Genomic DNA, 50,829 nt, shown 5'->3' with positions numbered 1-50,829 from the left:
AAATCATAGTAAATAAAAAAATCATAATGGAAAATTAAATTTTGTTGGACTCCACATGAGTAGATTCTGCAGTGAATATATTATATGATATAATTTAGTAAAAGATATTTATTGTAATTTTAGATATATACTTTTCAGTAATTAATTCATAGCTATATTTTCCATGGTCCAATTATGATGAACTTTTCATGGGCCTAATCATTATATGCTTGAGCTGTAGTAAAAAATTCATGCTCATTGGATCATGTATGCTTGAGAAATTGAAAAATCTCTAATATAGCTTGGAATTTAGTTGCTCAAGCATAAATGATCAAATGGGTATGAAAAATTTACTACAGCTCAAGCATATAATAATTAGCGCACTATAAATTTTTTTACCATAATTAGACCATAAAAACTGTAGCTATGAATTAATTAAAAAATATATATTTAAAAGTATAATAATTTCTTTTGCTAAATTATATCCTATCATATTGGATTCCAAAAAACTTAGATTTTCCATTTTATGACTTGTCCGTGATTTACGGTATTTTTTCAAAGATTCAGCCAAAATAAACATAAAACAAAAAAAGCAAAACTGTCAGACCCGGGGCCACGGGGCTGTGTACGTCAAGGAGTCCATATTGGGCTAAGGGATAGGACGTGTTCTGTACCTTATTTATGTTGTATTCTACCCGCATGCGGAGTAGAACTAGTCGATACAGAAGGAAACTACTCGAGTTGTACTTGAGTACGATTCCTAAGCTAGTATCAGGCTAGGATTCATGTAACCCTATCCCCCCGGATATATAAGGGCGGACAGGGACCTCCTCAAAACCAAGATCACCTGATCAACATCAAGGCAATACAAACCATCATACAGGACGTAGGGCATTACGCATATTGCGGCCTGAACCTGTCTAAATCTTGTGTTGTCTGCACCTTCGAGTTCCTGATCTCGGCGCATCCCAACCCAAAACTTACCACCTTGGGTATACCCTTCGGTGGGCAGCCGGATAAAACCCGACAGCTAGCGCGCTAGGTAGGGGAGCGCGTTGAAGATCCACCGGCGAACTCGATGGCATCTTTCTAGTTCACCAGGTGGCGGATGCTACCTTCACGCATGTGCATCGACGGATCGATTCATCGAGTTCGAGATCGGATGCTTCAGCGAACGGCTACATCGATCTCGACTACTCGGCTCGACTTCACCGCGCGCTGCAACACCGCGGCAACCGACCTCGACGACCCGGTTCAACTTCGGCTTGTGCCGCAATGTTCGCGCGCAGCAGCGACGAGTTCGACTACTTCGACTTCGCGAGGACGATCGGCGACCCGCCGACGACTACTTCGACTACTCATCTCGACTTGAAAACTAGTCGGAATCGACTCCGACTAGTCGAGCTTCATCAACAAACCGTCGCAGCTCCATCAACGAGCTTCACGACTTCGTCGACATTTGTCCACGAATCAAGCTAAGTAACTTATACCTTTTCCGACTTGTTCTTCACAAGATCGGCTACCTTTTCGGGTTACGCCTCTCGACGGGCATGAAACCCTCCAGAGCTACACTTCGTCGACTGCTTATCTGTGTACTACTCTCGATGGGTAATGAAACCCTCCAGAGCTACACTTTATCGACTGCTTTTGCGCGCAGCGCATCCTATTTGTCGCATGGCAACTACTTTCTGCTTGTTGTCTCCTCTTAACGGTCGCTAATCTACTCGAGTAGCAAATGCCTTAATCCGTGAAACCTCAAGTCCCCAGTCATGACCTAAGCGACCCATCCTGTATGAGCGAAGGCAGGAGACCTAAGCGACTCGTACATGATATGAGCGAAGGCAAGAGACCTGAGCGACTCGTACATGCTATGAGCGAAGGCCATAAGACCTAAGCGACTCGTACATGCTATGGGCGAAGTCTAAACTGGGACCAGGTGAACGTAAAGGGTGGACTGCTCGGGAGATTTAAATGACCTAAGAAAAAAAGAGCTCGACACAGCAAATTTCACACCGGATAAATTTTGGTGTTTTTACATTATTACTGAGTACTACTCGGTATCTTCGCATTAAGCTACATAATGTATGCATTGTTTTTTCAGATCAAGCTTCGGCAATAACCCTCCAGGCAGCACAGCGTGTCATCACAGTTCCGCTAGTCCCTAAGCTCAGGGGCTGGGCGATGCACACTACTCGACATGGCTACTTCGGCTTTCCTGGCTCGTAAGCTCGGGGGCTGGACGTCGCAAAACTATTCGAAGACGACTCATATGAAGACTGAGAGTGTAGAAGAAACCCTAAGCCACCACGTGGTTAAATAAACCAGCGGGAGATTCAGTTTCACTGTGCAGAAGGCGAAGATTTTTTCTCGAAATTTCAGAGTAACACTGCATGCCACGACTTTTGGATCCTTATCTCCAAACCTGAGAAATTTGGATTCAAAGCTCGGGGGCTGTGAGACATGTGGCATCGACTACTTATTTTTCGAAAGTAATCGAAGAATAAGAAGAAAAGATTGAAGACTAGTTTGACCCTCAGCTTGATTCTTTGATTCAACCTAAGGCTCGGGGGCTACTCCATATGGAGTGCGATTATTCATCGCACCCCATACCGAAGAAAGAATTCGGGGCATGAGCACCTCATAGCTTCGATGCAGTCAGAAGAGTACTCGAAGAGAAATTTCAAGATGGAGCTTCGAAAGAAGTCGAAGATTGCCGCAGAAGTACTCGAAGAGTCTGCAGTACTCAGCTACGAAGAGCTCGGGGGCTTGTCAGACCCGGGGCCACGGGGCTGTGTACGTCAAGGAGTCCATATTGGGCTAGGGGATAGGACGTGTCATGTACCTTATTTATGTTGTATTCTACCCGCATGCGGAGTAGAACTAGTCGATACAGAAGGAAACTACTCGAGTTGTACTTGAGTACGATTCCTAAGCTAGTATCAGGCTAGGATTCATGTAACCCTATCCCCCCGGATATATAAGGGCGGGCAGGGACCTCCTCAAAACCAAGATCACCAGATCAACATCAAGGCAATACAAACCATCATACAGGACGTAGGGCATTACGCATATTGCGGCCTGAACCTGTCTAAATCTTGTGTTGTCTACACCTTCGAGTTCCTGATCTCGGCGCATTCCAACCCAAAACTTACCATCTTGGGTATACCCCTCGGTAGGCAGCCGGATAAAACCCGACAGCCACTAAGAGAAACCAGTCAGGGGGTCAGATGTCTGATATGAGTTCACACGGACGGTTTTATTGTTGAGTGAGGAAACGCGGATTAGTTCCAAAAACTTTAGGAGGTAAAAAAGACTTTTTGCTTGTTGTAACTGAGATTTTATATCTTGCGGCCCATTTCTTTCACCCTTAGCGTTTTTTTAGAGAGGGTTTCTTTCCAGTGGATAGTGCAGGCCCAAATTTTGGCCCATACTAGATGGCCAGATTCTAGCCCACCCAAAATGAACCGGCCCAACAAGAAATGAGCATGATTACGGTTCACAAAAAGAAATTATGCTATCTTCATGAAAATATAAAAAGATTTATGTTATCATCAACTGCGTAAGCATCCGCGGTTTCGCTAAACATGCAGTCGTTTTATCCAAGAATCGCCTCATCTATTCTGTCCTGACAAGCCATCAGCATCTCGTCCAGCGTCATCTCTCATCTGATTTCCTCGAAGAAATTCAGATGGCATTATTTTTTCCCCCTCTCGCCGCATCGCGTTGCGATCCGTGGCAGGAGCTCATTAAAAATCGCTCGCTTCAATCCAATCGCGAATTGTTCAGCCTCGGTGACATAAGAGGCACCTCTCGTAAGAAAGGGACCGATCGAGCGAGCGAGGAGGAGAGCGCGGGCAGAGGTTTCCGCAGCCGCTAGTCCGCTCCAAGAACCGGGGCAGGCGGATCGGCCATGGCGCCGCCGCTGCGGGAGGAGGAGGGCGGCGATTCGGCGGCGGCGCTGCGGGCGCCCGCGCACGTGATGGCGCGGGTGTTCTCGCAGCTGGACTGCGTCGACCTCCTCAGCTGCTCCCTCGTCTGCAAGTGAGTTGCCCCTCCCTCTCCTGTCTCTCGTCTTGCGCGCTTGGTGCTCGACGGAATGCCTCCGCCCTTAACTTTCTCGGGTGTCTGATGCCGGTAGTAGTAGCAGCAGCGCAAGTATGGTCTCTGGTTGGATATGATTGAAGGAGAAATCTTTGAAGGCCCAATAAAATTAGACTCTTTTCTGAGTTCAGGAGATGCGTGTGCCCTGCTGATATTGGTGTGCGAGATCGCAGGGATCAGATGTGTTCTCTTGCACCGTATTCTAGTCACGGCTTTGGTTCATCCTTTTTTCAGTGGCATCTGCTAAAGAGGAGATGCTGAAATGATATCTATGAGTGACCTGATCAACTAATCAAATTCCTTTTGTCAGTCTTCCTACTCTGTTCAAAGGATATCTCTGAGCCTGGAAAGCACCAGCAAGGCAGCAACCACCAGTCAGAGCCTAGATCATAGCTTATAGCTTCTTTCTGTAAACTAAGCAGATGAATTGATTCTCCTTCCTACAGAATTAGAGAAGCCAACACGACTCCAATACTGGATACCTTTCTTGAAACCAGTTACGAGTTGGATACTGAATCATTTCCCTCGTGTTATAAGTTCTAACAGCATGGCTAACATGACTGATTTTTCGAAATAAACTGCCTGCAATGCGATGTAACTACTACCTGATAGTCTATGTTTATATCTTGTATTGGATCGCTCGCCAAAACCCCTAGAATGTGTTTTGTTACAAGAAACAGAGTCTAACTTAACAGATACTGCACCAAATCCTCACATGTCTTTTCCCTCTTCCTGCAAATAACCCTAGTCCTAGGCAATGCTCAGTAGCCCATACTTGTTTTAGATTTGCTTATCGTTTTGTGAATCACCAGGCAATGGTACCACGATTCTGCAGAGCTTAGAGAGGAGTGGAGGAAGGAGTACCTGGATGCTTGGAACCAGTTTGGATTATCCGTGACGCGTGAGCCGCAACCGCTATGCCCTACTTGCTCACTGAGAAGCTTGCGTAGTCTATGCCCATGACCTTGCTGCTATCTTGCTCTCCTGTCATTTTAATCAGGCAGAAAGGTACAATAGATTTTACTGTTCATGGCGATTGTTACAAGATCATGTATATGGGCAATCAAACCTGTTGTTTTACATGGTGTGTAATTAACAATGTGCACATGTACATGTTTGGTGAGTGATGTGTTGTATTCCCCATTATGCAAGATAAGCAAGAACCTTCCATTAGGAATTTAGGACTTGCCGGTACTATAGAGTTTGCATACCGTCATTGCTATGTGCTTCGCAGTTGTGTGGAGATCTTATTTCCTTGGAAGTGCTAAAGAACAAACCCAACTTGCTGCTATTTGTATTCCAAAAAAACAGAACAAACTCATACTGTCAAAATATTATGTACAAGGTAATAACTGAACATTCATAAAAACTGCCAACGATCAAAATGGGCATTCTTGAATAGACTAGCATCCCTTTGGTAAAACTTCTGTACAAGAACGATCATTGTACAAACAAGGAGACCTGTGCGGGCACTGAATACCGGGTGCATATGTGTACTTTCTGTAGTTACATGGCGCATATAGTGCATGTGTAAATATGTTTGTTGGGTGGTCATATTGTGCAAGACACCTTGTCCTAGGATTCACTTGCAAAAAGTTTGTATACTAACAGCGCAGAGTGTTTCGCAGTAATATGATTTTTCTTGTCAAAAAGTGCTAAACAACAAATCCAACTACACTGTCTTAGGAAGAAAGAAAGAATTGTAGAATAACCTAACTGAGCATCAAAATGTGCCAACTTTGTAGTCTATCAGAATGGAGCCCACAAAAACAATTTCATCCAATAACAGACACCTTGTCATTCCAAAGATTTGCAGAAGAATATCACTGCAGCAAAAACACACACACAGAATTCTCAGAAGCTGCGCTTAATATTAAGATAGTCCTACCCAAATGGACTTTCCACACAAAACATATAGCATAGTACAATCCCCCCTCCCTGCCGTCGCTCTCCTAGCGACTTGGGGGGGGGGGGGGGGGGGATCCACGTCAGCTGAGCCAAAGTTGGCTCGCCTCCACCCCCCTTCTCCTCCTTCTCCCCCCTCCTTCCCCACGACCTCCAAATCTTTACCCGCTTGTCGGCGCTTGTCCGCCGGCCGCCGGGGCCGGATCCGGCCTCGCCCTCGCCGGATCCGAGGCCCCCCAGGCCGGATCTGGCCGTTTGCTGCCCTCCCACCCCTGGTCGGGCCATCAGCATTGTGCTTATTGGCTCGGTGTCCCGATGGCTCGCGTGCGTGGGGGTGCCCGCGGCAGCGACGCCGAGCATGCGGGGGTGGGCGATGATGCATGCCGCGTGGCTAGGGTCGTCACCTGCGGCCACGCTTGTGACATTCAGGTACTTGGGATTAAAACACACTAGATTCTAGTATGAAGTTTATGTGTTTGATCTTGTATGTGTGTTTAAAGACTTAAATGCAAAAGGGTCTTTTTGTAATTTTGGAAAATTTAGGTCCTTGTGTGAGAATGGTAGGTAAAATCAAAATATGTAAATGGTTGTTTTGCAAGAAGCAAGTACTTACTTTTAAACCTCTGTGAGAAGTGAAACTACGCTAAGGATTCAATTGGAGTGTAGAATTTAAATAGGATATCTCTGAAGTTTAAAATTTTGCCAAGTTTTAAATTAGATTCAAATCCTTAACTCTTTTGAAACTGACCCTTAAATCACAGTTGTAGATCTTGCTAAGCTCTACACTTTTGCTTTTGGGCACATTTTCATTTGAGCTATGGTTTGAAAGTTAATGTAGCTTTATAGTGGAGTCCCTGCACGTTTAAAAAATTGCAGAAAGGTCCTCATCGTCTACCTCCAGCCCTCCCTCCCTCTGTTTCACCTCAGTGACCGCCGCCTCCGCCGGCCGTTTTCCCGAGCCCAGCTGCCCTCGCGCCGCTTAATCCTGCGCCACGTGCCCTCTGGCGCCGCGCCCACCGCCTGCCGGCCTCCGCTAGCCCCTCCTCGCCCCTCCACGTCGCGCCGGCGAAGCCCGAGATCGCCACGCCTCCCGCCGACTTGCCAGCACCTGCTCTCGCTCGCCGTGCCTCCTCCTCGACTTGAAGCATGTCCCTGAGCTCCCAGTGAACTCACTCTTGCCTTCACGCACTCACATTTCCACTGTCTTCCTTCTTCCCAAGCGCTACTCCTCGCCGCAGCTCCGCCGCAGCTCTTGCCCGCCGTCATCAGCCGCCTCCGCCTCCTCCCACCCGCGATCCAGTGCTCCAGTAGCACAGCCGCAACCCACTGAGGCTCACAGACCCGTCCAATTTCAGTTTCCCGCACTCGAGCAGCCCGGACCATAGCGCCGGTGAGCTCGAGCTCCGCCTCCGCTCGGTCTCGCCGTTGTCCCGACGCCCCGCCGCCTCTCAGCCCCTGCCAAGCACACCACTAGCACCACATCATCGCGTGGAAGCTTTCTAGCCACTTCCCTGCTGCTCTCCTACACTCCGGCCACCGGAACACCGCCGTCGTCCCTCGGAGCCCCGCCGCTTGCCCCTGTTCGCCGTCGACTCGCCGTTTCAGCCCCTCTCTTCCTCAACACCGGCCACCCCCGTGATCGCCGTGAGCTCCTGAACCTTTTCCCCTACTTTCCCCTCGCCGCCGGTGAGCCCCCTCGCCGGAATTTGATCACCGTCAATCAGCTTCTCTGTAAAACCCAGCCAAGGACCTAATTGCAAGAGTTTCAATCTTTCCAGGGGCCTTTCTGTGAAAAATCAGTACCCCCATTTCAAATCAGCCAACTTTGAAAATTCATAGGAATTTGTAGAAAAATCCAAAATTTGTCAAACTAGTTTTGTTGTACTCCAGAAGTTTAGGTCTACAACTTTGGTTATTAGAGTCTGGTTCGAAACCAAATGCTTTTTGAGTTATTTTAAAGTTTAGCAAAATGGTATCTTATGTATAACTTTTGTATGCTAGCTCTATTGCTTGTGATTTTTAGTGTGTAGCCTGGTTAAGTTGTAAGTAAGCTTGTGTAAAAACTTCACTTGCAGTACTGAACCCTAGCTTGAACTAATTTAAACTTATGCAAATCAAGCTTGAAATGGTTTAAATTTATTCAAGCATGTTACTAAGTTTTTCATACTTAGATCTTTTTACCATGTGATGTTCTGTAATTGAGTAGTTCATAGTAAATCTTTAAAGAATTTATGGCACTGTTTTGCCTAAGGTTTGAATTTAAACTTGAAATTTAAACTGAATTCAAATGCTTTAGTTTCTGTTTTCAGAAATTTATGAAAAATTCATAGTAAGCTCATCTGTTACAAGTAAGCTTACCCACAAAAATTCAAGGCTATAGCCTTTGTGGATTTCAAAATAAAAATCAAACTTATTAACCTAATTCAATTAATCCAATTAATTATGATAATTGAATTAAGATACAAATAGTAGGTTTAAATTCAAATTTCTTGTTTTATGAAGTTGTGTTTATCAATTTGTTAGATTACAACTTTATCGTGAAGTAAAATTCTTAACTCAAGAACCACCTAATTCAAATCATTGCATATCATGTAGAATCAGCGACACTCGACGACGGAGTCTACGAGCTAATCCAGGAGCCCGAGCAAGGATTTTCTGAAGACCAGGTGAACGTCGCCGAGGATTTAACTGAAGCCGCGAACCAAGGTTCGGAAGTCTTTGACATCCCTGACCCCAGCCCCGCTCAAGAAGGCAAGCCCCGGTGCATAACCTAGTATTTTAAATTACTACACTTACACAGTTTATACTTATATATCTATATTATGCATTAAGTCTAGGAGTTGAAATGGAACCCTGATGCATGGATCCTAGGAACCTATGTATTGTGCCTGAGTCCTTATCAAATAGATGCTCTGCTAATAGGACCGACAGAAGTCGAGTGATTACCTATCACTCACGCGATATAGGAGTTGAATGTTTACTATTCTGTAATCACTATAAAGATGATGGACGGAGTCATGTGCAGTATCATGACTTGAAAGATTATCCCATCTGTGTTGAAAAAAGTTAATAAGATCGCAGTGTGTGGTAGCTGTGGTCAAGTGTTTGAAAGTACTAGCCACATGCCGCGATTATGGTAAGCGGTAAGCCTAGTAACCGATCGGTCCGAGGAGTGGACATACCCTCCCACCACTCGTAATTTAGTTTTTTTGCATATGCACCGACGTGCGGGAGTATATTCCGCACAGCGGACAGGAGTACGGTCATGTAGTCGCGCTACAGACGTACGTCCTGCACATTAGATGTGCGTATAGTCCTACAGTCGCTTGTGGTGGCCCTGATCCACGAGTCGGAATGAAAGGCAAACGGTTGCTTCGGAACGATTATTGGATGTCCCAAGCGTGTGAGTTAGGTTTACCCTTGCAAGGTTATGAAACTCGATTCAGAATCGTCCATTTCTCGCGGAGATTGAGACTGCTTGCTCCTTCTGCCACATAGAGTAAGAACAATAACTATTGTTGGAATAATCTTGATGGATGCTAATCTCTATCTTACTTATCTAGTATAGGTGTTTACCTAAAATGGTTAATGAAGCTAGAATATAAAAGCTAAAACATGAAAATTAGATTATACTCTTTGTTGCTTTTCCCGCGAAAAGAAAACCGGAACCTCTCAATCTTCCATGGTCTAGCTTCGGGCTAAGTATACCCAATCTCGGTTAAGTCTTGCTGAGTATTAGCATACTCAGTCTTGCTAGTCTGTCTTTCAGGTATGCCCTGTCAGAACCAAACGGATAGTCCAGCCTGGCCATTCTCTATTCCGTTTGGCTGGTCCGTGGAGTGGGATCCGTCCCCGGCTGGCAACGACCCTCAGGAATGACGCCATGTTTCAGGCTAAGCGTGGTGTCAACTTTCGTGACGTGTGTAGTCGCGTGTTAATTTCTTCCGCTGTGACTCTGAACAAGCTTGCATAGCTTGTGGTTTTAAACAATGTTTATATAAGTTTACTTTAAGTTTGAAACATATTATAATAATTTTTAATATTTCTGTGAATTAAAAGTTGGTGAGCTGTTGTGTGATTGTAAACTCGCCTTCGTGTGAGGTAAACCTACCTCGATCCTGTGTAACCGTGGTTGAATCGGGCGGTGACCCGACAGACCAATGGGTTGTTCCGTTTGAAGTGCGTTGAGTTAGTGATGACTAGCGCATTTGAGCCGGAATAACTCAAGCGGATTGGTTCTGCCACAACGCTGAGGCCCTCGGCGGCTTGGAGGTTGTCGCGGTGGCGCCCTGTGCCCGCGAGGTGTCGTCGCGGGCGTACTTGAGCGTGGTCTTCGCGCGTGCCTCAGCTTCACTGGCCGCGCCACGGTCGCCTGCCCCAGGGCCTCCTACACTTTCACGTGCGCCGCCCTCTGGCGGGCGCACCGTCCTGGGGCTGTCGCCCCTCCTCCTCAGGTTCCTGCGGGGAGGAGGGGGGGGAGGGGGGGGGGTTCGTTGCCTCAGCTCAGGTGCCAGCCGCCGGCCTCCTGGCCTAGGTGTCGGCCTCTGGTCACTCTCCTGCACTGCTGCGGCGCTTTACGGCCCTTGGGTGTGCTTGCAAGCCGATGACTGCGACGTCCTCGGACGCCGTTTACCTTCTTGAAGGCGTCATCCTTTTCCACCTCTTCCCTCCTCTCCGGTGAGCGTTTCGGGCGAAAGCCTTGACCACGCTGGTTGGACGACGACGGCGCCTTCGGCGTCGCTCCCTCCCTTGAGGCGTCGTCTTGGAAGCTCTGTTGGTGGCGTCTTCTCGGAGTGCTCCCGCTTCTGCGCCTGCCTTCGCTCCATTTCGTCTGCATCGTCCCGGTTGCTTAGGTCGTCGTCTGGCGGATGTTTTGCCGCCGTTCTACTCTGGCAAATACTTTGCCGCCGCCGTCGTGTTATTGATGACCGCTTTGGGTGGATGCTTTGTCGCCATGGTTGGTCAGTCGGGTGGATGCTTTGCCACCCTTGTTGTGTTGCGGACCTTTGCATTCTTGACGTTGTAGTTTCTTTTGCAGGCTCAGTTGTGTGTTCATGTCTAGGTTTGAGGGTTCTATGAGTCTCCTCCCTATTGTTCTTGCTTCTCTTTTTTGTTGTTGGAGTCACCTGCCACTTGCTTGGTGGTGCTCTGTTTCCATATTAATAGCCCCTGCCTATTAAGATTTGTAATGATTGTATTGCTTCCCTCTTAATGAAATACGTGCTCAGGTACGTTCACGAAAAACATATAGCATAGTAGGAGGTCACCAAATAACTAACACTACGACAAGTTGGGATATCCAGGTTCACTCGCAAGTGCTCCAGTCGATATAAAGCCTACTAACCTTTCACAAACCATGCAAGTCTATCTATCTATCTATCTATCTATATATATATATATATATATATCATATAATCACAACTTCATAGCACCATATAATAGATGCCGTCGAGGCGTCGACACTGCTTTGCAATCAAAACCAATCCTCTTTTTTTTTCTCAGGGCCCTCTCTCACTGCAGATTGGCCTGCAGGAGGCCATCTCTTATCTGCGCCGCCACATCTTTGACAGCTCCAGGACCATGGGGGATGAACACTGAAGAGGACTTGGATGAGGCCCCAATCTCCTTCATGGTGTCGAAGTACTGGGTGACCAGGACCATGTCCATGATATCCTTGGCAGTGGTGCCAGGGACGTTCTCTGAGAAGGCGAGCACACTGTCCCTCAGCCCATCCACAATGGCCTGACGCTGCCTTGCGATACCCACACCAGCCAGGTACTTGGACTCAGCCTCTCCTTCGGCTTTCTTGATCTGGAGTATCTTCTCGGCCTCAGCTTTCTCGCTGGCTGCCACCCTCATCCTAGCAGCTGTACCATACACCCACAAGGGTCGCATGTAAGATTAACCGATATAACTTGTAGATGCTTGTGGCTGAGCAATTGCTGTATTGCCATTTTAATCTGATGAAAATCAACTGTTACTTATGTGAATGGTAAAGCGCTTACCTGCGTTGATCTCGTTCATTGCTCTCTTGACACGGTCATCAGGCTCAATATCAACAATCAGAGTTTGCACGATCTCATAGCCATATGTAGACATTGCCTACACCACAAACAAGCCAGGTCAGTCCTAAGATTCTACATGCTCTAAAGCAAATTCAACAAGTACACAAAAATAAATGCGTGACAGAAACCTTTTCAAGCTCATCTTCAACAGCTTTTGCAATGTCATTCTTCTGCTCAAATGCATCGTCCAGGTCCAGCTTTGGAACAGTAGCTCTAATGACTGAAATAAGCAGTGAAGCACTAAGAAAACTGGTTTATTTGAATTGTGAATTGTGCAGTACAGAAACATAACTTTCTCTCCTTGTATACCAACAAAAAACTAAAAATATGAACAAGCACAATACAAAAGGTACAATTTATCAGAGTAGATTAAGCATAATACAAAAGGTACAAATTACCTCAGTAGATTAAACAAAATTGCCAACTGAAATAGGGTACGCAAGGACTTGAGGATATCAAATACCAGATAATTCAGGTAGCTGAGATGATAGGACAAGTGCAGTACAAGATAGGATGCAAACATGGATACAATGAACAGATAAAGTACAATTCCAAACAGAAGGAACACTTACCATCAAATACATATGACTGAATTTGTTCCCTGGTGTTGCTCAGCTTGTAGAAGGCATCAGATGCCTTATCAGCAAGAGCGCGATATTGGACAGACGCAACAACAGTGACAAAGACATTGTCCTGAACAGATAAAATCCAGGCAACAGAATTCAGAAAAGTTGTTTCTTATGCTGGAACTTCGCAGAATTGTTCTTTGATCATGCCAATATCTTCAGCAAAGCAAAAATTAGATATAAAATAGAATGGTATTGAAGAATACCTTTGTCTTTGTTTCACAACGGACATCCAGCTGCCGCACACGCAAGGAGAGGTAACCAGCAATCTGCTGCCCTATGCACCAGGGTAGAAAGTGGCAACCAGGCTCCAGGACCTCATTGAACTTGCCAAAAGTTTCTTTGATGGCTACAGTTGACTGATCAACTTGCACTAAACCCAAAATCTGACCCATGTCTTATCTGCACAAAAAAGATACCTGTTAGGCAGTAGTCCAATAATGCATAACAAAGAACAAGAGTGCAAAGGCAAGGCCATTCATTTGTCATCCGAGCATAGATAGCTCAGATATAGAAGCAACTACGGTATCACCTAGAGGTACTTCTTGAATGAAGCTTCTGGTACAACAAGTTTTGACATCACAAAGACTGTATTCATGATATGTGAACCTGAATAGATAGAGATTAGCGACCCTCTCCAATCAGAATATCCTAACATAAGGACAACTAAAAAACCCGTGATGCACTACAGTTCTTTCAAATAAGTAAACACATGACGCCATAAACTCAATGGACAATAGCTTACTGATATCCACTGAAGAACAAAAGTAGCAGCAGAATAAAAATTCAGCAAACGCAAGTAGGATGTACTAAATAAACTAGATAAGACGGACATAGAAGAGAATAACATATTTTCATTGAATTGTACTTTGATAATTGAAGTTGTATATTGACACGGTCACTCATATGGGCATGTGCAGACAAGGATAATATGCATGACAGAAGAATCACAAGGTCTAAAGTTTCAGGGACAGATGCACCTGACTACAAACTACAGATAAACTATGCAATTGTTTTCCTAAACCAACTGGGAGAGTAGCTGTATGCCATATTACAAGGACTTGACCCACACGGCAGCGTTGCAAAAGTATAGAATAAAGAATAAACTATGCAATTTGACACCTTGCACTGTAATAAAATAATGATGTAATCAATTATCCCGCAGCGTTAAGATATGGAGCAGTGCATGTCACATTTGCCTACAACTGCTTGAACCAAAACAAAGACAGCTGAACGATTCTTCCGATCCACCGTGAACAGGAAACCTCCTGATTAACTAGAGGCGCTCGAAATTTCAGACACGTCGATCCCACCTGAACCAGCCCCCAAAGTTTTACCCCCTCTTTCCGCCGCAAAGCAATCGCATTGGGGGCGAGACGAGCAAAGCGGCAGCTACAATTGTCAGAACCAAGCCTTGAGTAAAGAGGAGGACGCCGACACGCCGTTACCCAATAATGCCGGGGAAAAGAAAATCGCGCATCTAGCTAGCGGAGCTGGAGAGGACAGGGGAAGAAACCCCGGAGAAGATCCCCAAGAAAACCCACCACCAAAAGCCCTAAACCTGCAGCAAACCGCTAATGCATCCATCCAATCAAGATCCACCACCACTCCGTGTGAATTCCTGCGCGAGCGAGGAGGGACTGGTTACCTCAGCCGATCGATCCTTGCGCGCGGAACCGGGCCGAAGCGGAGCGGAGAGAGAGGGTAAAGCTGCAGCCGACGCGATTGGGTTTTTGGGCTGGGGAGGGGGTCACCCGCCGCGGCGCGGGCGTGTATATATAGGTGGACGGACACGCGCCCGCGCGACGCGAGCAGCGACACCGAGGGAGCCCCGCTGAGGCGCTGGCCCCGCCGGGCCGCCTGGCGAACGGTCCAGATCGCGTCCCGGGCAGGAGATCAACGGCCCTCCCGCGTGTCTGGTCTGGTGGCAGAGTCCTCACCGCTCCCGCCGCTTGCTGCGGTATCCGTGATGATTTTTTTTTGGTTGGCGATGGATCAAACCGAGTGGTGGCTTCACGATTATTATCCATTGGCTAGGGGGTTAGTATTACCACGGTTTGCATATGGGTGGCTGCCATGTGGGCCACGGCGCGTCCGTGCACTGGTTGCAACTTGCTCTTTTTTTTTGGTAGCTTGCTCATTTGGTTTGAATGAAGAGGAGAGCGTTGTGAGAGTTACGGAGCAACAAAATGTACTTGTGGAGATTTTCAAACTCCAGCCCCGGACATTAAAAGTGACAATTCACCTGTTTGTAGGAGAAAGAGAAATGTAATTTATCCGCCAATATGATATGTCGAATTTGTAATGCTTGGTATAAGAAATTATTATACGTTCTATAGGCAGCGGTATAAAATAATGTGCTTGTTCACATTGGTGAGTCATCATATATTCATATGTTTTCTATAGAGGGTATTCTAGAAAATCACCTACAATTTTGTTTCATCTTTTCCATATATGCTCCGAGGTGGATGGATCCGAACAATTTTGATTTCAATACAATGGATGCAAAAGACGACTTTTTATGGGTGATGATAAATCTACCCGTCTTTTTGGTAAAATCAACGCATTAGTCCGACATGCATCCACCGATCCCGTGGCGATCCGACGCTACTCCATGACTACTCCCCATCCATATTCATTGATTTCGAACGCACATTAGCCCATGAGGCCATGAACTCACATTGCTGTTCTCGAGTAGCGAAGTATGTTTCAAACGGGGAAGGACGACCTGGCAAGAAATTTCTATTTCCATCGATTTCCTGGTGGCGAAAACGGAGCGGACACAGCATCAACCACCCCCACCTCCCCACGTTGCCTGCCTTAAGCCAGATGATTGTCAATGAAACCGTGCTGGCACGATACAGGCGTGTTCTGCTGCAGAAAAAAACTTTCGCAGCAATAAAAGTTCGGCCATCTGTCAATCTTTGATTACACTAGAAAATATCGTCGGAGGAAATAGAATTGCCAATGAATTCAAGGTTTAGATTTAGATTATGATGCCGAAATCACATTGTCGAGGAATCCTATAGGGCGAAAAGGAAGGCAGAATCATGACTCTTCATTTGTTTTGCTACGAAGGGAAGGAAATCAGCATTTCTCTTCATTCGTTTTAATTTTCTAAATTTATAGATTTTACTATGCACCTAAATAACTAATAATTTGAAACGAAGCGGCTACCAAGATTAAGAGGCGCGCCACACATTGTGCAGGAAATCACCCAAGCTACCTTGATTGGGACAAAACATATATAGAAACGGTCCATCAGCATTCAGCTAAAACCTCAGCGAAACCATCCACAAAGGAGATCCTCGTACCTACACCTCCTTTTCACCTATATCCTTTGTGCACATGTCAATCTACAACAAGCAGCAATTCAGGTTCGACGCCAACATTCAGCCCCAAACCAGCCACCCCCACCCCAAGTTTCACCACCAGAACTAAACCCTGCCATTTCACCCGGCATACTGGAGGTCTGGAGCTACGTCCATGCCTTCAGTCATTTCACGTTCGGCTTTGGCGAGTAGCGGAACGGGGAGGCGCGGGGGCCATCAGAGAGGCTCCTCACCGGTTGCTGCCCGTTCCGCGCTGCGAACGGGCCCTGTGCCTTGAGGCTCCTCCCGTTCATGCTGCTTGAGTGCGCCATACGCTCCGCCTGCATCGTCTGGTAGAAATAGGAGGAGCTGGCCATGTCCTTGAGGTTCAGCAGCGGCTTGAGGGCTTCCACCACCTGGCTCATCAGCGGCCGTGCCTTGGGGTCACGGCTGAGGCAGGCACGAGCTAGTTGCGCTGCCTTCTGGGCACCTTTGACGGAGAAGTTGCCCTCTAGGCGGGGGTCGATTAGCTTGTAGAAGCGCTGCCGCTCTCCTAGGAGGGGGCGTGCCCATTCGACGAGGTTGTGCTCCCCATTCGGGCGGTTCTTGTCCATTGACCTGCGCCCTGACATCATCTCGAGGAGCACTACCCCAAAGCTATAAACATCACTCTTTGATGTCAAATGACCTGAAAAGTTGGGGCAAAAAGATAAAAAGATGTGTCAAACAAAGATTGGATATGTAAATAGTAGGAAAAGGGCTTTTGGATCTTAAAAGAACAAGGTACTCAAATTACTCCTTCAAAATTGAGAGGACAATACAAACCTATGTCAGCACAATGATGTTTTGTTAGGATCAGTTACACAAATCTTTGCTGGATCAACTCAGTGAGAAATCTACATTCTATAATATTAACTAACAAGTCCATTTCCAGTGTTAACGTAGACCTTTTCTAGTTTGCCCCTGCCACTGATTTTCAGTTTTCACTAAATAAAGGGTTTGGGGAACAAAGACATGCAAACAATAAGTACAGAAGGGCTTCAGTATATTCCCGTGTGTATGGCCTTGTTATGATTTACCTAAAGTCCCAAACAACAAGCATGCCATATAGATTATGGCCTTGTTATGATTTATAGTGTACTCATGTATATTGGGGCATGCCATGAATACTGGGGCATACATACATTACCTAAAGTCCCAAACAACAAGCATGCCATATAGATTATAGCAATAAAGCATCTCAATGCCTTCCAACAAGCATAAGTTCAAATCTTAGATCTCTTCACAGAAGCAACAAATAATGATAACTGATGTAAAATTGCAAATCAGCATACTTATCACTTAACTTTGTTAACATACAGCAAGCAGATATACAATTTAGTAAGAGAACTAACTTTCAGATAGGTAGGTTGAGCCTGATAATGCACTTACCTGTCATGACATACTCCGGTGCTGCATACCCATAGGTCCCCATTACTCGAGTAGAGACATGGGTTTTATCACCTACAGGGCCATCTTTGGCAAGCCCAAAATCTGAGAGCTTTGCATTGTACTCCTGCACGAGCAAATGAGCAATGTAAACATATGATGCAACAGTATGTAAATGTGTGCCACACATTGCATAATCCTATTCATGGACTTACCGCGTCTAGCAGTATATTAGATGTTTTAAAATCACGATAAATGACTGGTCTTTCTGCTTCTTCATGAAGGAAAGCAAGACCCTTTGCTGCTCCAAGAGCAACCTTCATTCTGATGGCCCATGGGAGCGGAAGAGATCCTATAAATGAAAGCATAATGATTATTTAACCTCCTAGATTTCTATCTTATTATTTAGAATTATCTAAACTACACAAGTAAATATAGCAACGGAACAGGCACTCTAATATGATATACATTTTCCTAAAATGAGAAAAAAAGAGATCCTAGAGAGAGCATAATGCTTCAACAGCCTGGGAATAAGCCAGTTACATACTTCTGAATAGATGGTTATCCAAACTGCCACGAGGCATGAATTCATACACCAGCAATCTTTGGTCATCTTCAACACAATATCCAATCAATCTGACCAAGTTAGGATGGTGAAGGTTTCCAAGAAAATCAACTTCAGCCTGGAAAAAAAAATCAAACAGAGTATGAGACACAATCATCATGAGTTCAAATGGAAAATAAGTAACCAAGATGATATATTAACTTGAAACAGGTAAAACAGAGCACATACCACCCATTCTTTGTGCCCTTGAAGCCCATCATGATTGAGCGTCTTGACAGCAACTGTGAGACCTGTACCAGGTTTCACAGGTGCAGTTCCGTTCTCTTCAATCCACCCCTTAAAAACACATCCAAAACCCCCTTCTCCAAGAAGACTTTCAGGCCTGAAGTTCCGGGTCGCACATTTTAGATCATTGAATGCGAATTTGCGCAGCTGAGAGGCAACTTTTATTTCCTCTCCAACTTTAGATGCAGATGAACTGCTCTCAGCATTACTAGTAGTTGTAGAACCTGAGACTACTAATGCAGCCGGTTGGTTCCTGCTACCATTTTCTGTTGACTTCTCTGCTGTTCCACGAAATATATAATAATTTAGCATGCCATCTTAACAAAAGAGTGTTATAAACAAATATACTAACTCAGCACAGAAATGAGCCTAAGAAAGGAAAACACAAGTTCAATCTGCACAGTTTGAACTTGACTGAATGATACATGAGAATAAAATTGGGGAAAATGTGAATTTTAGCTATCGGGCATTGACAACATCACAATTTCCCAATACAATATCACTATGAATAAAAACAAACACCCAGCTTAAGGTCAACAGTTTCGAAAAGCAGTCAATAGTTTTTTTTTATGGGGAAGAAGAAATGAAGATAATATTTATTCTCTTCCTTCAAAGCATCTCACAAAGATCATTGAAGTCTATATAACTACAACAAGAATCGAAGTCTACACTGTGTGTTGCTGAAAACTGAAGCAAAACATGAAAAATTATACCATAAAGCACATCGGACAACCAAACAGTCTGAGCTAGTAATGACTGAAGTAGCATTCAATTAAAGCTTTAAATCATCATGTTAAATTTAGTATCAGTTAATGTCCCAGGTTAAAGGAGGTGCAGTAATTCATTATCTTTATTTAACTCCCCGCTTTAAATACAAAAATGGGCACTTTCTCTTCATACTAAAAGTACCTAACTACTAACAGGCATCCTTTCATCTCATACCTTACATACTTTTTCAGCTTATTATTCATTATGTTCTAAGTCACAATTATGGAAAAGGCGTTTCGACTCGTACTAGCAGAAAAATTAATTGCTGACTTGACTCCTTACTCCTTAGAAATCTTTCTTCACTTCTTTCTTTACTATTTGAGTTCATGCATACAGTTGTCAGACAATCCAGAATACCAACCAAACTGCAACCAAATTGACATCATAAACTAGCTAATGTCTGCACTTGTGAATTTATACTTTATTCATTTGCATCTGGATACAGAAAAGATTCTGACGAATATGGCAAAATTGCAACCATTTACAAAATTACACGTGTTGCAACTTTACATCATCAAAATCAAAGATAGGTGGATGAGTTTAACACGCTAACAACCGTTTCTAACGGACAAGCCAATAGCATTCCTTCCCTGTGCATGGTAACGCTAAATTTTGTACGCATCTACTGCGAACAGTATGGGGCCAAAACCTACACATGCTATACTAAATATAGATACTCAGGAAAACACTTTTGACACTGGTCCCATGCACACTTCCTCCTAGAAAACCCAAACTACTATCATGTGCACTGCAGCTCAGCTAGAAACATGCTAGTTTCACAGGATTTATCGACAGTTTGGTAATCCTTAAGTGCTCTATATGCTGATAGCAACCACTACCATTCCATTCACAAATTCAATGCTCAATACATGGATACAGCCCAAAGAGCTATCACTCCCAGCTGCAGCCAGACATATCTCCCTCGACACCAGCATACTAACTACCGAAAGCTGCGCATGTCCTCAACATTTTTCAATCAATCAGCTGCAACCTCAGCGTCAGGTGATAAACTGCGACGTGTGTAACATCATTTGCCAGAATGAAACCATGGCTTCCAAGTACGGCCTCCGAATTATGGTCACCAACACACGCAAATCTCGTCTACCACGCCAACAGGACAGCAGGAGAGCACAATGCAAGTATGCGAGACGCCCCCACTCCCAGGTGGAGGAGAGAAAGGGACGCTTACCGCCGTGCGTGCTGGCGCTGCTGGTGGAGGTGTCGACCTTGGACCTCGGCGGCGGCGGCGGCTGGCAGGTCCCCACGGGCCAGAGGCGAATGCAGCAGCCGGTGGCGACGGTGGTGTCGTCGTCGCCGGCGGCCTTGGGGGACGCGCGGCGCCTGCTGCTGCCGCGTCGGCTGCGGCGGCACCAGCCCCAGCGCTCCCGCTCCCGCTCCTCCTCCCCGGAGCTCTCCCACCCGTCGAACTGCCCCAGCTCCGGCGGCGCGAGCCCCATGGCCTTGCTTCGCCTCCTCGTATCCTCCCCGAGCCGCCCACACACCGAGGCCGCGAGAGAACCAGATCGGCTCCAGATAACCTTCACCGCCCGCGCCGGCGAACGCCAACCCGCCCGCCGCTCCCTCCGAGGGACCGCCGAATCGGCGCCGGAAATCCCACGGGTTCCCCCGCCAAGGCAGCGCCGAGATCCCAGCCTCCCCGCCGAATCGGGCCGAATCACGCCGGGCCCCGGGCGTCGGCCGCGCGATCCCACCGCATCGGGAGCGTCTCTCGCGCGAGGAGCGCCGTGGAACACCTGCGGCCTCTCCTCCTCACACCGAAAGACCACCCGCTGAACCGCCACGCCCGAGAGCACCTCGCCGCGCAGCAGCCGAGCCGAGCCGGCGCCCCTCTCCCCGGCCCAGGACGCGGCAGCGGAGGAGGCGGCGGCGGCTGCGGGTGGTGGTGGTGGTGGTGTGAACGGGAGCGAGGCGAGGGTGCGGGGGAGTGGGGAATAGGCGAAGCGAAGGGGAAGGAATAATGGATTGTGTCAAGGCAGGGCAGGCACAGGGGGGAGGAGAGAGAATGTCGTCTAGAGAGAGAGAGAGGGAGTAGAGAGGGAGTGCGGCGTCTGTCAATCTAGAGAGAGAAGAGAGAGAAGAGAGAGAGAGAGACAGGGGGGGCGAGCAGCAGCGAAGGGGAAGGCACAAATGTTCCTCGCCCTCCCTTTTCTTCTTTCGGAAGCACGTGGCCGACGTGGCCGCCCTTTTTCCGCGTGCGGCGGCCAACCGCGCCGTGGGCCCGCCGTCTGGCCGACGTGGCGACCGCGTGGCGCTGACGCGGTCGGCGCGGGTCTCGTTGCCCTCCTTCGTCCTCGTCTGCCTTGCTGACCACGGAGTGATCCCCGTGCCGTGCCCGGTAGAAATGTTGTAGAAATAGCTTATGATGATATACCTCGTCAAAACTTTTGTTAAAGATGCAGCTCGAGTAGACCAATGTCACTTAGGGTAGGGGTGCAAATGGGTGACGTTTCGGTGCACCTCTAATACTCTTTAGTTCAAATATTTATACTACTTTTCTAAATTAGAATCTCATTTTGGAGAAGTAGTATAAATATTTGAAAAAAAAGATTGGAGGTGCACTTAAGGGTAATAAATATACAGCTCTACGTTAGAGCATCTCCAAAAGGAAACTTGGCATCATGCCTCAGCTCCGAAAAAAAGACGAAGCACCGCTGAAATCGGCGTTCAATGGCCTCGGCATCCTCCTCGCCAAGCTATCTGGCTCCGCAAAAGCTCCCCTTTCCTTGGCAAAGTTGCCAAGCGAGTCGGACTCGCCATCTGACCCTCCCGCGCACCTTCCCGCCCTCCTGCGTGTGCCCATCACCGCTCACGCACGCTACGCGCAGGTGAGCGCAGCTCACCGCCACGGCCGCCATTGGCAACAGAAATAGAGCTCCGTCCCTTTTTCGAATACGCCGCAACCAAGCCATAAAAATCCGATGCCTTGCACCGGAGATAGCTCACGACCTCCTCTGCATGATCCACCCACCGGCGGCTAAACCCTACGCCGGAGAGGCTCGCCGCCGGCAAACCCGAACCACCTGTAAGCCGCCACCGCAACCTCCTGGAGAGCCCCCGATCAAACTTAGTACTTTGTGCAACAAGTTACAGAAATTGATTCGCCTCGCTCACCTGATCATGGTGCTTGCTCTTTCTTCCAACGTTCGCAGCTCCATCATCTGAAACGCCTCCATGCGCGGGCGGCGGTGGCCTCCATGTGCGGGCTCCATGAGCAGAAGAGCGGCGGCGGCGAGGTGTCCATGGCACGCGAGCGGGAGGAAGAGGCGGCGCCGCAGCACGAGGGGCAGTGCGCGCTGAGCAGGAGGAAGTGGCGGTGCAGGCCGAGTGGGGGCGGCGGCCTCCACGCATGTGCTCCACGAGCAGACGAGCGGTGGCGGTGGGCTCCACGAGCAGATGAGCGGCAGCGCGCGGGGTGTCCATGACGCTCAAGGCGGCGCCACGGCGCGCGCGCGGGGGGGGGGGGGGGGGGGTGGGGGGAGCAGCCGGCGCGCTGAGCTGGAGGAAGTAGCGGTGCGGGCCGAGCGGGGGGTGGTGGCATCGGAAAAGATAGCGGCGGTGCGGGCTGAGAGGAAGAGGAAACGGATGACGTGGACTGTTTTGAATATAAATAGTCAAGATTTAGAGAGGCTGTTGGTTTACTCCACCTAAAAGCAGATTTTTTATTTTTTTACAGTGCTCTAAAACTTCAATTTGGCTAGGATTATACCTAAACTTCAATTTGCTCTTATCCGTGAATTTTAGCCACCGCACGTCCCACTCTAACAATAACGCTTCAAGTATACGAGATCACTCTACAGACCGATATATTTTTAGTTACCGTCTGGACAACAACACGACAGTAATGTAGGTGTCTCTTCCTTCAAAATCATAGGAGTCTAATAAATGGGTTTTTAGTCTGTAGGACACCGTGAAAGCCTGGTTTTGTACATCACACGTCGCCAAACTCGATTTAGTATCCAGCACACCGTGAAAGAGTGCTTTGGTATGCTTTGTTGCTGCTCTGCTTCTTCCAGCGGATCTGGTGACAGACCTGCACATGTGGCCAAAGACGAGGTGTGGCGGGACCAGTGTCGTCATCACAGCGTAGGGAGAGGGTGTTGTGGCGCGAGAGGGGAGAGAGGAGCGGGCGCAGAGATTGGGGTCAGCGCTCGTGGAGAGGGAGCTCGCCCCAACGGCGAGCATTGGGCGGTGTTGCGGAGAAGGGGGCATGAGGGCGGAGAAGGAGGACTTGGTGCCTGCCCGTGGCCTCGCCGAAGCCTGCAGCCACCCTCACCTCTCGTATCCACGCGCGGTGGTACGGGACCATCTTCTCCTGCAGTGACCTTGTCCCTGTCCTCCTGCACCGGCGCGCCCTCATGCAACATGTGCCGCGGCAAGATCCAAGCCAACGACGGGATTCAAGGTCGAGACTACTGGGGCCGTCGCTTCGCAACTAGCGGCCAACGAGGTGGAGGCCGCAAGCTTTGACGCCGGCAGCAGGACCTTGGAGGCGCCATTAGAGCAGAGCACGAACACACAGAGAGCGGGCAGGGGAAGAAAGGAAGAAGGGCATAAATGCCATTTCACAAACCTCTCGCACTCAACCAGATTGGAAGTGAGATTTTTAATCTGCTCAATGCGCTGCAGACCAAACACTAATTTCATAGCGTGTGAGAGATAAATTCAACTTTGAGAGTGCGCGGGAGGCAAAACCATATTTTTACGGTGTCCTAGGGACTTAAAAACCCCTAACAAATTTGCCCACGTCCGTTCCGACAACAAGGCGACAAAGTAAGATCACGGCTCCCATCCTGTCGTTTTTCCACATGTATCCATCGTACTCTATCTGCACTACATCTACTTCTATCGCGCTGCCTCCGCGGACCTCCTCGGTTGCTTGCCCATGTCGACAGCTCTCCCGCAGCATCTAGCCTAGTACTTACCCTTTGTTGCCCGCTACCGACCATCACCACGGTGTCGGCTACGAAGATCTTCACTCTATCTCTACTCTCATCAACTCCAACACTTCCTCAACCTAAACCCTCAACTGACTTCAACAAGGCCTCTGCTCTAACATAACTTTAATTTATTGTTGGCCACTGACCACCACTCTAGATTTAGAAATGATGGAGAGAGCATGATAAGGTTGAGAGGGAAGTGAGGGAGACATGGGAGGAGCTAGACGTAGCGCGTGCACAGAAAAACGTCATTGATTAACAAATTTCCCTAAATGGTAGTGACAAGTGACTAGATTTAGTATCCTACTTCAGCTATCTTTGGCATCCGACGTACGTTGGGATTATCACTAAAACGGTATAACTAAGACCAGATTTCCTTAAAATATGCTTTTTTTTCTACCTAATTTGAGAGCGAGGTTGCATTGGCTCGTTAATCCCCTAGTGGAGAAACAATTCATTGCTTGGATGGTTAGTATAAGTGATTATACTCCATGCCCACTATAGATCAAACATGAAATTTGGCATCAATGTATATCTCGTTAATATGGCTTTCTATTTAATGGTAGGTGATACGTCCACTCACCGCGCGAGAGACACGTATATGCTGATTTTTTCAATCTTAAAATTTATCAGTCTAGTCTTTTGCGCATGGAGATGGGATGTGCTTATATTTGTTTAGATTACACGGTACAATTCAGGCACTCACAGCGCACGCACACTCACCCATATGAATATACGTACGCAAACCCTATCCCTATGAGCATCTTTAAAAGGCTGAGCCGGCAAATCCTCGAGATTGACGAAGTCACCACAGGCGCCTCACTGTCGACGGAAACTTAGCCTCCCACTAAAAGCACAACACCGTTAAATCCTAAAAATTCGCTTCTACGAAAAATCGAACCCAGTATCTGAGGTGCTATTGAGGCTCTTGTAATAACCACTAGGCTACAGACCCTTTCGCGGAACATGCATGTATATGTTAGCTCAGTGTTTTCATAAAGATCGTGCCTCTTATGGTACTATGAACCAAGCTATATTTCCTCAATCACGTTGTGAGTTTTAAAATTTAAAACTATGCTAACTGCAATAATGCACCAGTAGGTAGGCGATGGAACATCTATCCACCTCTCAAAAGCACAACGCGGATATGAGGTGCTACTGACACTCTTGTAATAACCGCTGGGCCACGGACCCTTTCGCGGGAGGATGTGCATGTATATGAACCAAGCTATATTTCCTCAATCATGTTGCCAGTTTTAAAATTTAAAACCATGCTAACTGCGATAATGCACCAGTAGGTAGGCGATAGAACATCTATCCACCACTCAAACTCCTCCCAATTTATTCAATGATACGCTTGAGCCTTGCTAGTGTGCCATTTTTGTAACCTCAGTACCCTCTGACCTTCTTAAACAAAATCGAAAATTCTCCTTGAAATAGTACTGGCATCTATTCTTGCGTTGACCGAGGTAACATGGACACTCTCACATGCACCGGCGCGACGACCGCCTTATATATTTGACTCGCGTGTCCCATCAGCTCACGGCTTTCAGGTGGTGGCAAATATTGTAGATTTCAAGATGGGAGGAAAATTTCAAAGCCTCACATGCAGACGATCTATCGCCAATCACCTTCAAGGGATTTTAAATTTGAAAAACTTTATATGGTCAGATCGCGCATGTGTAATAGTACTAGATCTCACATGTGTACGTCGTGTGTTGCACGATTAGGCTTTCTTTAGCGTAGCTTCATTGCGCTCCGGCTTCAGCTTCTTGCTACAGTGATTTTCACTGTTCATTAGCGATCTATTAGCGAGAATCTACTGTTCTATTAGCGAGAATCTAGAACGCAAAACGCAAAACAACAAGTAAAATGAACTGAGGGAGAGGTGAAGCCGGCGAAGCCAGGTTTTCTAGCTTCACCGGCTTCACGCTACAGTGATAATAGTACGTGAACAGTGTAGAAGCTGAAGCCCCGTAAAGCTACGTCAAAGAATCCCTTAGAAAGAATGTCAGTTGTTGCCAGCTAATCTCATTCTCTCTCGCGCGCCGGCCTGCTTGCGCGTAAAGAACGGTCTTCTACGGTAGGTTCAAAGGGCAAAAGCTTTGTTTTTGTCCCCTAAGAACCCGTAGGAAATACAATAATACAATAATTTTGTGTATATTTGACGTAAAGCTACGTCAAATAAAATAGAGCGGACAAGTATACACAAAATTATTGTATTTTCTAGAACAGCGGGCACAGATTTTTTTTTCTCACATAGTCACATTAACAGAACATTGTGATGCAGAGCTGGCCCTACAGAAACAGCAATGGAAGGTAGGTAGATTGCAGAAAGCCAGAAACACTCATTGCCGAGAATTATTTTTTTTGAAACGAATAGGCAGGAGAGCTACCGATTATATTAAAAAGAAAGAACAACGTCTAGACTGGACACAACAAACAACGACAAAGATGACACCGGCCGGTTGTATCGGGATATTGCCGAGAATTATCTACACATGTTTTACAGACTGAACAGCAATGAGTACAACAGCAACTTTACAAAGCAAAAGAAAACCACCTAAAGATGCAGGTTATGAAAGTAAAAAGAAACATAAATATAAATGGTGGGCCCACGACTCCTAGGCCCTCAGTCCCTACATTCATGCAGATCTCATAAAACAAATATAATTTTCGTTTAGACCAAGTAGTGCAAATCTTCTCCAGATTGATATAGGTAAACACAGGCTCATGTGTTCATATTCAGAAGAAATATCTGAACTGAAAGAAACAAAAGTTTTTATTTGTCAACTCTGAAGATTCTATGGATTATTAACAGCTCATAAGCAAATAATGACCACCAATCACAGTTTCCCCCAACATCCGTGAAAAGAAATGATGAACACATCTGGACACTTATTTTATTCTGCAATGGCACTATCAAGAGTATGTTTCTGTACAACCACGTAAAATAAGTATATACTAGAACAAATTTTCTAGAGAAGAATGCTTCTCACAAATGAAAAGAATAACTACCTACAAAATTGCAAGATTCTCCATGCAGTGTGACGGAGTCCCATCCAATACCTGGGGTCCTATGCCAGCCATGAAGGTGGTCTTCAAGGTATTATCTACGCAAACTCGTCGAATGCTTGCGCTCCTCTGGCGACCTTGATGAAGACATCCTCCAAGGTAGTATCAACTAGGCCCCAAGCATGTATTGTGAGCCGGCTCTTCGCATTCTCGACTGCAGCAAAAACATGGGCTATTTTCACCTCCTGCTTCGGGAGCTCAAACTTCTGAGTTCCAGATAGATGGTAGATCTTGTTTGCACTAGGTGAAAGTTGATGCACTAGCAGTTCAACCTCCTGTTCTTGGTCTGGCGAGGTTGTCATTGTGAATATGTATGTGCCTCCGTACCTAGCCTTTAGCTGCATCGTGTTGCAGAAACAAAGACTTTAAGGAATGTTATTTCGTGCGATGATAGAAACCAAGAAGGAATCGTACCTCTTTAGGGTTTCCAAGGCATTGGAAATCGCCATCAACAAAGATGCCAAGCCGGTCACACAATACCTCTGCCTCTTCCATTGAGTGTGCTGGAACAATCACATTTATTACTAGCTTATTCACTAAGCACTAATCAATCTTGTGACTTGCAGATGCAATGAAGCAATGGAGTAGAAGTTGAGGGTTTAGATGCACAAGTGGACAGGAAAAGATCATTACTAGTTAGAATAATTGCCCGATTTCTCTTGGCCTCCTTCACAACATTCCACAGGTTATTTCTTGATGCTGGATCCAGTCCTGTGCTCGGCTCATCCATGAAGACAACCTGAAGAATATTTGCTAAGTTGCATAACCCATTTGTGGTCGGATGGCATATCATGAAACAGAAAAATATAGAAACAAGAAAAAAAATACTTTAGGGTCCCCAATCAATGAGATTGCCACACTGAGCCTTCTCTTCATGCCTCCACTGTATTTCTTCACTTGCTTATCGCCAACATTACCATGAGATAGATTTACACTCTTCAGAGAGTGGTCAACAGCCTGCCAATGGGAAATTTACACAAAATATCATTATACATGCTGTGAGATAGCTTGATAATTTCCAAAAAAAGAACTGAAAAATAAATGACAAAGCAATTAGAATTGTTCAACACTAAAATGTGAATATTATGTTCAAAAGGTGGTATATAACCAGATTGGAGGTACCTTCACTAACACAGCACCTTTAAGATTCTTCAATCTGCCATAAAAGAAAAGATGTTCTCGTCCTGTTAATGTTTCCCAAAGCAAGCTGCATTCAATCCAACAGCAATTAACATGATTAAATAATTTGATACATGAAGGAAAACTTTTGGTGAGATAAACACTTGTGTATGTACATACTTATGCTGTGGACACACGCCCATACTTGTATATATGTTACCCATGTCCGTATTTATGTCCATTCCGTGGACATAAGCAGTACCAGATGTAGGTCTAATAAGTCCAATCATCTAAAAATAAAAAAAAACAAATCTATCAGGTTGCATTATAAGATATATAACGCTATATGCAACTTTTACAAAAGAATGAAAGAGCATCCATTTTTCAATTTAGTATCATACCATGTTAATGAAAGATGTTTTCCCAGCTCCATTGGGGCCAAGCATTCCAAAGCACTTGCCCTTTTGAAGGACAAGAGATAATCCTCGAACAGCCAGCTTGTCAGGGTTTCCATCCCTTCCAGGATAAACCTTCCTGAGCTTCTCGCAGATAATAGCTTCGTTTGCATTGGGATCTATCAGAAGTTGCTCGACTACTTTCCTCTGAATAGAATTTGTCAATGAATTAAGTGTCAATCAAATGTACTGTAGAGAAGTATAGGAGATAGCAAAGTATAAGAAGTAACCTACTTCTAGAGCAACATCGGATTTCTCCATATTGAGAACGACTCTGGAATCCTGTTGGGAAAAGCTAGGTTCATGCAATGGTGGTTCATGTTTCTTCTGTAAACATCTGAAGCAGGAAAAAGGGTTTTTTCTGACACCATCACCTAACAAAGAGGCTTGATCTAAATAGAATGCCAATATGAGCAGTAGTGCCCATTCTACACTCATTATGATCAAGACATCACGCATTCCATTGAGGGGATCTTTCATACTTCTCCAGATCATACCAGTGCCTCCCATACTGCTCCCCGAGAATGCATATTGACCAAGTTCATATAGGCCCCTATAGAGGGAAAATCCAGGGACGATCTCCATGACTAATACCCAACCATCTGAATAGAGAAGGCAAAGCTTGTAAGCAGTAACTAATATTATATAATTGAGACATAAATCACAATTAAGATAGAAACTTACAGGGAAAGGTTTTGTCCTCAAAAAAGAAGCGGAAAAGAAATGCACCAAGTAAGCCAGAGCCAAATACATACATGTAGCCAACCACTGCAGCAGGAAGTGAATGAAATGTCAGTTGTCAATTTCAAAAGGCAAAGTTTTGACTTGGAGGTAACACGTTTGATTTACTAACCTGTGGCCATCTTGACAGATGAAAAGAAAGATGCCACAAAAAATGCAAGGGCAATCTGTAAATTTATACAGGTGAAGAAAAAAACAGCTTGGACACTGTACTCATTGATTCTGAAAAAATTGAGACCTGAACAGAAGAAGATGAATTAAAATTTAACGTTGCAGATTCATTTGCCACAACAGTATATTCATGAGTGAATCGAAATATAATTTACCTATCAAGGAGCCGAAAATCACAAAGAACAACATATAGACAACCGATAGAGCAAGGAAATAAGAATAAGATATCAGCCAGTAAGGCCCATCCTTCAGACCATGCATTTTCATCATAATTTTTAGCTTCTGCTGTTTCTCATACACCAGATATGTCAAGATAACCTAAGAGAAAAATGAATCAATTTGCAAGCTCTACTGATACTGACTATTAACATGTTCAACGAATTTGTGACCATACTTACAGAATGTTACATCAATATATCTCATCATACTCACTGGGAAAAGAAGTTCGATGATCCATGTGAAGAATAACGCACTAAGAAGAGAAGACAAATCCAACTGGAAACTTGTCCCAACTTTGGGCATATCTTTTACATATTCAAGTAGCATTTCTACCGAAGTTCCTTTGATAAATTTGAGATAAGCATTAGATACCTGTAGGAAACGAGTCATAAATTTCAGAACAGGAGTCATGTTTCAAAAAATACTGAATTAGTCAGAGATAAGATTATGGAAAACAAAGCACATACTGCATTCACCAAGCGTGGAACCCGTAATGTTGCGATAAATGAATATGCAGTGTTATCATTATAAGTAGAGTTGTACCAAACATTTACACCAAGTCCATATTGAGTTGTGCCCAAGAAGTCATATCCTGCAGAAATGAATGGCATCATAAATTATGCCAATGCAGAGGAGAAACATATGTGTAGAAATAAGTTCTTTTCGTGACATTTGGGAACAATAACTGATAGATAGCCAATAGGTGATTACATTGATGATACCCAAGGACCCACTGGTTGATGGGGTGTCACAAAATGTTTTACGAATTATCAATGATATGTGAAGTCCTTGAAACTTCATAGAGAAAAAAAATGTAAGGTGAAGATTATAACCTGCAATAAATTCATTTAATTCTCCTCCTCTTTGTCTATAACCCTTTAAAAATTCATGGTTGATAATCGATGCACTTTCACGCCATAACGGGACACCTTCAACACACTGTATATCTGGTTCATTTCAAAAGGGCATCAGATCTGCAGCATAAACATGTCTAAGAAACTGTGAAGGCAAGAGTGTTAGAAGTATAATTGTGCCTTGTTTAGGCCCAGGCATGTGCGCCTATGGGCACTGCCAGCCTTTAGGCTATGGTTGGTTAGAAATAGGCAAGGACCTCTCTGGTCGCTTATATTTCCATAAACCTCATCCAGGATTTCCTTGCCTATATATAAACATGTAACCTATGTTCTCATCAATCAATTCAATATTTCCACGCAATCTTCATTGCTTACAGAGAGACAGCAGTTTCTGTCAAGCAGACTTCAGAAATTGTCCATATAGCACAATACAATCATATATAAATGAGTGTCACTTTTTGAATTGATCACATCTAGAACCCAATATTGAGTAAGCAAAAGTAAGATCCATCAAACACTATAGTAGTGACAGTTCAAGATCAATTAAGCTCACAATTCACGCATTTTAAAGAAATATGGAAACCAAAAGAAAAAATTCAACATTTTAAAAAAATGTTTTCTAAAAAACATTTTAAGGAAGACAGTTATACTTACTGAGCTGAAAAGGTATGCCCCCAGTATTGTATGAAATGGTCTGTGACATGAAGGGTAGGCACTCAGGCTGGATCAGGTACAAAGTATGGCCAGAGAAAAATGCAGGCTCTAGCAATTGTATGTACCATGGCTGTGTGTCTGAGCCCTATGACAAATCAAAGCCAATGGCAACTACATAAATCAAAACATGAAGCAGCGAAAGTTATAAGCGAGACACTCAGTTTGGGCACTGGGGAAACTCACAGCAACAAACTTGGAGAGGATGTCAAGGAAATCCGTTGCATTCAAAGATGGAGAAAGGGCAGGAAACAGTCCTCTTGAAATTGCTGACAATTGGAGAACACTCGAGAATTACATACACATTCACCAAAATCATAAACATTTCGAAGTGTGTTTTAGCTGTACTATGGCAAGGACATACCTTCAGCAACCACTTTGTCCTTTCCAGTGACAAGGATAGATGCAGGGCAAGACCAGGAGTCACGGCACAACGGATCAGGCAAATCATCAAACGGCTGGGAGGATGTCCTTACAGCTCGGAAATCGGCACGGGGGACCTGAATCAAGGCCGGCCAGCGTGGCGGGCTCGGAATTGGGCAGCTACCAACCTGGTCCAGCGTCGAGTACTTGATGCCACACTCTTTCCTTGCACATCTTCCATCCACACTGGTCTCGAGGCAGATGCAGCCGCATTTGTACTTGGGCTTGTCGAGCTCGCTGTTGATGACGTTCTGGAGCACGACGAGCAGGATGCAGATGAGGATCGGGAACAAGGTGATGCCAATGTTTGTCTTGAGGTTTCGTTTCTGCAATACACAATTGCAAGACAATAAATTGAGGCGCTGCTCGTGGAGCCGTCACAGGGAAGAAAAGAAAAAAAAAGACCTAGCTTTGACACTGCTTCATGTAGACATGCAAAATTTGCACTTGTTCAAATTTGTGTCTAGATTGGAGCATGTTTTTGCACTTCATAAAACTAACTGAAATAAAAAATTCAACCCCTAAAGAAAAAAGATCTTGTATAATTTTTCTTACAGTAATGCTTGGCCACGGTCGTCCGGACGCTCGGACATCGCACCCAGGCCCACCTCTTATCATACGTATCTGCTCATTTTGCTGCCACCAACCGTATATTATACTTCCCTCACTCATCCTATCCACATCGTTCCCTCTACTAAAGAAAAAAAATAGGAATCTCTATTTGTTACTGTAGGAGTTTATTTTTTTATAATCTTTTGAGATCTGATGTAAAATGAGCATATTTTGGATTTTGCAAAAGGAAAACATCGATATTGCGAACAGAGTTTGTGCATGTTGCTGCTATCTACGTTGCATGAAACATGGTGCCATGTTGCGGCGGAAATTTTCCATCCCGAATTGGATGGATAGTCCATTTTATACATATTATTTTTAATGTTGCAAGCAATGATTTTTGATGTTGCATTAGTTAACTTTTAATGTTGCAACAGAGCGTCCGATGAAAAATCTACCATCGAATGTCCGGGCGCTAGTAGCTCCGTTTTTCTTATTACTCACTGGGCAGTGACCATGCTGCTGCACTCTTGCACACAAGAGCAAGAAAGCCCCACACGCCAAAGCTACCTACCCGCCTTGGTGGCTCACCAAAAACAGCAGGCACAGAGATTAGTATCGCTAGAGCTAAATCCCACAAATTACTGCAAGAGATCCTCCAAAGGCCAAAATCCACCAGAGTCAAGCATCATCTTTCTAGATTACACTCCTCAAGAACCGCCGGCCAGGCAAATCCACGAACATCTGGTAGGCACGACGAGTCGACGAGCAAAGACATCTACAGATTCACTGAAGAGGGGGGAACAGGAAAAGGTGGAAGGGGGAAAGAGAAGCAGTGCCGGGACCTGGGTGCAGAGGTTCTTGCGGAGGAGGGCGTTCGCCTGCGTCGCGAAGCTCGCGGGCCCCCGCGGGGAATCCATGGTTTGGGGCGCCCGGCGGCGGCGAGGCGGCAGGGGAAGCAGGAGCCGTGGAGGCGTTCGGAACCAGCGAATCGGGAGCGGAGTCGTCACGGGCCCCAGCGTTCAACTTTACCCGCTTTTATATGCGTATCCCGGTGACTCTTGCCGCCAAGCGGTTGAAATTTGTCAACCAAACCAATAGAGATATGAACTCATACTGCTCTTATCTGCAATTCTGCATCTAATAACCGGGACCTCTGACAACAAAAAAGATTGGTTTTTTTCTTTGGGCAAGAAAAAAAAGATTAGTTTTGATTTCTCCGAGACGAGTCCTGCAATCCACTCAACTCTAAAAAACCAACGAACATGTCTCATGCTCATCCAATGACGTTTTTCCAATAATCCAATTATCATTCCCCAAGTTATTTTTAGTGATTTGAAATAAATGTTATAATGGCATGGTTCGCGGAGAAGGTAACACAACGGCTAAACTTAACATGGCGTTATAGGAAAGCTAGGTCTCTAGCGCTAGCAACAATAAAACTTTTATAAAACTCTTGCATCGTTTACTAACTCAACTGAATCAAGATTTAGAACCATTGTGAGTGTACATACGTATTTGTGAGCGTCTGTGTATGTACTGTGTTTCGTAAAAGGAAAAGTTTTTACGGGTGTAGAAACCCAATGTTGAACTCAGATTTTCTTTTTGTTAAAAGAAAAAAAATAAAACCCTCTTTTATGTCTGTAAGTTCCACTGCACTAGGCCAGCTCAGTTGGTGACTCGGATTGGGCTCAGTTGATTTTAGTGCGCTCATTTAGTTGGGCCAGGCCTAACCGACAGTGTCATTTGGTATGAATGAACACAACAAATACACTTAGTTGTGTCCAACAGAGCTGTTCCACTTAAGTATGCACCTGGGACGAGCACACACCTACACGTATAATTGTATATAATAGTATTCCCTCCAGTTGGTTAAAATATAAAATTACTAACAATTACTCGAGTGTTTCTAATTGTCATTGTCAATCGATTGTTTCTCCTCCCATGGACCATTTAGGCTGTATTTATTTTTGCCTGTTTTGTACCTTAAATACAGGCCGCCCCTTGGGCTGTATTTATATTTATTTTGTGGCCGGCCCGTTGTTCTTAGTCAGGCAGTACGTAGTTGTTTATGTTTTTTATACCTTAAATACAGGACGGCCCATTAGTTTCTGTTTTGTGGTGTCGTCTAGTAGAAGACCTTTTTTCAAAAAGAGGTTAAAAAAATAATTAAATTTGAAAAAGGGGTGCCGATTTGGAAAATTTCTAAAAATGGGTATCTCCCGCCCGACCAACGGGTGGGAGGCGTGGGGCCGGAAACCTCCCGCCCATCCAACGGGCGGGATGTGCCAAATATTTTTTCAGATCCCTCCTGAGGGACCTCTTCGCGAATAAGTATTCGCGAAGAGGCGCCTCCCGCGGCCGGAAGTCATCCCGCCCGTCCAACGGGCGGGAGGTGCCTAGTGCGTGTCAACCTGCCGTGGAGACCGGACAGAGGGCCCGCGCGAGACCACGGGAGGCCACCACCGCACCATGGATAGATGGAACAAGCAAGAAAGCGTGCATGGCTAGCTAGCTGTCATGCCCAGCGGCCAGCTATCTGAACGAACAGTGCATGGCTAGCTAGCTATCATGCCCAGCGCCTAGCTAGCTGAACGAACAATGCATGGCTAGCTAGCGTGCATGCACATACCAACCAACCAACCAAAGCCTTACGTGGCGAGGCACACAGAGTCATTTTCTTCTGCGCACACAGCAGTATATATATATATATGTGTGTGTGGGCGCGCGTACGCCTGCGGCGTCGACCTGTCCGCCGTGCACTGCAATGCAACGCAACGCACAGTCATATCTCGCGAGCTGCGCACTGCGCCTGCGGTGAGCCGACGAGGAGGCGGGCAGCCAGCCAGCCACTCTGCTTGCTGCAGTACACGCGAGGTAGGCAGGTAGCCCCATGCTCATGCCCGTGCATGCTGGCCACTACCCCGGAGGAGGAGAAGTTACTCGATATGCATGTGCGTTGCGTTGTATTGCAGTGCTCGCGAGATATGACTGTGCGTTGCCTTGCATTGCAGTGCACGGCGGACAGGTGGAACAGTGCACGCTAGCTAGCCATGCATTGTTCCTTCAGCTAGCTAGGCGCTGGGCATGACAGCTAGCTAGCCATGCACTGTTCGTTCAGATAGCTAGCCGCTGGGCATGACAGCTAGCTAGCCATGCACGCTTTCTTGCTTGTTCCATCTATCCATGGTGCGGTGGTGGCCTCCGTGGTCTCGCGCGCGCCCCTCTGTCCGGTCTCCACGGCAGGCTGACACGCACTGGGCACCTCCCGCCCGTTGGACGGGCGGGATGCCTTCCAGCCGCGGGAGTGGCCTCTTCGTGAATAAATATTCGCGAAGAGGCCCTCAGGAGGGACCTGAAAAAATATTTAGCACATTCCGCCCGTTGGATGGGCGGGAGGTTTCCGGCCCCACGCCTCCCGCCCGTTGGTCGGGCGGAAGGTACCCATTTTTAGAAATTTTTCAAATCGGCACCCCTTTTTCGAATTTAATTATTTTTTTAACCTCTTTTTTAAAAAAATTCTCGAAAGGCAGCTTTGTTGATGAAGCCGGCCCACCGTTGTCGAGACTCGTGCTGTTCCTGTTCTTCACGCCACGGCCATACGTATTTATACACGTATCTATACTTCGCATAGGGTGTGTTTTTCACTCGATTTATTTCTACTCTTTCCTCTGATTAAAATCGACTGAACCTATTCTGGTTTTCACTCGATTTTTCGTTGCCCAACACTGGTACGTGGCATGATCGCATTGGATCAAATAATTGAGTGAAGCAGACATAGAAATCACTCGAGTGTTCCATAGTCACTCCCAAAAGATTTCTTCGCTCGTGTAATTCCTGACATGCAGAAACCTTTCATGACAGGTTGACCATGGAAAAAAAAACACCCATTAATTCAGAAGAAGTTAGTGTGCATCTGCCATGCAAGTTCAGAAGCCCTCTCTGAGTATATTCAGGAGCACAGGAGTACTCGCATTTTTGTTCGATTAGCTCTATGCCGGCCGAGCCTTCTAGCATACAAGAAGCTTTCAAAGATGCAAAGTGGAAAGATAGTAGCAGTGCATTGGGTAAATCTGTAAACAGCCTGGTTGCATACAAAGGCAAGCCGTTAACTTCTTGTACCTACTGTTTCGTTGCACTTCATAACTGTACCAAACGTGATAATTCAAGCATGTACCTAGGAGCCAAGTGGTGTCTGTTAGGCAATATCAATAGGTTTACAGTTCACCAATATAAAGTCCTCTCCCTTACCAGTGGGCTCATATCCTTGGCTACAACATTAGTTGATAGAAAGCATGAGTATTTTATTGGTCTTTAGAACACAAGTTTTGACACACAAGTGTTCCATAGAGAGCTCTCTATCTGCAGTATTTCTGGCCACTGCCCAATCAAGCCTCAATAAAGTAATATACGTACAATGTAAACGACAGTAGAAGTGAAAGCAATGGATTAAGTTCAATAGGAAATAGGAAAGCCTCGTAAAATTATCAGTGACTAGTTTGAGCTAGGCAAACATAATCTGAGATTTTTTTTTTAAAAAAAACATACTGAACAGACATGGTCAGAGAAAAGGGAGGCTAGTACTGTCAGGTGTCAAATTCCTAGTATCTTAAGTACTGTAACAATGACCAATCTGAAGAAGAACAGCTAACTTCAGGCCAATCTTTAGCCATGCGCTAGGTAGGATAAGTGACTAGTACACTAAAAAAAAGGGTAAGGATCTAGAATAGCTCAGACCAGTTCACCATAGATAAGCACGACTTAGGCTATGTGCAGCCAAAGATCAGTAGTAGTTCTATTGCAGAAACCGAAAGTTGAGAAAGTAAATGCAAATGAGCATGAGTTGCAATTATACCAACTGTCTGAACAATATCTGGGATCTTAAAGATGTTAAAGCTGGTCGCCGGAGGGCACACGGCCCCGACAGGCAGCGGCATATGCATCCGCAAGCCCAGTAACAGAGTCCTTATGATAGTCGATGAACCTCAATCTGAAACTCTTCTCTCCCATTCTAGCTATTGAGTAAAAGCTCAAATTGGTCTCCAGCAATCCCTTTGCGAGCAGGATCTTCATGACACAATGCCGGGGCACTAGCCGCTTCTCCAGGCTGTGTGTGAACAGGATAGACCTTTCCAGAATGTACTGTGGCTCCAGTCCAACGTCATTGATCATGAATTGAAACTTACGGAGAAGATTCTGCTCAGACAATGATAAAATGACTGGTACCTTGGACACTGCAATGGCAGCTTCGCTCTTGGAGCAGCCGAGAGTTGTCTTCAAAAACTCAAGCATGGCAGTATCCCTCTGTTTGGTGGTACAGGCGAGAGCCGCCACGGCCTGCCTGAACTTCCCCGAGCTGCGGGGCACCCCAAGCTCTTCCGCGCGCTGCAAGACCTCCTGCACACGCTCCGGGTTGAACGTAAGCAGCCGCGCGTTCCTTGAACACAGCTGGGCAATATCTCGAACACTTAGGCCGCGCTGGCGAAGCAAGGCGATGTTAGGCTTGATCACCTTATCAAGGTCCGCGGTTAGAAGGGAGTTGTTCCCCTTCATGAACGATAGTAGCTTCTCGAATGAGCCAAAGAAGTTGACGTAGAACTGGATCTTGGGACCGAGGTCGCTGCAGCCGCGCATCAACCGGGAGCCGACCGCGAGGAAGCGGGCGATCTGGGGAACGGAGAGCCCCACGCTGTCGCGGAGGTCGCGGAGGCGGGGCCCGAGCCTGTCCACCCTAGAGCGGAGGAACAGCGGGTCGGCGGCGACGACGTCGGCGATGTCGGCGCGGGAGAGGCCGATGCTGGATAGCAGGGCGACGACGGCGTCGGGGTCGAAGCGGGTGTGGTGGCGGGCGGAGGTGAGGTCGTTGAACGCCTTCGCGGACAGTCTGGACGCCTCGGCGAGCGCCTTCTTGGATGCGCTGCGGGCCTGGGCTGGGGCGAGGCCGCAGGAGGCGACGAGGTAGTCCTCGAGGGAGAATGGGGCGGGGGAGTTGGAGAGGAGGCGGAAGCAGTCGCTGCGGTGGATAGGGGAGGGGAGCTGGGAGGCGGCGCTGACGAGAGGGAGGAGGCGATTTCGGAGGCGCAGCATGACGGCAGCGGCGGAGGGTCGCCGGCGGTCGTTGTCGCTTTGGGGGCAGATTTGATTTCCGTTACGTACTTTCAATTTTGACCGTGGATCCCCCCACCTCCTCCCCACCCCCGGCGCGCGCGCGCGCGCTCTCTCTCTCTCTCCCGATCCATTTCGTAGGAAGCGTGTTTTGGTTGAGCTGTGGATTCCTGAGATGCCAGCCGTGGAAAATCAGCTGTGAGCTGCCAGCTGTGGGAAAGCTGAAAGCTGTTTGGCGAAATAACTGTCAAGTGTGGATTCTAGATACAAATGTCTGTTATGCCCCTATTATATCCCTGAGTTGAGTATTAATGTTTATATGTACTTAAGTAGCAATATGCAAAACTATTATTTATTCTAGAACAATTTTTATTTTAAAACTAGCCAATAAGCTTGTAGAGGGACTCCATAAATTTTACGTTGTATTTTTATGATTTGAATTTTAAACGAATTTACAGGTTGCAGCTCTATACAACTCTATACAGTTTTTAATTACAACTAGGTCCCTGACTTTATGCACCGAGAACCCTGAAAAGATTTTGATCTTTGCAATGTGGTCCTTGAGCACAGCTGCGCGCCGGAGGGGCTTCAAATTCCGGCGATGGGAGGCTCGGCCGGCGGTGAGGGGTGGTGGGGGAGCACTAGGTCCGCGAGGGGAACTTGTTTTGAGGGTCGGCCGGAGGCGGGGCGGCCGGGGGCGGCGCAGCCGCGGACGGCCGGGGGCAACGTAGGGGTGGGGCGGCCGGGGGCGGCGCGGCCGCAGACGGGGACGGCGCAGGGGCGGGGCGGGCCGGCCGCGGACAAAGGCGGGGCGGCCGCGGACGGGGGCGGGGCGGCCGGGGGCGGCGCAGGGGCGGGGCGGGGCGGCCGCGGACGGGAGCGGGGCGGCCGGGGGCGAGGCGGGGGCGGGGTGGCCGCGGACAGGGCGGGGGCGCCGCGGCCGGCGGGGAAAAGAAAACGCGAACCGGTACGCACATAACCGATTGCATTGTGGGTAATTTCATCCGAAACGCAGTGAAATCGGGGTATGGGGCGATTCTCTCCGTGAACTGGGAAACGCGGCTGCGTTACCAAAATCGCTGCGCGTCGCGAAGCCGTTTGGTTCGGATTTTCGTGTTCTCGACGTGAATCGGACACAGAACGCCCAACCGCAGGAAAGCTAACCGTACGAAAAAAGAAGTCGGACTCTTACTAGAATTTATGAATTTGTGTGTGATCCTACTACGACTCTACCCTATAATCCTACTAGAACTCCTATCTTATAACCGACTAGTAACCCACCCCCGGGATATATAAAGGAGGGCATGTATACCTAGATCGGCAGGGCAGCCAACAGGCAACTCAACGTCCAAACGCAGGGCACAATATACAATATTTCAAACAGGACGTAGGGTATTACGCTACTTTGGCGGCCCGAACCTATCTAAATCTGTATCTTGTGTTCTCACTTTTACCTTCAAGTTCCAGATCCGACGATTCCTCACCAAATAATCTCCTACCTTAGGGCATCCCTTAGGTAGGCTGGTAGTAAAAATACCGACAGTTGGCGCCCACCATGGGCGAGCTTGAAGGACTTCATCTTCAAACTACTTCGACATCGCGAGGACTCTCGGCGACCCACCGACAACTGCTTCGACTTCGCGAGGACGCTCGGCGAACCGCCGCCAACTACTTCGATTGCTCGTTTCGACTAGAAAACTAGTTGGGAACGAGGCTCACATTGTCAATAACTAGTCGGACTTCATCAATAACCGTCGCGGCTTCATCGACGACCGCCATGGCTTCGTCGACTATCGCCCATGAATCAAGCTAAGTCGCTTATACCTTTTCCAACTTGTTCTTCACAAGATAGGCTACTATTTTGGGTACGCCTCTCGACGGGAATTACTCTCGAGGGTTACATCATGATCGACTACTTCTAGTGTTTGCCGACTAACAGCCCACACGCTTGGTACATCGAGTTCGTAAGGCACCGCCCACGCGCTTGGTACATTGAGTTGTGTCGGGCTCACAACGGCTGTACCCTACGGACATGCACGCTGCAACACACGCTCTCGTCGACTACTTATGCCAACGAGCATTCTTTGTCACAATGCTAACTTCTTATTTCTGCATGTTGTTTTCTCTTAAACGGTCGCTAATCTTCTCAGGTAGCATATGCCTTAATCTATGAAATCTCGGCTCTTCTGTTATGCCTGACACCTCTACGCGCACCGGATAACTCATACACGCTATGAGCAACGGCTAAAATAGGACCAGTGTTTAAACGTAATAGGCGGAATACTTGGGAGATTTACATGGCCTAAACAAGAGCTCAACACAGCAAATTTCTTTTTGCATCGAATAAATTTTGGTATATTTAATACCAAACATTATGTTTGCATTGTCTTTTTTTCAGGCGACAACTCTCCAGGCCGCTCGGGGCGCCATCACGGCTTCGCTAGTTCCCAGGCTCGGGGGCTAGACACCAATAACTACTCGACGTGGTTTCTACGGCTCGCCTAACTTTTAAGCTCGGGGACTGGATGCCGCAAAACTACTCGGATCTTGACTCATGTGAGGACTGAAGGCGAAAAAGGTAACCCTAGGTTACTGCGTGGTTAAAAAACCAGCGGTGGCCTAAGGGTCCTTTGGGATAAGATCTGTTTTGAGCGGTATTTTAACCATCAATTCAGATTCTATAAAATTCTACAACGCATACCACGTTCTTTTGGATCCTTTTTCTAAATTTGGGATTTGGATTCAAGAATCAAGTGCTGTAGGATACGTGTCATCAACGACTTGTTTTTCAAATCTATTTGGAAGATAAAGGAAAGAAGATTCAAGACTAATTGGACCCTCAGCCTGATTCTTCAATTCAACTTAAGGCTCAGGGGCTACTCCATGTGGAGTGCGATTTTCATCACAACCCATACAAAAGATAATTTTTGAAGGCTTGAAATCTTCTCAGGCGAGAGCACCTCGCAGCCTCGAAACAGCCAGGAAAGTACCCGGGAGGACACATTCTTGGCGAAGTTCAGAAGAACTCGAAGATGACTCCAGAAGTACTCGGAAGTCTGCACTACTCGGCTACGAAGAGCTCGGGGGCTTGTTAGGGATAGATCCCCAGGTATTCGCAAGGAAGCTACCCGCAGGGAAAATAAAGTTGGACGCCTACTAGGATTCCTCGGTGAACCTACAAGGACTCTACCCTGTAATACTATTAGGACTCCTATCTTGTAACCATCTAATAACCCGCCCCCGGGATACATAAAGGAGGGTATGGATACCTAGATCGGCAGAGCAGCCAACTCAACACCCAAGCACAGGGCGCAATATACAATACCTCAAATAGGATGTAGGGTATTACACTACTCTTGAGGCTGGAACCTGTCTAAATCTGTATCCTGTGTCCTCGCTTTTACCTTCAAGTTCCAGATCCGGCGATCCCTCACAAAATAATCTCGTACCTTAAGGTATCTCTAGATAGGCTGGCGGTAAAAACACCAACACCCACCATATAATTCATCATAAATACAAATAAGAACCTAAGTCAGAGGCTCAAACACGGGGGATGGCAAATTTTATTGTAAGGAAATAACTAACTAAACTACCTTGTACACATCAAAGCTTAAGAATTGATACCTTTGTAAAACTTAGATATTAAAAACAAGCTTTCATACGATAAAGACTAAAAAAAATTAAGTTTTGATCTTATTATACATATTTTGGCAAGAAAACATAAAATGTGTACCACAACAATATACACGTTCAGTTTCCCTCTATAAGATCTATGATATTAAATCTCATTTTTCAACATCTATAACAATGAAATCAAAAGGTTTTATGTTGGTGTTTAACCTTCAAGAACATCGAGGGGTACCTCGAGGTGGTAGATTGTAGGTGGAGTGTCGCTGAGATCAGAAACTCGAAGGTGCAAGGAACGCGAAACTTTAGACAGGTTCGGACCGTGAGTAATACCCTATGTCCTATGTGGTGGTTTGTATTGCCTCAGATGTGTCTTCTTAGGAGGGGATCCCTGCCTGCCCTTATATAGTTTGGGGGGACAGGGTACATGGAAATACTAGCCAAATACGAGCGTAGGAGTCCTACCCGAGTACTACTCGGGTAGTTTCCTTCTGTTCTGACTAGCCCTACTCCTATACGAGTAGTTACAATTGGTGTAGGGTGTGGGCCATGTTCCATCTCTTATCCTAGAATATATACGCCATGTGCGCAGTCCCGTGGCCCCGAGTCTGACAAGCCCTTGAGCTCTTCATAGTCGAGTATTGTAGGCTTTCGAGTACTTCTGAAGGCGTCTTCGAGTTCTCTCGAACTCCGCCTTGAAGGTGTCTTCTGCTTGCGCTGGGCACGCTTGGCGTTCTTCAACCACCGGATCCTTTTGTGCTCCTCATTCTCATCCTTGGGGGCGTCCACCGTACGCTCATCGGTAGACATGTCTGCGAGTAGTTCATCGTCGTACTCGGGACCTGCTCATCGTCATCCGCATTGCGAAGGGAAGCCATGTTGACTTGACGATCCGATGAGTTGTCAGCAGTGTGGCTGTACTCAGGTAGCTCTGTGCTACCCTCTCCTTCTTCTGAGATGGGAGAGAGAGGTTTGCCCTCCTGGAAGGGCAGTTCTTGCATGAAGGTCACATGGCGGGAGTCGTTGTCAAGTAGTTCAGAGGGCTCTAAGCCCTTTAAGTACACGAAACGGCCTTGTGGCGTAGATATTATGGTCAAACCCAGGTGACTACCCGAAAAGGAATCGGGGTGGTCATCGGGTTGCGAGTGGTTGTCGAGGGTGGGGGCCTCCCGACGAGTGGTGGCTCCCTCGTCTCCGAGTTCTCCTCAGCTCTAGCTTGAAGGTGTAGTTCTAATCGACGAGTACTCTTTGTTGGAGTTCGAGTAGTTGTCAAAAATGGGGGCCCCCCGACATGCGGTGGCTCCTACATCCTTGAGCTTGAGCAAACGATCTAAGTCCTTCTCCAAGTCGGAGAGGGACTTGGATTGTGTGATCCCCTCAGATCTGTTTGTGTCCGATCTGACTAGTTCTAGTGCAGCACGAGTGGAAGTCGTGTCGAAAACAGACATCTTTTCAATCTGCCGGACTAGATCGGGGAGCAGCAACTCATCGAGGTTGTCAATGTACTCGCCGAGGTCGCTGTGTTGAGTTGGTGTAGAGGCCTCTGGCTTTCTGGAGTTGACTAGGCGGCTGTTGAAGCCACCTGAGCCGTTGGCGACACAGATCTTGGAGCCAAAGATGAAAGTTGTACCCTCGTCAAGCACGGTGCTGGTGAAGCTGAGAGATGCCATCGAGTTCTTCGATGGATGCTCGATGAACACCCCTACCTGGCACGTCACTATCGGTGTTTTACCGCCATGCCCACTGAGAGATACCCCCGAGGTGGTGAGTTTGTAGGTACGGTGTCGCCAAGATTAGGAACTCGAAGGTGCAAGAAACACAAAGTTTAGACAGATTCGGGCCCCCAAGAGCGTAATACCCTACATCTTGTGTGGTTTGTACTGCATTAGGTGATGATCGGGTGATCTGTATTTTGGAGGGGGTCCCTGTCCGCTCTTATATAGTCTGGGGGGATAGGGTTACATAAAAGTCCTAGTCGGATACAAGTCCTGGAGTCCTACCCGAGTACTTGTCGGATTGTTTCCTATTGTCACCGATAAGTTTTACTATTATATGAGTAGTTCTACTATGCTATGAGTAGTTACAACTTGTGTAGGGCGTGGTCCATGTCCCACCCCTTATCCTGTAAGATGTAGGCTATGTACGCAGTCCTGTGGATCCAGGTTTCACACTTCCTTGGCTGCTTCAAGGCTGTGAGGTGCTCACGCCTCGAGTAATTTTCAAGTCTTCTTTTATATGGGGTGCGATGAAACTCGCACTCCATATGGGTTGGAGTAAACCCCGAGCCTTAGGTTGAATCAAAGAATGAGGCTGAGGGTCAAATTAGTCTTGAATCTTCTGCCTTTATCTTTCAAAATTTTGAAAAATAAGCCGTCGAGACACGTGTTCCATAGCCCCCGAGCCCTGAATCAAAATCCAAAGAGTCGTGGCATGGGTTGTGTAAAAAATTAAGAGTTTTTGATGGTTAAAATGAGTAAATTGGTTCGAAAATTCGAAAACCTCCTTTTTCGGGATAGCATCCCTGAAAAAATGGTTAAGCAAATAACTTTCCCAATGTAACCCGAAATTACCAGTCAAAACAAATCTTATCCAAAGAAAAAACTCTTCGCATTCCTCAGAGTAATTGCAGGGCCACCGCTAGTTATTTAACCGCACGGTAACTTGGGGTTTACTCACCCTTTTCACTTGTGCTTTCACTACTCTAGCTCTTCATCTTCCTCCATCTCGTAGCCGCCGCCTCAAGATTCAGATCCAGGCCAATTGCAGTTGATCTTCTCCTGTTAGGAATAGTCGTCGGGACCTTCGTACTCCTCTAGAATGCTGATCCATCGCCCCAATCCTTAGCGCCTGAGCGCATGCAAGTGAAGCGGCTCATGACAACAAAGATGACCGGCAAGAAGAGCACCACCAAGATGAAGGGGAAAGAGTCCCAGCCCGCCGCCACAATGGGCGATGGGTGGAAAACAAGTAAGTATTCTAAGGCTGACCTTAAAAGGCTGGTAGATGAGTGGAACCCTACCACTGGTGATAAGAGGCCGTATGAGAAGGCTGAGGAGATAGTGTTGTTTCAGTATTTTGTCGAGCGCGGGTTAGCCCTGCCGACTTCTAATTTCTTCTGCAGTCTTCTCTTCGATTATGGCATCCAGCTCCCCCATATCAACCCCAACTAGATTCTTCACATCGCCATCTTTGTCCATTTCTGTGAAGCTTTCTTAGGGATGGAACCTCATTTCGATATTTTCTGCTAGCTTTTTCATCTCAAGCCACAGCCCAACAAGGATAAATTGTATGAAGTAGGTGGGGCCAGAATCCAGCTGCGGCAGGGGATGGAAAAGAAGTACATCCCGTACAAGTTCCCGACAAGTCTATCGGGGTGGAGGGAGTGATGGTTCTACATTGGAAACCATAAGCCCTCGCTTCCTGAGAGGACCGTTGGAGCACTCAAGATTGCCGGCGAATGGAGCTTGGCATGCCAGGACATGAGCTAAATTGAAGATCTGCTCGGCATGATCAAGAAACATAGAGATACAGGAGTCACTGGGCATCGTGATGTACTCATGGGTGGGCATGCTAATCCAGCCGCTGCAGAAGCGCTTGCGATTTGGCTTCGAGTACCTTGGCCTCTTAGACCCATCTCAGTTTTTTACAGAGCGCATTGAGAAAAATGAAGCCGTGCTGCGAGTAAGCCGCGTACTCATGGGTGCTGAGACCGTGCCATACGTTCCCCTAGATGACTAGTGGTAACTCATGGATCCACTTGTCTTCCTTTTTGCTATTCTCGTCATAGAGTCTCTTCTTTAATCCATCAAGGATCAAGCCATTAGCACGCTCAATCTGGCCGTTGGTGCGCGGGTGAACCACCAAAACTTACTTTACCTGAATGGCGCTTCTTTCGCAGAATTCCTAGAACTCATGTGAGTGGAAATTGGATCCCAGATTCGTGATGAGGGGGTTGGGGTAACCGAACCGGTGCAAGATGTCACAGATGAAGCTGACTATTGTACTCAATCCACTTTGACAACTTGTCAATGGCTGTCACACCCGATTTATAAAGGACATAAATCGAGCAATCATATATGCGCCAGGATCAAGTCACGCATATATACAACAGAATCATCAAGATATCATAACACATATCACATAAATCAATAATATAAATCGTAAATGAAGTCTTTTAATACAACCGAATCAAGAATCGATTCAAGAGTTGCGGAAGCGTAAAAGAGATACATGTAGAGCTGGGCGCCACAGGGACATCGACTGGGAGACAAACGCCTAGAAGTCGTCGAAGCCGCTGACGTAATCCTCCACGTTGCTGGGCATTGAGCAGCAGTCGAAGATATCCGAAATAGACCAGAAGAGTAGAGATGCAAGTGTGAGTACAAACTAGTACTCAACTAGTACTCCACGGTGAGGCCGAGGTGACCGGAGCGGAGGAAGAAAGGGGGCGGCGGTGCTGGAGGTCTTCGGGGCGACGCAGGGCTAGGGTTAGGGTTCTGGGGCTCAGGAGTCTCCTTTTGTAGGGCGGCGGGGCTACCTTGGCGTGCGGGCCCGGGAGAGAGGAGATCGCCGGGGATCTCGGGACCGAGTGGAGCTTGGGAAAGAAGAAAGGAAGGAGGAGAGAGGGGTGCTGACGAGTGGGGCCAAGGAACCAGAGAGAGAAGGGAGAGGAGGGCTGAGCGCGAGCGGGAGACGGGGCGCCGACAGGCGGGGCCCGGTTGGCAGCGAGAGAAAAGAGAGAGGGACACAGCCGGGCTGGGGAAGAAACTGGGCCGGCTCGGCCCATGCGGAGAGGGGGTAGGAACTGGGCCTCGGGAAGACTTGGGCCAAGAAGAAAGAGAGAGAAGAGGAAGCCCGAGAGAGAGAGGGGAGATGGGCTGGGCTAGCTTCTTTCTTTTTTTTTTCTTTTCCTTTTCTACACTCAAACCATTCAAATAATTCTATTTGAATTCAAAAGAATTTGAATTCAAACCCTATACACTCAACACAAATAAAACAATGCTCCAGTATGAATGCACAAACAAGTTGATCTTATGTTAAATTTTATTTTCTTGTGTTATAAAATTGCTTTAAATGCAAGGAAAATTAGAGAAAACCCTGGAAATTTTACTTGAGCCAAAATAAATTCGTTAAAAATTAGGGAAAATTACATTAGGGTGTTACAGGCTACCAACACATGAGTAAAATCTCCTGGTGCTATTGTTAGGGATCCGATCATATCCAGACCCCAGCATGCGAATGGCCATGAAGGTGGTGCAGTGATGAGGTTGTGCGCCAGGACGTGCGCTTGCTTGCCAAAGAACTGATAGTGGGTACACCGGCGGATGTGTTTTTCGGCGTCTGCCAAAGCCGTTGGCTAGTAGAAACATGATCTGAATGCCTTCCTGACTAGTGTTTGACAAACCGCATGGTTCCCGTAGGTGCCATTGTGGATTTCCCGGAATATGTCTTTTCCATCCTCAGTGAGGATGCACTTCTGTAGGATCAAGGATACCGACTATAGGGGGGTGAATAGATGGTTTTAACTAAAATCACAAACACTAAGCAAATTTAATTAGTAACACAAATAAGCTCCTATTTCTACTAGCTCCAATCACTAGTGGGGTTTCAAGTAGCAATTCAATCTCTAGTGAGGTAAAATGTTCAAAGTAAATTGCAAGAAAAAAATTGAGTAAAGAAGTAGCGGGCATGAGATAAGAATTTTTCCCGTGGTGTCGATGACTTGCCGGTCAGCCGTCTAGGAGGCGGAAACCTAGAGTGCAATGAGCCGTTGAATCAATGAGCCTCTCCAAACCTCAATTCCACTGGAGTTGCTCTTCGCCACTCCGTCGAGGTGAGCACAAGAACCTCTCACAATCCAAACCAGGGCACCTTCACAATCCTCTTAAAGGGCTCAACGGTTTCACCTACTCCAAGCCGTCTAGGAGGCGGAAACCTCCAGGAGTAACGAGTCGATGACGCTTGCTCAAAGACTCCCTAGTGCCACAAAGCTCAAACTCTTGATGCAATGCACTAGGATGCTCTCACACTCTCTAGAATGCAGTCTCTGAGCAAAGTGAGTGAGTGAGAGGAGGGAGCTGGCTCAACAATGTCAAGGAAGCTTTTCAAAAATGCCAAGAGACCTCAACCATGGCCGAGCTTGAGGTATATATAGCCACCCCCTCAGAATCTAGCTGTTACACTCAAAACCCGTCAAAATAGAGTAATGGCGGACTGTCTGCCTCACAAAAACTAGACAGTCTGCCATTCAAACCCAATGGCTAGAAGTGCAATAAATGCATGTTAGAATCAACCGTTAGAGACCTGGCGGACCGTCCGCATCTTACTAGCCGATTGTCCGCCATTCAAGTAAAAAAAAACAGCCAGAGCTGAGAAAAATCTATGTGTCGTTGGCTGACGGTCCGCCCATCTATGCCGAACTGTCCGCCGTCCACCAAGTTCGGACACAACGGACTTGACCAATTAATTCGATCCTACCATGATCATTACCACCAAACTAATCTGTGTTGGGTAGCAGACCATCCGTCGTTCATCTTTTGATGCTCACCAGAAAACTCAAGTTTCTTTCCAAAACCTTCTGTGTAGATGGTGGACCGTCCGCCCATCTGGACCGGACCATCCGCCTCAGCGAGTCAGCACACATTTTGAACTTCACGGTTTGCCATTTTTCAAACGAAGTTAACCCTCATGCATGCAATGAAATTGTTTTAGCAAAATAGCACTAGAGAACCATCAAACAAAGGCACAACGACCCCTCTTGATAGTACAGCTATTTATCCTATTAATCCGGTCATTTCTCATCCGCTAATCACCTTATGACCGACAAAAATAGAAAAATCCCTATCGTATACCTTTGCCTTGAGCATATCCCTAAACATCATCTCCAAGCTTTCTCATAGCATCGATGTATGCTCGTATCTCTTTATGACCTTTCTACACTCATTTCTTCTCAAGAAAATATTAGTCCACAAATATTTTCATTAATTACCAAAACTCGAATTAGGGGCCTAGATGCTTTCAACTTCATGAGTACCCTAGTTGAAGTTCCATGCCTGTATAGCTTGTCGCCAACCCAAACGTACTCTTTGCTCCAACCTTATGATGCGTGTAGCCTCCGCGCTCTTTTTATCGACGCTAGGGGGTAGTTTATGGTCTTTGTTGAAGTCAATAAAAGTTTCCCGCCAGTCGACCTTGATCATCAAGATCTCTCGGTCGGGCTCAGAAGGGCCCGAAGCGATGGTGCTTTGATCTGTTATTTTGATATATGGGTGGTGTACTTCGTGAACAAATACTCCTAGTGGGACACTTGCTGGATTAGAGCCCAGCTTTGAGAGCACATTTGCCCCCACGTTGTTGTCCCAGATAACGTGGCGAATTTACAGGCCCGAGAACTTGTTCTCCTGCTTGCTTATCTTTGTGACATATGCATCCATGGTTTCTTTGTTGATGTCCCACCCCTTGTTAACTTTTTGAACTACCAGCAAGGAGTCACCATAGACAAGTAGTCGCTTGATGCCAAGGGAGACTGCCAGGCGCAGCTCATGCAGTAATGCCTCGTACTCAGCTTCGTTGTTGGATACTTTAAACAATATCTGGAATACGTATTTAACTGTTCACCCTTTGGTGAGATGAAGAGAACTCCTGCGCCGCCGCCTCCGAGCTTGAGTGAACCATTGAAGTACATGACCCAATGCTCTGGCATGTTGGCTAGAGCTGCAACATGATTTTCTCGCCACTTTGCCATGAAATTGACTAGTGCTTGGCACTTGATGGCGGTGCGAGGCTTGAAGTCAATGCTGAGAGCCCCAGTTCTACTGCCCACTTGGAGATATGACTAGTCACATCCCGATTGTGGAATATATCCACCAGTGGAAAATCAATGACAACTGAAATTTTGTACTCGTCAAAGTAGTGGCAAAGCTTCCTGGATGTGGTGAGTATAGCATAGAGAAGTTTTTGAATTGATGGGTAACAAACCTTAGATTCAAAAAGGACTTAGCTGACAAAATACACTGGCCGCTGCACACCAAAGGCATGGCCTTCCTTGGAGCGCTCCACCATGATGGCCACGCTGATGATGTGAGTAGTCGTGGCAATGTATAGTAACAGGTTCTCGCTTAGTAATGTAGCCGTGAGGATAAAGGGCAACTGAAGGTGATGCTTGAGGTCTTCCAGCGCTTGTTCCACCTCCTCTATCCACTGGAACTTGTCTTGCCACTTCAGGAATTTGAAGAAGCGTAGTCCCCATTTCCCAAGTCATGAGATGAATCTATTAAGGGCCGCCACGTATCCTATGACCTTCCAGGCATCCTTGATCGTCTGTGGAGTCCCCCATGTTGGTGATGGCGGTGATCTTTTCCAAGCTGGCTTCAATTTCTCGGTGACTAATGATGAAATCGAGTAGTTTCCCTTGCGGTACACCGAAGATGCAGTTGGTTGGGTTGAGCTTCCACTAGAATCTACGCATGCTGTTGAAGGTTTCCTCAAGGTCGGAGATGAACTCATCGTGGTTTCTGGTCTTGACGACCACGTCATCCACGTAGGCTTCAATGTTGCGGTGTAGCTGGTCCGCGAGGCATAGCTGGATGGCTCGCTGGTATGTTGGCCCTGCGTTCTTTGATCCGAAGGACATAGTCTTGTAGGCATAGGCTCCAAAAAGGGTGATGAACGCTATCTTGATCTGGTCTTCTTCCTTGAGGGCAATCTTATGTTAGCCTAAGTAGCAATCAAGGAAGGAGAGTAGGACGCAGTCATCTGTAGAGTCGATGACTTGGTCGATGTGTGGG

The 50,829-nt window shown here is 46.6% G+C and overlaps 5 protein-coding genes across 8 annotated transcripts; 1 reads left to right on the top strand and 4 right to left on the bottom strand.

The window, feature by feature from the left end:
- Positions 1 to 3,597: 3,597 nt before the first annotated feature.
- Positions 3,598 to 5,264, top strand: LOC112882578 (F-box/SPRY domain-containing protein 1-like). The gene is made up of 2 exons (XM_025947660.1): positions 3,598 to 4,020; positions 4,893 to 5,264. Exons 1-2 carry the CDS (start codon positions 3,890 to 3,892, stop codon positions 5,041 to 5,043), a joined length of 282 nt encoding a protein of 93 aa, XP_025803445.1. The 5' UTR covers positions 3,598 to 3,889; the 3' UTR covers positions 5,044 to 5,264.
- A 5,954-nt stretch (positions 5,265 to 11,218) lies between these two features.
- On the bottom strand, positions 11,219 to 14,492 carry LOC112882577 (hypersensitive-induced response protein-like protein 2). 2 transcript variants are annotated; one of them, XM_025947659.1, is made up of 7 exons: positions 14,325 to 14,492; positions 13,209 to 13,285; positions 12,883 to 13,078; positions 12,623 to 12,743; positions 12,179 to 12,270; positions 11,991 to 12,087; positions 11,219 to 11,852 (listed from the first exon to the last, which is right to left on the bottom strand). In XM_025947659.1, the coding sequence occupies exons 3-7, from the start codon at positions 13,069 to 13,071 to the stop codon at positions 11,497 to 11,499; spliced, it is 855 nt and encodes a 284-aa protein (XP_025803444.1). In that variant the 5' UTR covers positions 13,072 to 13,078; positions 13,209 to 13,285; positions 14,325 to 14,492; the 3' UTR covers positions 11,219 to 11,496. The 2 variants fall into 2 exon arrangements, with proteins under 2 accessions (XP_025803444.1, XP_025803443.1); XM_025947658.1 differs by lacking the exon at positions 13,209 to 13,285 and having other exon boundaries at positions 14,325 to 14,488.
- Positions 14,493 to 15,877: 1,385 nt separating this feature from the next.
- LOC112882576 (probable serine/threonine-protein kinase PIX7) lies at positions 15,878 to 20,637 on the bottom strand. 2 transcript variants are annotated; one of them, XM_025947656.1, is made up of 6 exons: positions 20,223 to 20,637; positions 18,209 to 18,546; positions 17,963 to 18,098; positions 17,631 to 17,767; positions 17,419 to 17,542; positions 15,878 to 16,675 (listed from the first exon to the last, which is right to left on the bottom strand). In XM_025947656.1, the coding sequence occupies exons 1-6, from the start codon at positions 20,488 to 20,490 to the stop codon at positions 16,173 to 16,175; spliced, it is 1,506 nt and encodes a 501-aa protein (XP_025803441.1). In that variant the 5' UTR covers positions 20,491 to 20,637; the 3' UTR covers positions 15,878 to 16,172. The 2 variants fall into 2 exon arrangements, with proteins under 2 accessions (XP_025803441.1, XP_025803442.1); XM_025947657.1 differs by having other exon boundaries at positions 18,209 to 18,543.
- A 6,467-nt stretch (positions 20,638 to 27,104) lies between these two features.
- On the bottom strand, positions 27,105 to 33,303 carry LOC112883438 (ABC transporter A family member 7-like). Its single transcript, XM_025948735.1, has 18 exons — positions 33,157 to 33,303; positions 31,701 to 32,085; positions 31,523 to 31,605; positions 31,280 to 31,424; positions 30,605 to 30,718; positions 30,239 to 30,363; positions 29,985 to 30,143; positions 29,708 to 29,870; positions 29,494 to 29,619; positions 29,325 to 29,408; positions 28,875 to 29,242; positions 28,587 to 28,787; positions 28,366 to 28,475; positions 28,189 to 28,273; positions 27,895 to 28,023; positions 27,700 to 27,805; positions 27,481 to 27,569; positions 27,105 to 27,404 (listed from the first exon to the last, which is right to left on the bottom strand). The coding sequence occupies exons 1-18, from the start codon at positions 33,229 to 33,231 to the stop codon at positions 27,105 to 27,107; spliced, it is 2,847 nt and encodes a 948-aa protein (XP_025804520.1). The 5' UTR covers positions 33,232 to 33,303.
- Positions 33,304 to 37,134: 3,831 nt separating this feature from the next.
- On the bottom strand, positions 37,135 to 38,452 carry LOC112882542 (transcription termination factor MTEF1, chloroplastic-like). 2 transcript variants are annotated; one of them, XM_025947622.1, is made up of 2 exons: positions 37,538 to 38,452; positions 37,135 to 37,453 (listed from the first exon to the last, which is right to left on the bottom strand). In XM_025947622.1, the coding sequence occupies exons 1-2, from the start codon at positions 38,396 to 38,398 to the stop codon at positions 37,202 to 37,204; spliced, it is 1,113 nt and encodes a 370-aa protein (XP_025803407.1). In that variant the 5' UTR covers positions 38,399 to 38,452; the 3' UTR covers positions 37,135 to 37,201. The 2 variants fall into 2 exon arrangements, with proteins under 2 accessions (XP_025803407.1, XP_025803408.1); XM_025947623.1 differs by having other exon boundaries at positions 37,135 to 37,708; positions 37,823 to 38,452.
- Positions 38,453 to 50,829: the final 12,377 nt, after the last annotated feature.

Source organism: Panicum hallii, chromosome 2 (genome assembly GCF_002211085.1).
Source record: "Panicum hallii strain FIL2 chromosome 2, PHallii_v3.1, whole genome shotgun sequence".
Classification (NCBI taxonomy): Eukaryota; Viridiplantae; Streptophyta; class Magnoliopsida; order Poales; family Poaceae; genus Panicum; species Panicum hallii.
This window is presented reverse-complemented; position numbering and strand designations above follow the sequence as displayed.

Excerpts from the sequence above, each read along its gene's own strand:
- LOC112882577 (XM_025947659.1), bottom strand. The coding sequence starts at position 13,071 with ATGGGTCAGATTTTGGGTTTAGTGCAAGTTGATCAGTCAACTGTAGCC. Across the intron at positions 12,744-12,882 it reads GTTGTGAAACAAAGACAAAG|GACAATGTCTTTGTCACTGT; the intron begins GTATTCTTCAAT and ends TTATCTGTTCAG. Across the intron at positions 12,088-12,178 it reads TTGAAGATGAGCTTGAAAAG|GCAATGTCTACATATGGCTA; the intron begins GTTTCTGTCACG and ends TTTGTGGTGTAG.
- LOC112882542 (XM_025947622.1), bottom strand. The coding sequence starts at position 38,398 with ATGCTGCGCCTCCGAAATCGCCTCCTCCCTCTCGTCAGCGCCGCCTCC. Across the intron at positions 37,454-37,537 it reads CTGCCATTGCAGTGTCCAAG|TACATTCTGGAAAGGTCTAT; the intron begins GTACCAGTCATT and ends CTGGAGCCACAG.
- LOC112883438 (XM_025948735.1), bottom strand. The coding sequence starts at position 33,231 with ATGGATTCCCCGCGGGGGCCCGCGAGCTTCGCGACGCAGGCGAACGCC. Across the intron at positions 29,620-29,707 it reads GATTTTCGGCTCCTTGATAG|GTCTCAATTTTTTCAGAATC; the intron begins GTAAATTATATT and ends TCTTCTGTTCAG. Across the intron at positions 29,243-29,324 it reads TGAGGACAAAACCTTTCCCT|ATGGTTGGGTATTAGTCATG; the intron begins GTAAGTTTCTAT and ends TTCTCTATTCAG.
- LOC112882578 (XM_025947660.1), top strand. The coding sequence starts at position 3,890 with ATGGCGCCGCCGCTGCGGGAGGAGGAGGGCGGCGATTCGGCGGCGGCG. Across the intron at positions 4,021-4,892 it reads AGCTGCTCCCTCGTCTGCAA|GCAATGGTACCACGATTCTG; the intron begins GTGAGTTGCCCC and ends GTGAATCACCAG.
- LOC112882576 (XM_025947656.1), bottom strand. The coding sequence starts at position 20,490 with ATGGGGCTCGCGCCGCCGGAGCTGGGGCAGTTCGACGGGTGGGAGAGC. Across the intron at positions 17,768-17,962 it reads GGATAACCATCTATTCAGAA|GATCTCTTCCGCTCCCATGG; the intron begins GTATGTAACTGG and ends TTTCATTTATAG. Across the intron at positions 16,676-17,418 it reads ACCGGAGTATGTCATGACAG|GTCATTTGACATCAAAGAGT; the intron begins GTAAGTGCATTA and ends CCAACTTTTCAG.